We start from the raw sequence: 67,940 nt of genomic DNA, 5'->3' as shown, positions 1-67,940 counted from the left end.
GTGCCGAAGGGGGTCTTGCAATCATAGTAAGAACCACAACGGTGGTTTTAAACTCAACACTGGTTATTGAGAGGCTGAGGGCGCCACAAAACAGTGAGGGTCTCTCTGCCTGGGCCAGGGCCCTGGGTGTACCTCCCCCAGGGGGAGCACTGGCTGAGGGGTCTTTTTCACAACCACAACAACAACCACCATTTTAGAGAGGTGAACTAGATAAACTGAGAATGATTCCACAAGGTGGTGGTCGGGCAGCCAGCCATCTGAGACCAGGAGCAGTCAGAATCTTGTCCTTATTCCTGTATCAGTAAGGAAACTGAGGCTCAGAGAGGGGGTCACCACGCTTGCCATGGTCACAGGAGGCTGGGGCTGTTGGCTGACTCTGTCTCTCCCCTATCAGGGTCTCCTGGGGCGGGGCAGGGACTGCAGGGCCCAGAATGAAGCTGGCTGTGTTTGCTCACCGTAGACTTCAGTTTACCAAGGAGGGAAACGCGCAGAGAGAAGGGAGGATACTCCATCCAAGGCAAGGGAGAGCCTGAGCTGAAAACCCTCTCTTGCTCAGCCTCAGAGCAGCCCCCTCCAGCTTTTCACCAAAGCAGGTGGCTTTCCCTGGGCTAAGAGAGTAGGTGAGAGAGAGGGAGACTGTCTCTCTCCTGCCCTCTCTGTCTCTCTGAGTCTGTCTCTCCTTCTCAAGCTCTCTATCTCTCTCGGTCTCTGTCTTTCTCTCTGTTATTCCTCATATCTGTCCAGCAGTCCCGAGGAAGACTTGCTTGGTCCCCGCTGATGTTGGATCTCTCCCCACAGCCTCCCACCCCAACCTTGCACTCTGACCCACGCCCCCACCCCCAGAGCAGCCTGTTCCTTCCACCCACCAAGAGCCTGTAATCAGTTCCTTAGGACAGAGCCAAGGCCAGCAGCTGGAGCTGGGGGTAGGGCTTCTGTCCTCCGGGACCCCAGCCAATGTCCCATCCTGCTGTCTCTCCTCCCCCAGCCTGCCTTGAGGCCCCCATTGTGGCCCCCAGGGGATCTCCATCTCCCAGCCCTAACTACATTCCTCCCCAGCTTACACCCCCCCAAAATTCCCCATCACCCAAGTCCAGCAACACACCATTCTTTCCACCCAACTTTATTCATTAAACAAATGCTCCCAAAGTCCCCTTTGTACCTACCCATCCCAGCCCCCAGGGAGCCTCCAGGTCAGAGGAGAGGGATCTGGACAGAGACCCCACTCCTGGGGTCAGAGGTAAGTACATGGCAGGTGAGGAGTGGCAGGAACATGCCAGGGAAGGCCGCAGGGAGGTGACAGCTGGGGTTTCGAGAGATAAATAAGTTTTCCAGGGGGCAGAAGTGGTAGAAAAGATTGCAGGCAGGTGAGGAGTGGGCGGGGGGGGGGGGTTGGGAGGGAGGGGCTGGCTTAACCTGCACCAGATGCTTTCTCACAAGCCTCCAGAAGCTGCCTGTGTACAGCAAGAAGCCAGCACCATTTATCTGCCCATTGTACAGGGGATGGAACTGAGACCCAGTAGGGGAGGCAAGTTGCCCACCATCATTCAGTGATTAACTGGCAGAACCGCGGGCTCCAACAGCTGGGCTCTTAACCTCTGTACTCTGAACCTCTTCACTCTCATCATGCTGTTCCCTCTGCCAAGAATGCCTTTCCTTCCCTCAGCTACTGAAAAGCTCCTGTAAGTCTCCAGTGTCATCAACTGAGTGACCCTCCAGTCGGGATAGAAAGGGTCCCAGTATTCAAGTTGGCAAATGGAAGGCCCAGGATGCTCTGGTACAATTAGGGTGGACTGGGACCCCAGCCTCTCCTGGCCCCTCACATGAGCCCAAAAAGTCATGCAGGCTCCCCCCCAGAAAGTGAATTTCCAACCAGGGCAGCTGCTTTTGTCTGTGGCTTCCTCCAGCAAAAGAGGGATGTTGGAACAGAAGCCTGAGATCATGTATTTAAAGATCTGCAAGATCTTCACTGAGACAGGAAGCTCAGGGCCAAACCCTGAGAGGATAGGAAGATGGGAGGGGCTTAAGTTTGGCTCCTAGATTCTGGGGTCAAGGCACAGCAGGCCCCACCAAGGCATTCATCTTGAATCTTTACAAGTTCCTGAGGCCACAAAACTTCTGTTGCCCCACAAGCCAGGGATGCCCCCCAAATGCAATGTCATTTGCCCTCTGGGGGGTCTCTGTGAAGCAGGAAGCCCAGAGAGGGGCAACCTCCTGCCCAAGCTCACACAGCCAGTTCACAAAGACCAGAACCCAGAGGTAGGTGTGCAGGAGATATAAAAATGAAGTGAATGCGTTTCTCCCTCCAGACAAGCAGGGAAGGCGTGAGTTTCACACTCTCTGCTAGCCCTGGCTTGCACTCCATAGTGCATCCAGCTGGGGGCCCAGGGCACTGAATGTTGGCCGGTCTTGCGGGCTAGGGGCCCAGCACAGCTTCATGAGCTCATGAACCTGAGGAGGTGGGAAGAGACAACAGGGTCACATATGAGTGGTAGGAAGGACATGACTCCTATTCACAGTTTGAAAATATAAATTAGGGGCGCCTGGGTGGCTCAGTTGGTTAAGCTACTGCCTTCAGCTCAGGTCATGATCCTGGAGTCCCGGGATCGAGTCCCACATTGGTCTTCCTGCTCAGCAGGGAGTCTGCTTCTCCCTCTGACCCTCCCCCCTCTCATGCTCTCTCTCTATCTCATTCTCTCTCTCAAATAAATAAAATCTTAAAAAAAAAAAGAAAATATAAATTAGATTCCCTCCCTCCCCTGCTCCAAAGCCTCCCATGGCTCCCTACAGGTCTTAGAACAAAATCTCATGCCCTCCCCTGTCTCCTTCCTCCTCTCTTGTTCCCTGCAGCCCCATCTGCCCCCATCTCATTATTTAAACGCATCAAACTCATTCCCACCTCAGGGCCTTTGCACACGCTGTGTCCGCCACTGAGAATGCCCTCTCCCAGCTTTCCCCATGGGTAGGCTCCTCCTCCTCCTTCAGGATCACCCCCTCTGAAAGGCCCCCCTGACCACCACCACACCCCCTCCTTTCCTCCTGTTCAATTCTTTCTAGACATTGATCACCACCAGACCAGAATGTTCTTGTTAGCCTCTGCTGGTTACCAGGAGGACAGGGGAGTATCTGTTCTGTCCCCTGCTGGGTCCTCAGCACCCAGCACAGAGCTCGGCACACAGTCAACACTCAATAAACATTTGTGGCCTGGGCAGATACATTTATTTATTTTTTTTTTTAAGATTTTATTTATTTGAGAGAGAGAGCACACTGGGGGGAGGAGCATGGGAGAGGAGAGGGACGAGGAGAGAATCTCAAGCAAACTCCGTACCCAGTGCAGCGCGTGATGTGGGGCTTGATCTCACCACCCTGAGATCATGACCCGAGTGGAAACCAAGAGTCATTCGCTTAACTGACTGAGCCACTCAAGTGCCCCTGGGCAGATCAGTTTATGAATGACCAACCTCATCTTAGACATTTCCACAAAAGTTGTGACGATAAACTGTAAGAGTCGTTAACATTTATGGAGTGTTGACAGTGTGCTGGACCCGAAGCTGAGCACTGGAGAGGTGTTAACTTGTCTAATCTTCCCCCACCCCATAAGGCATTGTTATTCCCATTTTTGAGATGGGCAAACTGAGGTTCTGAAAGTGTTTGCAACTTGCCATACAGTGAGAGAACAGCAAAATAGAAGCCAAACTGCCCTTCAGATTCATGCCCCAGGGTATGCTCTCAATCAAGAGACAACAGGAGGTGGGGAGACCCAAAGGGGCCAACTGGCTTGCCCAGGAAAATCCAGAGTGGGAAACTGAGGCAGGCCCTCCAGTGCTCACCTCACCAGGGCAGGCAGGAGGCGCGGGCAGCCTCTGGCCCTCAGCCAGCAGCTCCAGGAGGCAGCAGAGGGCCGGGACATCTCCATCACATGCCATCATCCGCAGGAACTCCTGGGGCCAAGAGGGAGCGCCCGAGGTGGGAGAGGTGCCATCCGTGAAGGAGGGAGGAGGGGCCGCCAGTGACTGGGGAGGGGGTAGGGGTGGGGGGGCAGGGGGCAGCCATAGTGAAGGGAGGGAGAGAGTCATCCGCGGTGGGGAGAGGGGCCAGGCGTAAGGGAGGAGGAGGGGTCATCCGTGATGGAGGGGGAGCGGGCTGCCCGTGGTAATGGGGGTCAGCCTTAGTGAAGAGAGATCCTCCCCATTATAGAGGGCCTATATAATCCTGGGACCAGGTGACACTGAGCAAAAGAAGGACTCGGGCACAAACGGGACAGGGATTGGCCAGGAAGTGTTTGGGGAGAGGAGGGTGCTGGGGAATCCAGGGGTGCTGACTCACGGCTGAGGGGCTGCAACTCTTGTTGCCGTAGGTGAAAAGCTCGTACAGGACGACCCCGAAGCTCCAGACGTCGGACTGGCGCGAGAAGATGTTGTCAGAGAGGGACTCCGGGGCGTACCTGGAGGGGGACAAGGAAATGTTGGGATGCGAAAGTGAGGCAGAGTACGGGAAAGGGAACAACCCTGGGCGGGGGGAACTAGTCAGTGGTGGGTGGGTGAGAAGGTGAGAAGGTCAGTCCCAGCTCCGGGGTCAGAGCTTCCCTGCCTGTGGGATGGGGTAAGTCTCCAACCCTGCGGAGGGTCTGGGCGGGGTCAGGGCGGAGCCGTGGCTCTGGAGGGCGGGGCCAGTGCCGAGGGGCGGAGCGGGGTGGGACCAGGCTGTGGGGAAGGGACTGCACACTGGTAGGAAGGCCGTGGCCCGGCAAGGGCTGGGGCTGCGGGAGGGGCGGGGCCGGGGCGGGCCCAGGACAGTGGGGAGGAGGGGCGGGGGTTAGTGGGGAGAAGTGGGGGGCCTGGGCGGGGTCGGGAAGGGCCCTAGCAGTAGGGGCAAGGGCAGGGCCAATGTTGAGGGGGCGGGGCCATAACGCTAGGGGGCGGGGTCAGGACTGCGGGAAGGGCGGGGCCATGGCGGGCTCACGGAAGTGGGAGCGAGGTAGGGTCCAGAGTAGTGGAGAGGAGAGGTGGGCCAGGGCGGGGTCCCCACCAGAAGATGGGGCTCTGGCCGGGCTCGCGGACCACGTAGTAGTCTTTGTCGAGCGGCAGCAGCTTGGCGAGGCCAAAGTCGGCGATCTTGACGTGCGTCTCGCTCTCCACCAGGATGTTACGCGCAGCCAGGTCGCGGTGCACGCAGCGGCGGGAGCCCAGGTACTCCATGCCCTGCAGGCGCGCGTGAGATACGGACTCCAGCATAACCTGGAATCCAGCCCAAACCCATCCCAGACCCCAAGCCTAACTCTGCCCTGGACCCATCCTGGACCCCTCCAGTCCTGACCTCAACCCTAACTCAACCGCTCCTCCAACCTGACCTGGACCTCCAAACTTCAACCCTCAGCCTTCCCCGCGACTCCACGCAGACTCCCGCCCAGACTTAGCCACTTCAGCCCCCGCGTCCCGGGGCACGTCCCGCACCTTGCAGATCTGCGAGGCGTAGAGGAGCAGGCGGCTGGCGTCGAGGCGCGCGCGGTGCCGCTGTAGGAAGTCGCGCAGGCAGCCGCTGGGCAGGTACTCCATCACCAGCCGCAGGCTCTGGCGGCCTAGGTGAGGTGAGGGGAGGCTGAGAGGGGTCGCCACAGGGCCCAACTCTGTCTGCTGCCCCTCCCGATTCTTCCTCACAGATCAAAGTACGACCCTGGGCCCCTCCCAGCCTCAATATTGCTTTCTGTAAAATGGGAACAGCAACCATGACACTTGTTGCCAATGGCTCTTGAGTACTTTCTACAATACACACTGATTCATTTAAACTTGATAATGACCCCTTTTTCAGGTGGAGAAATCGATGCTCAGAGAGGTTAAATCGCCTGCCCAAGGTCTCCCAGCTGCTAAGGGAGAGAGCAGGAATTCGAACCCTAGGGGATCCAAATCTGGATTAAGCAAGAGCATCAATAGCGCCCCTCCTGGTGTTCCCAGACCACCCTAAAATGTTACTGCAGGAGGATGAGGGCATGTGATTTGAAGAGCACCGGTTTGGGAAGTGGCTCACCTGGGCCATAGCTGACACCACGGTACTTGACAATGAAGTCGCTGTGGAGGGCTTTGAGGATCTGGATCTCCCTCCGGAAGTCCCTCTGCTGGTCTGGCCCGCTGTGCTGCAGCTGCTTCACTGCCACTAGGGCGCCCGTGTTGTCACCCAGAGGGTCATAACGGCACAGTTCCACGCTGCCGAAGTTGCCCTGGGGGACAGCAGGGCTGGTGTCCAAGTGCATGGGTGCATGGGCACTTCCCCGCCCGCCGCAGCCCAGCCCACCTCACCTTGCCCAGCTGTGAGATGTACTTGAGGTGTCTCTCCTCAAAAATGGTAGGGTCCTGGTAGGCGTAGAGCTGGGCGCCATTCCACAGCCCATCACGGGGCGCCAAGGCACCGGGCGTGGGGTCTGAGAGGAGCTCATAATCTGTAGGGCACACGTAGTAAGTGACCGGCACATTGGGCCTTGGGTCCCCCTCCTAAGCTGACTTGCTTGGGGACTTCGATCTGCATGCTTACCTTCTCCATACAAGCCTATGGGTACTTTGCTGGGGGGGGGGGGCTGGAAAAAGAGGCCAACTGGGCAAAGGCAGACCCCTTATGTGCTCTGCATGCTGTGCAAACTACATATAGCTTTGGAGACAGAAGGGCATTTCCCAGACTCCACCACTGTGAAGTGTGGTACATGACTGAGCTCAGTCTGATGAGGGAGAAGTGCTGGCGGCTCTTTCAGGCCTGGCCCATGGAAACCTGGCACGGGACCCTCCACAGTCTCTCTCTCTTGTCTGCAGAGGATGCCACAGGGACCTGAGGCCATGGGATGGGTAGAGCCACAAAGGGAGAGGTGCCTGTTGACCTGGACACCCTTGCTGAATGAAAGGTAAATATCCATCACGTTCGATCTGGAGCCAAGGGGGTCTGTTTGTTACAGCAGCGGTCAAGCTTCAGCTGTTACAGTCACCAACCACTCCAACCCTGCCAAGCACACAGGGCCGGCTCTGCATGCAAATTTCAATTTTTTTTTCCCTCTCGGGGCCTAATATGACAGGCCAGCGCTGCCCACCCTGCCCGGCCCAGTGGGCACCTGAAGTGATGAGGCTGTTCAGGTCACGGATGATGGCACGGAAGGAGGGTCTCTGGCCTGGCTCATAGGCCATGCACTGCTGGATCAGTATGGCCAGCTCCATCCACTTGGGGGCAGGCAGCTGCTGCCGCTCCTCGTAAAACTGGAGCTTCTGAAGTTGAGAAGAGTGGCTGGTCATTCTCAGTGCACCCTCAGGAGCCCCCCACCCTAGACCAGCCCATCCTCCCCAAGCTGGACCTCAGCCCACCCTTCTCCCAAATGGGCACTCTAGAGGCCAATGAGGGTGCTCTGACCTTGGCGGGATCCAGGGTGCTGATGGGCATCGGGATCCCACTGAACACCTCCCAGACTGTGGCACCAAAACCCCACTTGTCAGCTTCCAAGCCGAGTGTCCGGGCCTCCTGGAGACACTCGGGGGCCACCCAGGGGATCCTGTCAGTGAGCACTGGGGAGTGGGGCTGGGGTCAGGGGTCTGCTTCCCTGCCCCACTAGGCCCCTCCCTCCACCCTTCCGGACTTACTCTCCCGGCTTAGCACAGAGGGGCTGACACCAGGATCACTCAGCTTGATGAAGGGCAGGTTCCCATCAGCCCCTTCGCGAGCCAGGAGCACCTTCCGGGCTGAGACATTGCCATGGGGGAGGCCTTTGTCTTCCTGGGTGGGCCAGGCATAGAGAATGCCAGGGAGGGTTTGCTGGATGAATAGTCTGGCTGGAGAACCACTACACATCCTTCAAAGCCCACCTGGGGCTGCTCAGACCATACTTCTAGACCTCCTCTGGTTCACCCCCTGTGCTGCCCTGTGTCCCTCCCCTTCAAACCCACCCTGTGGCTCCCCACTGCCTTTAGGATAAAATCAGAGGTCCTCAGCCTAGCATTCAAGGCCCTTTGAGATACTTGCTCACTCTTCCTGTGACATTCTCTCTTCCACACCTCTACCCTGGTCTCCTGCCAACTGAACTGCTGGATGCATCCCAGGACATGCAACTCATCTTCTAAGCTGCAGGCCTTGGCCCAGGCTGTGCCCTCAACCTGACACACCCTCCTTGTTTTCTCCTCTTGATGAGCTTCTATTCAACCCTCAAGGCCCAGCTCCCATGTTCCTTCTTCTGGGAAGCCTTCCCCCTGCCTGGCCTCATGGCTCACTACTCCCCACTGAAATCCACCAATGACCACCTGTTCCCTTCTCCCGCTCTTACATCTCTGAGCTTGTATGTATGCTGTTTCCTAAAATGCCCTCCCCTTGCATCCTTGCCAAACTTCTACACATACCACAGAGCCCACTCTGAATTGCCCCTCCATTCTCTGCATAGAGGGTAGAGCAAGCAGAGGAGCACTCACCAGATAGTTGAGGGCATAGGCCAGCTGTTTGATCACCTGCAGCTTCCAGCTGGCTGGCACCAGGTGGCCAGACTTGCGCAGGTAGGTGTCCAGCGCTCCCAGGTGTACAAATTCCTGTACCATGATACCTGGCAGCAGGCAGCAGGGAGGGGCAGGGCTGGGAGGCAGGACTGCATTGGTGTTGAACAGGCTCTGCCCCACCCCCCCCAGGGGTCCCTGGGGCTCTCAGTTTGGACTGTTCCCTCCATCCTTACCTTGCTCACCTCTCCTCCTCCTCACTTCCCCTATGGCAACCATTTCCCGAGATGCCTGGAAGGGCACTTCCAGCCCTTTGCGTGTTCTGTCTGGAACATCCCGCCTCCTCTCCTCCTCTTCCCTAATTCCTACTTATCTTTGCCTTCTCTGCCTAGAACTTATCTTTGCCTATCCAGAATCATCGCCTAGCCTCCAAGCTGGGCTAGCGGCCTCTGACCACCCACAGTGGCCTGCGCCGCCCCCTCACACACGATCATGTATCACACCCCCCCGCCTGCCGTGTTCCACACTGTGAGCGCAGCTCCTGGCCCCTCCCGGGCTCCCGATAAATAGTTGCTGTACTAATCAGGTGGAACTGGAGCTTGGAGAGGTACCCTGGCCTTTGCAAAGCTACAGAGGGGGTTCACAGCGAGGTGGGATTGGAACCCAGGCCTGTCCGACTTGAGATAATTCTGTGGGGCTGAGTATCGGTGGGAGCTTGGAGCTGCTGCCCCAAAAGTGACAAATGAAGGACACAGGTAACAAGGTGAGGGACCCTGGGGGACACGGGGCCCCAGCCAGGGCGGGCTCTGGATTCGTATCGCTAATGCTGCCATAGACGGTCTCCCTGAGGAAGGGTGGGGGCAGGGGCGAGGGCTGTGTCTCACTGTCTCCGGCCATGCACACGCCATGGAGCAACACGAGATGCTGGTATGACACTTGGCTCATCAAACTCGCTGCTTCCAGAAATGACTGGGGAGAGGAGAAGGGAGAGAAGGTCCATGGGTTCCTCCCGCTCCAGGGTCAGACCAAGCACCCCAAACTTGCTGCTCACAAGTCGGCCTCGGGAGGACACCTCACCACAAGCCTCCTTTGACCTTGGAGTCCACCACTGGTATACACAGGACTCTATCATGGTTTTCGGATGGGGGCTGGAAGTCCCCACTGTAATCTACCTTGGGTCCCTCACACAGAAGTGGGAGACTTGGGGTTCAAGGAGGATTCAAGCATTCCCTGGGTGGCTGAACCCTTGCTGATGCTTCCATCCACATCACTCCCCTCTTCTCCTTTGCTCACTTCTCTCCAGCCCAGTGGCCCTTCTTCACTTTTTTTAGGTTGTATTTATTTAAGTAATCTCGGCACCCGATGTGGGGCTCGAACTCACGACCCTGAGATGAAGAGTCATGTGCTCTTCCAACTGAGCCAGCCAGACGCCCTCTCCTCACTGTTCCTTAAACATGCCAGGCACAGGGGCGCCTGGGTGGCTCAGTCAGTTAAGTGTCTGCCTTCAGCTTGGGTCATGATCCCAGGGTCCTGGGATTGAGCCCTGCATTGGGCTCCCTGCTCAGCAGGGAATCTGCTTCTCCCTCTCCCTTGGCTCCTCCCCCTGCTTGTGCTCCCTCCTCTCCCCTCTCAAGTAAATAAATAAAATCATTAAAAAAAAAAAAAAAAACATGCCAGGCACAACCCTGCCCCAGGATCTTTGCACTGGCTGTTTCTTCTATTTGGTGTACTCTTTCTGTTTCCATCTAAATTCCCTGACCCTTCTGTATTTCATGGTTTGGAGATGCTGCAGCTACATTTCTGTTGTTTTAAGACCTGTGTGTTTTTAAATTTCCCTGAATACACAACGCTTTCTCCAGCCAGTCTTGACCCCAAAGTCTTGGTCCCCATCATACTCACCTCCATGCAGTTTTTATGTTTGGCATCCATCACTTTGAGCAGCACCTCCGTCTCCCGGGCCTCCCCCTCCACGACCTCGTGGCGACAACCTCGGTATATCTTGGTGAAGGACCCGTGACCCAGGTTCTCATGCTGGAGGGTGAGGGGGCAACATGAGAGGCTGATCAGGGGGCTCCTGGTGGGATCCTGGCCCCTGGCCCTGGTCCCATTTTATAGATAATGAAACAGAAGCACAAGGAGATTATGTCACATGTTCGAGGCCACACAGCAGAGATGTAAATGGGGTGCGATGTGGACCCAGTGTCTGAATCCCAACTGAGGTCCCCCCTCCATTTCCTGGAGCCGCTTACCCACTCCAGGCTGTCAGCAGGGATCTTGTGAAACGTCATCTGATTCAGCTGGTATTGGGATTGGGGCTGAACAGGGGATGAAGTGGGTGTGCTGCAACCCCTCCGCACCACAATCAGGTTGGACTTTTCTATGGGGAGGAGGTGGCAGGAGAAAAAGAGAGGTCAGAGGTGGAAGGCCCCCTAAGGTTTGCTCACTCCCTGCCTTAATCTGGGGTCTCTCCCAGAAGCCAACCCTGAGGTGAGGACTCCAAGGTATGTGGTTTATTGGAGACTCTAGGAAGCCCCAGTCGGGGGGGGGGGGTCGGTTACCGATGAGCAGGCAACCTAGTCTCAGTTCTGCTAGAGATTCTGGAAGACTCTGAAGAACTCACACCTCAGAGTTGTCCCATCCAAGGGGTTTGTCTGAGAGTGAAATTCTCCCAGAGGAAGAGGCAAGAGATGGAGAGAGTCTAAGAGTCAGTGACATCTCTCAGATCCAGCTGCAGCTGGATTCCGTCATGCCTCAAGATAGCATCTATTGCACAAGCACATAAATCACCCTTTCTTCCCTAACCCATCTCGACCCGCAATCTCTGCCCCGTGCCACACAAGGCAGGTCCCCAGCTCGATTGCTCCACTCAGGGGAGGGGGTGGGCTCACCTTTGGGTTTGGGGGTGCAGCAGAAGGTGAGGTTCAGCGCAACCCCGTCCACGTGCAGCCCGCCATCCCAGCAGGCTGCCAAGAGCTCTCGGAGACTGCTATGGGGACGGCCAAGGCCAGCCAGGGAGAAGGTTCCCGTGGGGTCACACCGGATGAGGCAGCCCTTATAATCAGGACCCAGGGGGGTCTGCAAGGAGGAGTGGTCCCTGAGTGGAAGTGGGCAGTACTTTTCCCTCACCCATCTTCCTCCGGCACCACAGGCTCATTCCAATCTCCAAGCCTTTGCATATGCCGTTCCCTCCACTGGGAATGCCTTTACCCTCCGCTTCCTCCAGGAGCAAATACTGATTCATCTTTTCGGTCTCAGCTCAAATGTCATCTCCTTCAGGAAGCCCTCCCTGCCCACGTGGCTCCTAGGGGTGGACCAACCTGGACACAGACAGTGAGGAGGAAGCAATCAAAATCCTGGGGACTGCGGCGGAGAACGTAGGAGCCGGGAAGTGAGCCCCCAGTCTTGAGCTTGTTGATGGCAAAATCCAGGCTGTGGAGAAAGGTGGGAGGAAAGGACAGAGACACGGAGATGGAGGCCGACTTGGGTTCTCACCTTCCCGGTTCCTCTGAAGCCCTGGGACCCTCACCAGCTAACATTCCCTCTCTCCTCCCTATTTTTTATTTGACAGAGAGAGACACAGCGAGAGAGGGAACACAAGCAGAGGGAGTGGGAGAGGGAGAAGCAGGCTTCCGGCTGAGCAGGGAGCCTGATGCGGGGCTCGATCCCAGGACCCTGGGATCATGACCTCAGCCGAAGGCAGACGCTTAACGAATGAGCCACCCAGGCGCCCCATCTCCTTCCTGTTTTTAAAAATGAGCCAAAAATCAGGGCTTCTACTAGGGGGTTAAAGAAGAGGCTGCAGGTGGAACCTGGTGCCATCCATCCCCAGGAATCGGCCCTGGCGCCCTGAGGAATCAGAGAGAGGGAAACCACTGCCCTGGACAGCCGCAGAAGGGAGAGCCTAGTCTCATTGGGCGCCAACCATGCACCAGGCGCTGTTCCAGCTCACTTGACCCCTCTCCAAGCCTCCTGGGAGGGGAGGACACTGGGGCAGCGAGAAGGGGAGTGCCCAAGATTCGAACCGACTTCTGGCCGCAGAGGGCAGGCATGGGGGGCGGACCCTTACGTACGTGATGGGGCCGTGGCACTGCTCGGCCACCTCCTCCAGCAGCCGCGGCGGCGCAACCTCCTTGCAAAAGAAGTGCCTGGAGTCGGAGGTCAGCCTGAAGTAGCCGTCGACGAGCGCCACGAAGGACAACGCGGCGGGCAGCCCCGGGAACTCGGCCTCCTGTGAGGATCCGCGTCAGCGCCCGCTACGCCCGAAGGCGACAGTCCCACGTCCCCGCAGTCGGGGTTAGGCGGGAGGGGAGAGGGTCCAGCATTCACCAGGATCTGGTTGTCTGTCCTCGTGACGGTGACCAGGCGGTGCTCCCCGGCCGGGCCAACACGCGGAGCCTGCTTGATGCTGATGTCCACAATTTCTGGAAAGTCGCAGAAGGGCTGGAGGGCCTGGGAACGAGGGGGGGTGGGGAGCTGAAGCTGGCGGTTGCGTCCCCTCGGAGCCCCCAGTCCCTCTTGGAAGCCTGGACCCCACCAACCCACGCCTTAAGCCCTGACCCTCCAAGCCTCTCCCAACCCCGGCCCCTTCCCACCTCGGCCCTGCCAAACCCCGGGCCCTTCTATCAATCCTACCCCTCCCCAGCCCATCCCCAGTGTCTCTCATCCCACCCCTGCTCAACCCCATCTCCTTCGGTCGGCCGATGCCTTCCCTGAGCCCCTCCCTCGCTTAGCTCCACTCCACCTCCGCGGCTCCCTCAGTCCAGCCGGGAGCCCCGCCCCGTCTCAGTCCTGACTCCTCCCCCCGACCTTCAGGTAGCCCCGCCCTGAGCCCCGCGCCCAACCAGTCCCCTCCCTCTAAGTCCCGCCCATTTTTTTCACTCCCGCCCCCACCCGTCGCTTGGCCTCACCTCTCACTCAGCGGGCCCCTATCGGAACCCTCAGTCTCTCCCCTCCTTCGCCCCGCCCACTCTCCTGCCCCTCCCTCCTAGGCCCCGCCCCCGCCGTTGGCCCTGCCCAGCAGCCGCCCATACCTCTTGTCCTCCTGGACTCCAGGCAATGCCGGTGTCACCAGCCACTCGGAGCAGCCCCTGCACATCCAGACCACCAGCAGCCCCGGGGAGGCTCACGAGGAAGGTCTCGACCGCCCTGGCCGGGTCGAGCCTCTCCAGGTCCATGATGTACTTGGCCATGAGCGAGTGCCTGTCAGCCTGGCAGGCGGTCACGCGGCGCAGGGCCCTGCGCACAGTCCTGCGGATGCGCTTCCGCGTCACGAAGCTCAGGCCCTGGATCAGGTCGCGCAGGTCGGGGGGCAGGCAGACCTTGTAGCTACGAGTGAGGGTAGCGAGTCCTCACTGTGAGGAGGGATCTCCACAGGTACGGACAGGGACACACACAAACCCGAATTTTAGTTGAAGGGCTGAAGTGTGGCCTCAGCTGGTGGGCAGGAAGCACACACGGAGACACTCAAGGACACACATGCGGGAAGGACCACTGGGGTCCACAAGACAGACAGACACACACAGGGCTTTAGCAGCAGGAGGGAGGCAGGGACTGGAGCCTCAGTGGTTCGGTGGGGTCCTGGGTCACATGGACACACTGCGGGCTTGTAGGTGGGGAACCTCATGGGAGCCTGAGCTCTAGGGATGCCCCAGTGGAGCCACATTTGCTCACTCTCAGATAGACGCTGGGTATCACAAGCTGGAAGCCCTCACCTGACAGTTTTCAGCAGTTCCTCAGGCTGCTGAGCCTGCTCGTGAGCCATCCGGGCCAGGTCCAGCACCGCCAGGCTGAGACATTCACCCTGCTCCTTGAGACTGAGGCCCACAGGGAGGTGGCCACTCACCAGGTCATTCCGGTGCTGGGGGCCAGTCACAGCCCAACCGTGAGCCCTGATGTTGCCCTGCAGACCACCCTACCCCTGGGCTGATTCCCAACCCTGGGCTGCCACAGAGAGGGTCAGCCAAGGCCGCCCAACTGCGAGCCTTGATGTTGCCCTGTGGACCCCAGCCCCGGGCTAAGCCCCATGCAGACCCCTACCTGGGCGAAGAGGTGCTCCAGGACTGGTAGGTCAAGGATGGCGCTGGCCAAGTCCTTTCGTAGACCAAAGCGGTGGCACTTCTCTAGCCCAAACCAGTTGGGGAAGTAAAAGCTGTTGGGGAAGGGGAGAAGCCTGGAATAGGGGTAGGGAGGGGTGGAAGACCGTGCTCAGACCTCACAGAGCCCAAGTTGTACCACTGACTTGTTACGTGACCTTGGGCAAGCAACGCACAACCTCTGGCCTCAGTTCTTCATCTGTGCAATGAGCAGTGATCACATCCTCCCTGGGGCACCACCGGGAAGTGCAGGGAGATGATAAGGTTGTAGGATCACTGTTGTTTTAAACTCCCCTTGCCCTCAACAAAAGGCATCCCCTCTTGGTAACATTTAACCCATGCCTGTGGCAGTAGGGGTGATGTGCTTCCTACCGGAGCCTGTAGACCAGGACTTGGGTGCCCGAGTCCTCCACGGAGAAGACGTGGCTTGGGGGGAACCAGCAGGACAGATCCTCCGTGGCCAGAGCAAAGAGGGAGTGGTACACAGGCAGGATGCCTGAGGGGATGCCCCCATCAGCACCTTCCTAAATTTCCCCATCTTGTCCCTCGCAGGGCTGCCATGGTTACGAACCCCATGCAGCCCTGCAGGGCTCTTTCTCACCGTGGGCTCTCACACTGTGTCCCACCCCTGCTCACACACACTCCAGGGCTCCCCATTGCCCTTAGCAGAGAATCCACACACCACCTGCCTCCTGGGGCTCCCTGCCCTTCTCCCCAGAGTGCTCCTTCCACTGTACACTTTACCTCAAAGGATGACCAACTGTTTGCCCTCATGTGCCTCCCAGTCTTTGCACAGCCTTTCTCTGAACATCTTCCTCCATTTCCAAACTCTTATTCATCCCTCAAAGCCCCAGCTCCCATGCTGACTCCACTTGACAGCTATTCCAGCTCCCAATCTAGGCCTCCCACAGCCCTACTCCTCTCTTTGGCCCAGTCTTCTAGGGACCCACTCACCACTGGCCTTAGCAGCCCAAACACACAGCTCTTCAGCTGAATGATCCCCAAAGGAGAAAGATAGGCGTTGTGGGGGTCCAGGGCCCCGAGGGGGCAGCAGCACGTGCAGGGCACCAGCTTCTGAAGACGAGAGGCTGCAGGAACGCTGAGGAATCAGGGGTGTCTCCTCGCTTGGAGGTGCCATAGGTATAGCCTGTCTGGACACAAAGAGAGGCAGCCACTCAGTTCTGGCCAGAGGGAAAGAGACTACAAAGCTTCTAGGTGGGGGGGGGGGGGGACAGAAATGCTGCAGGGTGAGGTAGGGTTGAAGCTGGTGAAAGAGGGAAGAGAGGGGAACAGAGACACACAGAAAGAGAAAGACAGATGGAGAGGGGCGCCTGGGTGGCTCAGTTGGTCAAGCATCTGCCTTCAGCTCAAGTCATGACCCTGGGGTCCTGGGATCGAGCCCCATGGAAAGCCCCACATCGGGCTTCCTACTCAGTGTGGAGTCTGCTTCTCCCTCTGCCTCTCCCCCTGCTCACGCTCTCTCTCAAGCACACTCTCTCTCAAATAAATAAATAAAATATTTAAAAAAAGAGAGAGAGCTGGAGAAAGAGAGATGGGGGGAGCTGAGTGTGCAAGACTGGTGAGGAGCCATAAACCCCCCCAGTAAGGGCTATGCTGGGGTCTGGAGGATATTCTACACTCTAATTTGTGTTGACACACATAATTTGTGTGTATTCTTGTCAGTCCAGGACAGACATCTCCAGTCAATCTGCAGCCTCCCCATCTATCTACATTACTTCAAAGCCCCTGCCCCAGGCAGGCATGAGCAATCAATCACAGATGTACAGATTTGCAGACCAAGAAGCAGATAGATACTGGTTCGTGTACATGGGTGGCCCATCACTTCCTGCAGGTCTAGGAGACTCAAGCTCTTCTGGGGTTGGGGCTGGAAGCTTTTCTAGCTGGTATGATGTATGCCTTGCAGCATGCATTAGATCCAGACTGATGACTCAGTCAGTAGGGATCTCTGTGTCTTATCTGCCCACCACCATCACCATCTCTGTCCCCTTTATCACTCCCACTGTTTAGGCTCCTGTAGCAAGAAGCCCTCCCTGGAATGGGCCTAGGAGGAAATTGCCCCTCACCCTTTATTACCAGAATTCAGGACCCCTGGCTAGGCAGAGGGAAGGGCTGGACTTTGAGCCAGCCAGGAAAAAGGAGTAGTAGATGGACAAGATCCACTTACATTGACCTGAATAAGGAAGATACAAAGAAAATATTGAGTAAAAAACCATGTTCCAGGGGCACCTGGGTGGTTCAGTCGGTTAAGCGTCTGCCTTTGGCTCAGGTCATGATTCCAGGGTCCTGGGATCGAGACCTGCCTCAGGCTTCCTGCTCAGCAGGGGAATCTGCTTCTCCCTTCTGCCCCTCCCCCCTGCTTGTGCACTCACTCTCTCTCAAACAAATAAACAAAAAACAAAAAAACCACATTCCAGAATAATAGTAGGAGGTGAAGGAGGGATAGCATTAATGAGGTTTTAGCATACCCAGCCCATAAGCCTGGAGCTGGGATAGGGAAAGACCTTAGTCTCTGGGTTCAAATCCCAATCCCATCATACTCAAGCTCTGTGACCCTGGCAGGACTCCCACAGCTGGGACTCCACTTTCTCAGCTGTGAAATGGGCTGACTCCCCACCTGCCTTGGTTTGCTGAGCTGAGCCCAAGCTGTCAACGTTTTCAATCCTCACTAACTGGCACAATGCTTGGTGACATGCCCAGCGAGCACTTGACAAAGGCCAGCTAAACCAGACAGGAAGGTCCCTTGACACAGTGGTTTAGTGGTTCCTATGGTGGAGGGAGGGCATGAGGGGAAGGGAATTTTCCCCTAGGGACACCCCCATGTCACCAGCTCCCAGACCAGGAATCAGAACATTCCCAGTCCCAGGAGCCCTGGGGCCCCTGTCACTCCCTGCAGAGGTGATCACTGTCCTATTTCTAATAGTTGACTTAATCATGGTCTTTGCACTTTTATGTAAATGGAATCACACAATGTGTATCTTTTGTTTAAAATCAATCTTAAAGATATATATATATTTTAAATATTGAAGGAGAAAAGAAAAAGAAAAAGTCAGAGGTGGTGCTTGGGACACAGAAAAATGCCCCTGCTTTATTATTATTTTATTTATTTATTTTTTTAAAAAGATTTTATTTATTTATTTGAGAGAGAGAGAATGAGAGACAGAGAGCACGAGAGGGAAGAGGGTCAGAGGGAGAAGCGGACTCCCTGCCGAGCAGGGAGCCCGAGGTGGGACTCGATCCCGGGACTCCAGGATCATGACCTGAGCCGAAGGCAGATGCTTAACTGACTGAGACACCCAGGCGCCCTGTTATTATTTTTTAAAGATTTTATTTATTTATTTGACAAAGACAGTGAGAGAGCACAAGCAGGGGGAACAGTAGAGGGAGAGGGAGAAGCAAACTCCCCACCAAGCAGGGAGCCCGATGTGGGGCTCGATCCCAGGACCCTGGGATCATGACCCGAGCTGAAGGCAGACGCTTAACCATCTGAGCCACCCAGGCGCCCCAAAATGCCCCTACTTTAACACCCTAAGTCCCACATTCCCTACAGTTGGTTGGTCACCCTAAGCTCTGGCCTGGGTGGGTGGAGGCTGGGAACTGTGCCCCCAGGGGCATGAACTCCAGGCCCAAGGCACAGTGATTCACTCAGGTCCGGAGAGCTGGGGCTTTGAGGTCTCATTTTATGCAGAAAAAGCAGAGGCCACAGAGCCAGCCCCTCCCAGCTCTTGTCTGTCTGGCAGCTTTCCTCAGAGGCCTTACCTTGTCGCCAGCCACAGCCCTTCACATACCCCCCCAACCCCCCCCCCCCCAGAGCCATGTGGCCCCACCAGCTCTTACCTGGCAGCTGGGAAGCCTGGGTTAAGGACAGGAGGGCAGAGCCGGGCGGCAGCCGGAGGAAAGTCCCAGTCGGCTCCTTCCTGTGTGGGCCCCTGGGCTTCCTGAGCTGCTGTCACTTACCGAAAGTCATGGCCATGTGGGGGATGGGGACAGGGAGGGGAGAGGGCCTGGCTGCGGAGGGGCAGAATGTTACAGAAGCCTCCACAGGCAGCGGCCCTCCTTGGACCATTTCCAGAATGCTGGAAACCCTGGACCTAAAGTGGGGGGGAGTAGAGCGGTGAGCAGGGGTCAGGTCTGATCGTTTTTTTCACGCCCCTGAAGTTGTCGTGAGTGGAGGAGGCAGGAGGCTAGGGCAGCATCCCGGCGAGACCCAGCCCAGTGCCCTTACCTGAGAAAGTAGAGTTTGGGGGATAGATTTTAGAGGACTCTTTCATCTCCGTAACCCCATCACATGTCCTGGCACAAAAATGGCTTTGGTATGTATGTATTTTGTTGACTTTAGTTCGATCACCCACAGACACTTATGGGGCACCTACCAGAGCAGACCAGTCTCTGCCTAGTGGAGCTGACAGTCTAGTGGGGGAGATGATATTAAACTATTACCCAGGGGCGCCTGGCTGGCTCAGTCAGAAGAGCATGCGACTTTCCATCTCCAGGTTGTGAGTTCAAGGCCCACGTTGGGTATCGAGATTACTTAAATAAATAAATAAACTTAAAAAAAAATAAACCCAATAATTGTCCCAGTGACCCCTCAGGGCCAGGCTGCTAGGAGAGGCCCTGAGTCTGGGAGGGCTTCCTGGAGGAGATGGCTTTGATACTGAAATCCAAGGACAAGTGGGATGAGCCAAAGAGTGATCTGGAGGTATGGGGAGTTCCTGCAGAGGGAACAGCCCTGGAAAAGGCTGGGAGACTGGGCCAGGTCACAGTGTTTCTGAAGGGCAGGGTGTTAGGGACCTAGTGCTCTGAGACTTGCTTGGAAGCATCAGTGGGGTTTGTGGGTGGAGGGAGGGGATAAGTGTAACCTCGGCGCGGCTGGAGCCACAGCCGGCTAGAGGCAGGAAGTGCTGCATAGGGACTTAGCTGTAGCATTTCTCTTTTACTTCCTGTGTGGCTTCAGCAGAGAGGAATGCAAACGTTACTCCCATCCCTGGCCCTGAGGTGGAACCCCAGCCCTCCGGGAAGCACAGTGAGTTTCTAGGCCCCTGACAACTCCAGTATGATGGTCACTGTGGTATTTTTGAGAATGAGCAGGAAGGGAACAGGGTTAGGACAAAGGTAACACGCTTGGCCCCAGAGAGGGGTCTGTGAAGGCTCCATCAGGAAGTTTCAGGGAGGCAGAGCCCAGAAAGCTTGCTCAAGAACAAACTGGAGGGGCACCTGGATGGCTCAGTCGGTTGAGTGTCCGACTCTTGGTTTTGGCTCAGGTCATAACCTCGGGATCCTGGGACCGACCCCCATGTTAGGCTCTACACTCAGCATGGAATCTATCGGAGATTCCCTCTCCTGTTCTCTCTGTCCCTTCCCCCTGCTCTCTCTCTCTCTCAAATAAATAAATAAATATTAAAAATAAAAAAGAACAAATTGGAAACTTTAGTGATATAAACATCCCAAATTTTCTGCTGGCAAAAAGCCCATAAATGCAGTCAAAGAATAAACAAATGAAACTAGAAACGAATGTGAACTCATATCATGGATAAAATATCTTCATTATACAAACACCTCCTAGAAAACAATAAGAAAATGCCAATAACTTAGCAGGCTATGAACTCAGAAGTCACAGAAAATGAAATATGAATGGTTCTTAAACCCAGGAAAAGAGGGGTGCCTGAGTGGCGCAGTCGGTTAAGCGTCTGACTCTTGGTTTTGGCTCAGGTCATGATCTCAGGGTTGTGAGATCAAGCCTTGTGTCAGGCTCCACACTGAGTGTGGAAGTCTGCTTGCATTCTCTCTCCCTCTCCCTCTCCCTCTGCCCCTACCCCTGCGCCACACACTCTCTCTCTCTTTCACTCTTTCTCTAAAATAAATAAATAAATCTAAAAAAAAAAAAAAAACCCAAAACAGAAAAAGATTCTCAGCCTCATTCGTATTAGGAGAAATGTAAATTTCAAGCACAGTGAAACCATATGATCATTTCAATGGATATAGGAAAGATTTGATCAAATTCAACATTTATTCATAAAAACTTTTAGCAAAGTAGGCATAACTGGGAATGTCCTCAAACTGATAAGAAGCATCTACAAAAAAAGCTATAGGTAATGTTTTACTCAATGTCAAAGACTGAATTGTTTCCTGCTGAGGTTGGAAAGAATACCAGGATGTCCATTCTCACCACTTCCATTCCACATCCCTCTGGAGGTCATAGTTATTGCAATGAGGCTAGAAAAATAAATAAAGTGTATAAAGATTGGGAACGAGGAAGTAAAACTCTTCCTATTTGCAGATGATATGATTATTTATATGTAAAAAATCCAAGGGAATCTATGGTAACTACTAGAACTAATAAATTTATTTAGCAAGTTCACAAGTTAAAAAGTTAATATACAAAATACAGCTGAATTCTTATATATTATATATTCTTTTTTTAAAAGATTTTATTTATTTATTCACCAGAGAGAGAGAGCATACTAAGCAGAGTGGTAGGTAGGCAGAGGGAGAGGGAGAAGCAGACCCCCGCTGAGCAGGGAGCCCGATTTGGGACTCCATCCCAGGACCCTGAGATCATGACCTGAGCTGAAGGCAGACGATTAACCGACTGAGCACCCAAGTGCCCCTATACTATATATCTTTATATAATAGCAAACAACTGGAAAATGTAATTTAAAAAATTTTTTATTAAAAAAATTGTAGTCATTGTAATAACTATGACCGCCAGAGGGATGTGGAATAGAAGTGAAAATGGACATCCTGGTATTCTTTCCAATCTCATCAGGAAACAATTCAGTCTTTGACATTGAGTAAAATATTACCTATAGCTTTTTTTGTAGATGCTTCTTACCAGTTTGAGGACATTCACATTTATACCTACTTTGCTAAAAGTTTTTATGAATAGGTGTTGAATTTGGTCAAATCTTTCCTATACCCTTTGAAATGATCATATGGTTTCACCGTGCTTGAAATTTATATTTCTCCTAATACGAATGAGGCTGAGAATCTTTTTCTGTTTTTTGGCGTTTTTTTTTTTTAGATTTATTTATTTATTTTAGAGAAAGAGTGAAAGAGAGAGAGTGTGTGGGGCGGGGGTAGGGGAAGAGGGAGAGGGAGAGGGAGAGAGAATGCAATTTTTTTTATTAAAAATATTTTTTAAATTGTTTTAAAAATCCTATTTGCAGCAGCAAAAAAAATTAAATATCTAGGGGTAAATCTATCAAAAGAAGTCTAAGATCTCTGCACTAAAAACTACAGATATTACCGGGCAAAATTCATGAAGATCTAAATAAATTGAAAAATATACCGTGTTCATAGACTGGCCGACTGAGTGTTGTTAAGATGTTAGTTCTCCCCAAATTGATCTCTGATTCAGCAGGATTTTTTTTTTTTTTTTGCAGAAACTGGCACTGACTTTAAAATTTATATAGAATTACAAAGGACCTAGAATAACCAAACTCATTTTTAAAAAAGATTTTATTATTTATTTGTCAGCCAGAGAGAGAGCACACAAGCAGGGGGAGCAGCAGAGGCAGAGGGAGAAGCAGGCTCCCTGCTGACCAAGGAGCCTGAGGCAGGGCTCGATCCCAGAACCCCTGGATCATGACCTGAGCTGAAGGCAGATGCTTAACAACTGAGCCACCCAGGCGCCCCGAGCATCCAGATTTTGATTTCAGCTCAGGTCATGACCTCAGGGTCCTGAGATGAAGCCTGGCATTGGGCGGGTGCGGAGCGTGGAGCCAGCTTGGGAATCTCTCTATCCCTCTCTCTCTGCCTCTCCCCTACCGACGCATGCACAAGTGCGCATGCGCGCTCTCTCCCCCACCTCAAAGAAAAAAAGTGGTAGGGGCGCCTGGGTGGCTCAGTTGGTTAAGCGACTGCCTTCAGCTCGGGTCATGATCCTGGAGTCCTGGAATCGAGTCCCGCATCGGGCTCCCTGCTCGGCAGGGAGTCTGCTTCTCCCTCTGACCCTCCCCCCTCTCATGCTCTCTCTCTAATTCTCTCTCTCAAATAAATAAATAAAATCTTAAAAAAAAAAAAAGAAAAAAGTGGTAATGAACTACTGATACATGCAACAATTTGGAACAATCTCAGAATCATCATGCTGAGTGGAAGAAGCCAAGCTCAATGCTTAGTATAACATTCGGGAACGTGCAAACTATTTTTAGTGACAGAAAGCAGATCAGGTTGCCTGGCAATGAAAAGTGCAGAGAAGGGGGGCGCTGTGAAGGGATGCAGGACAACACTGGTGGGGGTGATGATATATGTTCATCATCTTGACTGTGGTCATGATTTCACAGATTTACACACTTGTCAAAACTGCACTAGGCGTGCACTTAACATATGTGCAATTTAGTCTACCCCAATTACACTTAATAAAGGTGAAAAGGGGGGCGCCTGGGTGGCTCAGTCAGTTAAGCGTCTGCCTTCAGCTCAGGTCCTGATCCCGGGGTCCTGGGATCAAGTCCCTCGGCAGGCTCCCTGCTCAGCAGGGGGGTCTGCCTTCTCTCTCTCTCCCTCTGCCCCCCTCCCCACTCCTGTGCGCACCTGCTCTCTCTCTCTCAAATAAAAATAAACAAAATCTTAAAAAAAAAAAAGTTGAAAAGGTGGGGGGTGGGGTGGAATAACAAGGGGCTGTTTCCCACCTGTTAGACTGACAGAGATGAAAAGTGTAAGACTTCAGTTTATTCTCAGGGGTCTGCACTGATTCTCATTGCTGCCGTCAGGGGTGGAAATGGCCAAGCCCTACAGAGAGAATCAGGCGGAAGCTGAAGACAATGCCCTGGGACCCAGTAGGGCTCCTTCCAGCAAATCAACCTCCCAGGAGTAATACCTACTCTACAGGGCTGTGGATTCATCATGGCATTCTTTGTAACAGCAACCAGATGCAAATGACCTGAATGCCCAGCCACAGGGGGTTTGCTGTATAAACTTTGGCCATTCTCAGCACTGCATATTATGCAGCTTTGCAAAAGAACAGGGCGGCAAAATGCCGACAATGTGGGAAGACCTCCGGGATACTTGGCGAAGGAAACAGCAAGGCGCACACCTGCCTGGGCAGGAAGCTTTGCTTTGTGTAGAAAGAGATGTTGAGGATGCGGAAACCCTTTGCAGGGAAACATAAACATAATTATATAACTTGTTCCCGTGGTGGCCACCTGGGAGCCCTGGTAGGCAAAAGAGGGAGATAGTTGTCATTCACATTTTCATGCCTGTTGAACTTTGTATTTGTTAATAGTGTTGAAAGGTAAGTGTTTAATCAAAAAAGGGAACATATGTAAGAACATGGGATGGGAGAGGAAATAGGAATAAGAAGAGCGGCTGTTCAGAAGTTGACCATGAACCAAAGCAATCATATGGATCATGAGAAGAGCAAACACATCAAGTTCTCACAAATGCACTATGGCTTTGCACACAGAGCAATCCATTTAATCCCTGTACCCACCCCAGAGGCGTGGACTGTGAGCCCCCCTGTGGGGGGCGAGGGGGAAACAGGCTCAGGAGGGGCCACTGATGAGAAAGAAGAGTCTCCAGCTTGGCTTGCTTCCCCTACTCATGATGCTCTAGGATTCTCCCCCAATTAGGCTGAGAAAAGGGAAATGGGGTCTGGCCCCTGGCTGGGGATGGGGGACAATAGTTGCATGGAGCCTATAGAGACCCCCCCCCCCTCCTGTTTATTTTTCTCACATTCTGCTGTGGTGCCTATTCTTCTTATTTCTCTTGTTTTTGTCCATTTCTCCCAATAGTATGTCAGCTCTCGCCGGGCTGGAGTTTTTGGTTGTCCTGATCACTGCTGTGTGTCCCCAGTGCCTGGCACATGGAGGTACTCGAATGAATGAATGAATGATTGGAATGAATGAATGAATGAATGATCGAATTCAGAGGAAGAGCCTTAGGCGATTTGGGAGCAGGAACAATTAGGGGCAGGAGGCCAGGGCCGGGGCCTTGTGGCATCTGGAGTCCAGGGCAGTGAGCGTCTTGGGGGCGTTTGCAGGATGAAGAGACAGGAGCAGAATCTTGGGCCAGTGCATGGAGCCCTGGAAAGATGGAGGTGCTGGTAGCCCAGATGGGGAAGGCAGGGCAGCTCAGGCCATGACCACCAGGGTGGTGATCCAAGCTGGGGTGAGGCCGGGTGTGGCCCAGGAGCCTGGATTAAGAAAGGGCACCTTCAAGGTCCAAGAAAGACTGGGAGGACAGGGGAGCCCGGGGTGGCCGGCCTGACTGAATGACAGTGAGTGACAGAGGGCCTAGCCCAGACCAGCTGACCCAGCTGGGCTCCCTGCTTGGCTGGAGGCCAGGCGGAGGCAGCCAGGAGCCGAGCATCTGGGAGGGAGGGTCAGGGGCATGGCAGGGGCCAGGGCAGCACTCACCAAGCAGAGCCAAAAAGGGGGGGAAAAGTTTCTTAACAATCTTTAGACAACCCCACCCCCCCCTCGCCCCGGGGGTTCCTCCTTCAGCTCCAGCTGAGGGTGTCACCCTGACCCAGACCTTGGAGATACAAGCGCCTCGCTCCAAGGCTGGGGCTGGGCCTGGGGCCCTTCCTTCCCTCTCCCTACCCCTCCCTTCTCCCTTCTCCTCACCGGCCCTCCCTGCTCCCCCTCCTCTCGCCCCTCTCTGGCCCTCCCAAGCTCGATTTGTGTGGCGGGCCTGCTCTCGTTTTCCCGTACCTCTTTCTACTCTCCCACTGCCTGACTGCAGCCTGGGGAAACTGAGGCCCAGCTGGAACAGTTCAAGCCCACTGGGGCGCTACAGCCCCAGGGCTAGGGCCCCTGCCTCCCCCAGTCCAAACATTATACGCCATTTAAATCTCATAACTCCAGGAGCTGGGGACTTATCAGCCTCATCTGACAGTTGGGGAAACTGAGGCCCAAAGAGATGATGTGCCTGGGAACTATTTGTGGGTTATGAACTTGTGCCTTCCGCACCCGCACCAGCCTCCCGTCTCGGCAGCCCGGCAGCCCGGCAGCCAAGGCAAGAGCTCTTCTGCCGCCTGGTGGACACTCGCGGCAGTGTCGTTTGGAGGGAGTCGCCTATTGCCGGTTGTCCTGAGCGTGGAAGGGGCCAGAGCCGGGAGGAGGCAGGCCTGGTCCCCTGACTACACTCCATCCCTCATCCTCCTCTCCCATCAATTTTCCGATTTTTCAAGAAGGCACTGACTAACTCATTTCCTGCCCATGTTTGGCTCGCGTCTTCTTTAAGTGCGAAAAGACCCTAGATGTTAATTCTAACATTCATGAAAAATGAAAGACCACAAAGATAATTCTGTAATTATAAAAGGTAGCACAAGGGCGCCTGGGTGGCTCAGCCGTTAAGCGTCTGCCTTCGGCTCAGGTCATGATCCCTGCTCCGCGGGAAGCCTGCTTCTCCCTCTCCCACTTCCCCTCCTTGTGTTCCCTCTGTCGCTGTGTCTCTCTCTGTCAAATAAAGAAATAAATAAAATCTTAAAAAAAAAAAAGGCAGCACAAATGCATTTTTTGGTCTCTTAACTGTTTTAAGAAGCAATTGTATGAAAATATATATATATATTACAAAGGAAGTGAGCAAAGTATAGGAATAAGGAAATGACACCAGGTAGTAACACTAATCCACAAAAACAAGTGAAGACAACCAGAAATGCAAACGGAGAAAATCAATATAACAAACTCTGTGAACAACACATACTTGCCCTCCTCTATTTTCTCACATTCTTTAACAGTCCTACAATTTTAAGTAACAATTGCCACAATGTATTGTTAGGTTTGTAACACATATAAATGTAATATGTATAACAATAATAACACAATAATAACAATGAGACGAAAGGGGGCAGAGGAAATGAACTATATAGGAGTAACATTTCTAAATCTCATTAAAATTAAGGCAGCATAAATTTGAAGGAGATTCTAAATTAAGATGTATGTGTTAAGCCCTAGAGCAACCACTAAGGAAATAACTTAAAAAATATAGTAGGGTCCCGGGGCCTGGCGGGCTCATGGGTGGAGCATGAGACTCTTGAACTCGGGGTTGTGAGTTCAAACCCGATCTTGGGTGTCAAGATTACTTAAAAAAATAAATCTTAAAAGAAAAAATATTAAATATATATAGAAAAAAATCATTAAAAGAATTAAAATATTACACTAGAAAATAGTCATTTCATGGAATATAAAGCAGTAAGGAAATAAACAAATTCTACACGCGAGCATCCCCTGGAAGTGGAGCTCAAACTACCACCCAGACCTCCTGGGGTGCCTACAACTCCCGGCGTGCGGCGCACGACGCTCCCTTACGGCCATGGTGGAAAGGGAGGGGCTAGTGGAACTCCCTTTTGCGAGTTGTAGTTTCGCCGCCGAGGAAGGAAGGGCTGTGAAAGGTGGGTGGACCTAGAGCCAATGAAAAGGCAAATCTTGTTGAGCGTCGGAAAGAGAAGCCAATGGGCGTGCGGCCTCTAGGAGGCGGGACTTCCGGCAACGAAGTCTTGGTGAGCGGCTGCGCGAGGGCGGCTACTTCCTTTCTCGTGTGGCGGCGAGAGCGGGGAGTGCGCCATGAAGGCTTCGGGAACAGTAAGGCGAGCGCGGCTGGGCAGGGGGCCGGGGAGGGCAATGCAGATCGAATCGGGGGTCCCGGCAGGTGGCATGGGCCGCATAGCAGGAGCGCGCTCTTGGCTGGGTCCCGCGCCACCGCGCGCCATCGCCTCCAGGTGCAGCCAACATGGCGGCCATTGCGGGCGCCGCGTGGAGAGTCTGGTGCCATGGTCCCGGCCCGCTGGGAAATCGCGGGGGCCGGAGAGGCCGGGTCTCCTTTCCAGGGGAAGGGACAAGTTGCGCGGCTTGGACGTTCCGAACAACGGGACTTCGTCGATCTTCCAAGTCTCGGTTTCCCCATTTGCAAAGTGGACATGGTGGGAGGAAACGTTAATACTACTTCTCCCTCGGCGGGGTTGTGAGAAGTAGAAGAAAACCGTAAATCTGAGCTGACACGGGGAACTTTATCGCTGTGACTAATGTTTGGTAAAATCCGAGGGCGCTGTGGCGCAGAGATGGAAGAACAAGCCCTCGAGAGAAACAGGGTGGGTCCTGTACAGCTCCCCAGCCTGTTTCCACGCTGGGAAAGGGGCCAGCTACATCGGTCCCCTCCTGAACAGGTGGTCCGCGGGCCTGATTAGTCCCATTGAGAGGTGGGAGCAGGAGACAAGTTTACGATATTTGGGGCTATCTCCTCATATTAGTAACATGGCGAGTCATTTGCGAAGGCAGGTTCTTTGTACTATATTGCAGTGTTTGGCCCTGGCTTACATCTTTGTTTTTGCATCTGTGTAAACAGGTAGAATCCACTGGGAAGTCCAAACCCCTTTGGGCTGCTGCTGGGAATACTGGAGCAGCTGCAGGTCCCATGGCAGCAGGGCTGGGGAGGGAACTGGATTCTTGTTCTCGTTCTGCCTGGGGTGGGCTGTGAGATCCTAGGCTGGTCACTCACTGTCTTAGGGCCCCAGAGTGAAAGAGGACTTTGGGAAGATGTGAGTTGCAAAGTTGTTGTGGAGGAAGGAGCCTGAAGGTTTAGTCTTCGGCTTTTTTCACATGACTATAAACAGAAAGGGAAGGACAGCGAGATTGACAGCCCTGCCCAGCTTTCCTGAGCCAAGGCAAAGGGTACCCAGGCATCTTAATCCTCCCCACCCTCGATCCTTGTTCTGGGAAGGCTGGGACAGTGCAGTCACCGGATCCCACATGGATGCCCTGTGATGGGACAGTCTGTTTTCGCTCTCCTGATTCCAGTTATCACCAGGCTTGGGAAAGGGAGCAAGGGGAATCTTCACAGTTGCCTCAGGGCTCTGGGTTGGGCCCCACTTCACCCCTCTTTCTGTTTCAGCTGCGAGAGTACAAGGTGGTGGGGCGCTGCCTGCCCACCCCCAAATGTCGCACTCCGCCCCTGTATCGCATGCGAATCTTTGCACCTAATCACGTCGTCGCCAAATCCCGCTTCTGGTACTTTGTGTCTCAGCTGAAAAAGATGAAGAAATCTTCGGGGGAAATTGTCTACTGTGGACAGGTACGGGGAGTCTGAGAACGGGGGGGTTCTGGAGTGGATTTACACCTTCCTGTGGGGGCATTCCTCACCCCACAGAGTTCCCAGACTTCATAACCCCTGCCTTGTTCGCCTGTGTAATTAAGCCCTAGGTTGGGATGGGATGGATACCTCAGTGCGCTTTTCCTAATGAGAGAGCCCAAGGCCCAGGAAGTGTGTGGCTGGCATGCTTGGACACCTTGGCCGAGGCCAGCACCTTCGCCTGGCCTCGTGTGTGAAGTGGGGAGAGGTGCTATCACCAGGGCACGTTTGCTGTGATGGGCGCTGGGCTCTGCATCATTCTGCTGCACTGGGTGGCAGCTGCTTTGGGGCCCAGATAGTCTTGGGAGAGTAGCGTTTGGGAGGAGCTGAGCTGGTGGTCCACACGGGGGAAGTGTGCCGGCCTGGACGGCTGTGTACGCCCTACTGTTGCTGGGGGAGTTTGTCCAGGACAGCAGATTGCCCCAGGCCTCTCTTGCGCCCGTTTCCCAGTCCTCGAATCTGAGAGCGCAAGAAGGCAGAGGATCAGCAAGGGTCGGAGCCAGGTCGAAGCCCACTCGCCACCCTTGCTTCAGCCAGTGTCTTTGGCACCTAGGTGTTTGAGAAGTCCCCCTTGCGGGTGAAGAACTTTGGCATCTGGCTGCGCTATGACTCGCGCAGCGGCACCCACAACATGTACCGGGAGTACCGGGACCTGACCACTGCGGGCGCCGTCACCCAGTGCTGTAAGCCGCCGGGTCCTGCACCCAGGCCCCCCCTTAGACCCCTGTTGCAGGCATCTGCAACCCCGTCGGCCTGCGCCCCCCTCTCCCCCCAGACTGAGGCAGGGCAAATGCCACAGGCTTCTGGGATTAGGGGGGGTGGGGAGTCCAGGGGTGCTAATGGGGGACACAGAAGAGGTGTTTGCATAGGGGCAGGAGTGGAGAGGGTGCTCCAGGTGCATCTTTTTCTGGAACCTGGCAGCAGGTGGACCTTTGGGGTCCATCGCTTGTGCAGGTGTAATTCCCAGCCAGAGTCTAGCCCAGGCCTTGTCTGTGGGGATCTGGTGCTAGTAGTAGCCCCGGGTGCTCCTAGAGCAGGTTACCTGCCAGGGCCCAGACCCAAGCACCTCAACCCAAGAACTGCTGTTTCTCATAGCAGCGGTTTAAACAACGGTGCTAACAGCAAGTGGATCTCGTCGCCTTTGGGGGGCTGTGGCCGTGCCCCTCAAAGTGAATTCGGAGGTTCTACATGCCTGATAAAGCCAGTGCCTGCTGGGGCCAGAGACTATGGCCACCCAGTCCCCAAGTTGGGGTTCCTCTAGACCAGCACTTGGTGGGAGGTTTGAGGAATGCCCAGACCCCGGGGTACACGTTCGCCCTGCCTCCTTCCCTGCAGACAGAGACATGGGCGCCCGACACCGTGCCCGGGCCCACTCGATCCAGATCATGAAGGTGGAGGAGATTGCAGCCAGCAAGTGCCGCCGACCAGCTGTCAAGCAGTTCCACGTGAGTGCCCTGGGGGCCGTGCTGGGTGGGCTTGGTTGAGGGGGGCTCCCCTGGAACATGGAGCTGGCCCAGCTGCTCCTCTATCCCCCAGCCTCGGGAGCTACAGGGGGGCACTGGGTTTGACGCAGGAGCCCAGTGGGGGGTGGCCACACCTCAGTGGCCCCTGGAAGACAAGGTTGAGAGGCTTCCACCCCCCTCACCCACCCGTCCTTACTGCAGGACTCCAAGATCAAGTTCCCGCTGCCCCACCGGGTCCTGCGTCGCCAGCACAAGCCACGCTTCACCACCAAGAGGCCCAACACCTTCTTTTAGATGCAGAGCCTCACTGTCTCCAAGTCTGCTCAAATAAACTCTTTGGGAAAACCAAGGTGCTCAGACACTCTTGTTTTCTTTGTACACCCTGCAGAACTCAAAAGGGCTCAGCCAAGCTGTGAGTTCTCTGCTTGGGGAGGGTCCTCCTCTCTCAAAGTGGGGCCCAGGCACCTGATTTCTCCAGAAGGGGAGCCCCAGGAATGGCAAAGGCCACACCCCCAAGCTCTCTCCTGCCCACTTAGCTCCCCAGGGCTTCATCCAGCAAGGGGCTGTCACGGGCAGGGTCCTAGAGCCAGAAGGCCTGGTTTTCAGCCCCATCAGGTGGCCCTCTGCTGTGAGCTTTGGGGTGCCTTGCAGGCCACAAGGTTTGGCCCCTAAACCTATCCCATCTTCCTTGTTAGACACAGGCCCCGGCTTTCCTGCCCCCAGCCCCCATGTTTTGGGTAAGATGTGGCCATCAGATATCAGATGCCTAGAAGTCAGGATGATGGGGATGGTTTTGGTCCACCTGTGGGATTTCTCCTCTTCCCTTCCAGGCTCAGAACCTGTCTTTGGTTCCAGAATCTTCGGAGCAGACACCAGGGGGCGCCGGAGAAGGCCATGAGCTTGCTCTGCTGTGGTGGTTTCTCCTTGGGGGAGGGGGGGGGCTTGAAGGACACCCTGATCCTGCCCCAGAGAGTCAAGGGCTCACCATGGGTATCTGTCTCCAGGAAACCACTTGAGGCCCCGGGGAATTCCAGGCATGAAGCTAATCCCACCCTGGCTGAGCCCCTCAATCAGGATGAAGCACAGCTAGGAGGGCAGATCTTGGGAAGCGTCTGCCCTTGGCGTGTGACCTTGGGCAGCCCTGGCCTACTGAGTGAGTCTTCATCAGGAAGTTAGGGCACTCAGCACGTTTACTCAGTTGACGATACTTGGAGCATCACAACTGTAGGCACTGGGGGCAAAAGGTCAGTCGAGATCTGCCTTCTATTCCAGAGAGCTGTGGAATGGGAAGAAACCAGGGAGCAAGAAGGCAGCGTGGAGTGGGGGTTTGGGGAGCAGTCAGGCCTGGAGTGTCCCAGGCCAGGGTATAGCCTCTCTTCCCCCACTTGAGGTGGGGGTGGCTCATTGGCATGATCAGTCTCAGTGGTTTCCAGAAAACCAGGTCACTTCAGACCCCACCTGTGTTTGGAGAGGTACCTGAGGCAGAGCTGGGGCATAGCCAGCCACTTCCCCAGAAAGACCCGAGGACAGGGTACCTGGCTTCCTGGACCTGCATTGGCTGCTTTGCCTACTGCTGTGAAACAGTTCTTTCCCACCTCCACACCTTCGCACTGGCTGAGCCTTCTGGCTGGACTGTTCCAGATCACTGGTTTGGCTTCCCTGAAGTTTGTAATTCACACGTGTATTCCAGTGACAATGGCCTTTCTGTGTCCCTCCTTGGCCCCAGGACCTGTTCAAGAAGTCAGACCCAGAAAAGGGTAGGGACAGCCAATGAATATCCTTCCCTTTGTTCATACCGCCTGGCGGAAGGACAGATCCTTCCTGGGTCTGGCATTCCTGGACCCAGGTTTTTTATTTTTTCACCCTGCCGAGATCCCTACCGCCACCCCGTAAGCATACTGATTTACTCTCCCAATAGCATTTAATAAGAAGCAAACTTCGATGGCTGAAAAAAAAAATCCCATCTTGGGGATTTTTATTTGCCTTTTGTTCTTAGGAAGTAGGCACTTCTCTCAATTTGTCTGGCCTCGGCTCCTTTCTGGGGCTGCTGGTCAATTTTAAAGTTATTTTGTAAAAATTCCTTTCATATGTGGTGCAAAAACCTCAAAAAAAAATACGTGTTTCCCCCCAAATACGGTGCAAATTTTTTCTTCCAGGGCACTTGACGTTTTTTAAGGTATATTTTGGGGCCAGGCTAGAATTTTTTAATTTTTTGCCTTGTTGGTATCATTAATCTTTTATGGCTTCAGGCAGAAGCCTCTAGTTGCCCCCAAATACTCCTTTCTCGGTAATAGGATCTTCGTATCTAGATGCCACCCACACAAAAAAAATACATTTCCCAGCCTTCTTTGCATTTAGGGGTAACCATGTGATACTAGCAGTTGCAATGTGTGCCATTTCCAGGAAATACCCATCTGGCTGGAATATAGGCACAATGTCTGGTGCTCCAGCAGCCATCTTTGGCCATTAAGAAGACACATTGGAGCAGCAAGGTAGAAGGACTTTGGGTATCTGACCCTGTGACTATGTGATGAGAAAAGGGGAGAAGGAAACACCAGTCCTGCTTAGGCTGTAATCTGGAGGCTTTTCGTTGTCACTCTCGTGACTTGGCCCTGAGGTGGGCCCTAATGGTTGTGCTTGGGGCAAGTCACTACCCACTCAGCTTTAGTTTCTTCCTGTGTAAGGTGGGGTTGGTTCTGGGTGTGGGAAGCCTTCAGATGAACTAGAGATAGGATATGTCACCAGGAAAGTGGAAGGCCCTGGCCCTACAAAAGGCCCACTGTGCACCCCCATCCACACCTTGGGTCTTCATCAAGGCTTCATCTATGTTACAGCCTGGGAACCAGGTGGGAGGGCTCTGCCCCAACCAGCCAAAGGGTGGGGTCAGTCCGTTATTGAGGCATCTTTGAACTGAGGATGAGTGAGCACCGGCTCCCTAACTTACATCTAGTCATCCACCCACCCCGCCCATGGACCCCTCTACCATGTAACCATCTACCTGGGAATCTCCCCCCCACAACCCTGCACAGAGCAGTTGCCAGGGCGCTGGCTGGAGGTGGGGACTGCTGAGCTGAGCTCTCACTCTGCAGAGATAGTTGAGGTGCGTGAACCAAGCAGAACAACAAAAACTGGAGATAAGGTAGCCCTTCAGTGTGAGGCCCACGAGGCCCCTGCCTCCGGGATCACTGACACCCCTCTGGTTGTCTGGGTGCTCCCAGGCCTTGTCCCTGTGTTTGTTCAGGTGCCGAGTGCCATGCCCGGCAGGACTGGGAGCCCTGGGGGAGAGATCACAAGCTGCCCCTCCCTGTACCCCAGGGGCTCCTGAGTCAGGACCATTGGGCAAGGGCAGGCAGGCCCTAAGGCAAGACAAGACAGGCAGGGGCCTCAGAAGACCTGACCCGGATCCTGAAACCAGGAGAGACTACCCGAGAATCATGGAATCCTAGAATCACAGTTGGGATCCTCAGGACTTAAGAATGGTGGATTCTCACAGGAAGCTACAGCACCATTAGTAAGAATGGTTTGCTTTTGGGGCACCTGGGTGGCTCAGTGGGTTAAGCATCTGACTTCGGCGCAGGTCATGATCCCGGGGTCCTGGGATCGAGCCCCGCATCGGGCTCCCTGCTCCGCAGGAAGCCTGCTTCTCCCTCCCCCACTCCCCCTGCTTGTGTTCCCTCTCTCACTGTGTCTCTGTCAAATAAATAAATAAAATCTTTTAAAAAAAAATGGTTTGCTTGTACTGAGTGCAAGGGAGAAGTTCAAGGCCAGACACCCAGAAGGAGTAGCTCACAGCCTCTCACCCCAACCCCTGCCATGTCACCAGGGAGCCATGAGAGCCTTGGGGGTGCCCGGGCAGCAGGCAGGGGTGGGCACAGCAAATAGCCATGCAGCATCCTGACATTCCTGCCCTTGGTGCTCAGACTGCAGCTGCGGGCCGTCAGGGCTCTCCCTGCCCCTCCCCCTTCACCAACGGGGTCCTGCCTGCCCTCTGCCCATATGGGAACTGTACAGGCAGGGAAGGTACCACTGCATCTCCCCAACCCACTTCCTGTACCCCTCCAACCCCAGAGAAGAGGGTCCCACCCACCCCTCAGGGTTCCCAACTCTGGGCCTCCTGTCAAATCCTGGAATTCCAGAACACATTCTGAATCCACCCATTTCTTCCCACCACACAGTCGCTGCCATGGACATGGCGGGCTTTTCAGAGTCTATAAATCTCATTAGGTCCCTCTGGCTCCAAACTCTCCAGTGCTCCCCCAGCTCCCTCAGAATAAAATCCACCCTTGGCCAAGGCTCAAGGTCCCTTGTGGCCTTCGCTGTCCTCACTCGCTCTGCTCACTCCACTTGACGTCAGGGCCTTTGCCCTGGCTGTTCCCCCTGCATCTCTCCAAGCTTGGCTCCTCCTCTCCCTGCCAGGTCTGCACTCACCTCCTCCAAGAGTTCCCCTCCCAGAGACCCACATAAAGTCGTCCCCCAGGCCAGCTCCTTCTCTGACCTTGCTTCACTCAACCATCAGCTTCAGAAATGTGTGTTCACCTCCTGGCTCGGTCAGTGTCAAGTGCCTGTGATCCTGCTGTGTCCCCAGCAGCGGGTGCATGGTCCTGCACACAGTAGGTGCTCAATGATCGGGCCTCAGCCCAAGCGTCAGTCTGTAGCCTCCCACCTCACAGAGGAAGAGACAGGCTGGCAGTGGGGATGGCAACCACTCCCAGAACCTCCCTGGGGAGGGAGGATCGGGTTTGTGCGCGCTGCAACAATTTGCATATATTTGCATTCGCTTGCATGGCTTTTCGGGAAGGGGATCCCCTCCAGGATTTATCCTTTCCCATCAGATTATCCAGATGGGCGCCACGCATCCGGGCCTGGAAAAAAAGGAAGGCGGGGGAAGGAAAAGGAACTCAGGTCCTCTCCGCACTCTCCTGGCCGGGGTGGCGGAGCGCATATTGGCGGGCAACGGCGCGTGTCAGCCGCCCTATCGCAGTCCCGGGGGAGGGCGGGGGGGGGGGGTGCAGGCCGGCCCCGCCCAGCGCGCGGAGAGGGAGAGCCGGGGGGTGGGGGTGGGGGTGGGGTGGCAGGGGGCACGAAAGGATGGCAAGGGAGATGCTGGACCAAACTGGAGTGACGCGAGTTGGCCGGAGACCACCAGGAGGCGGCAGAGGCTTGGACAGGACTCCAGGGCCCTCGGGTTCAACCCGGCTGAGGTCTTAGATCCCTCCCGCTTGTGGAAGAGGGAACCCCGTTTCGGGACTGGAACCCAGAGGTCAGAGCCTCCAGAGGCCAAAGTCCCTCAAGTCCACCAGCAAAGGGGCCAAGACGACAGTGTCTGGGTCTCTTGGTGGCATGACCCCAGGCAAGGGATTTCCCCTCCCCAACCTGGATTTCCTCATTTGCGCGATGGGGGACATGTCAGACACTACCTCCCAAGGAGTCATGGGCCTCCCATTTATTCGGATTCGAGGCCCCTGACAGTCCCTCCCCCATGACCTCCATTATACATTTAACACCTCGCCCAGGTCAGACGCTCCATGAGTGTTTGGCACAGGAAACAAATGAATGAAGACACGAATGAATGAAGGCCTTCTGTGCCAGGCTCGCATTATGTAGGCTCGATTTATTCCTTGGGGCAGGGGCTACTTTATCTCCATTTACAGATAGGGAAACTGAGGTACAATGACAAGCAAAGACTCCTCCAAGTATGTCTGCATTTAGGACCTGAACCCCAATGTCTCCCACTCAGCTTAGCCTGGGGCTGGGGTTTGGTGATTTCCTCCCGCTAGGTTCTGAAGAAAGGGAATGGTTGCAAGTGCCAGTTGGGGGGAGGGGCGTTCAAGCAGAACGAGTTTTCCTCAAGCGGCAGGGCAACCCAGAAAATGAACCCCTGGCTTGTGGGAGAGTGAGCTCCCCTCAGCTTAAGGTACAAAAGCACAGCGGGGATTTGAATGCTGAAGCTCGGCTTCCAGCCGTGTGGCCCCAGGTGAGCGTGATATGCCATCTCGGAGCCTCAGTTCCCTACCTGTCAACGGGAGACATTAACAGCTCGGGGTGAGGGGAAAGTGCCACCGAAGTAAGAGGGGGTATTTGGGAGCCACACCCATCCCCACCCCCACCCCCAGCAGCCACCCACGTGGCCGGTCTTGGCCTATCTGACCTAGTCCCGGGCGGAAAGGGTGCGGGTCCTGCCCGCCCCCAACTCCAGGGGCGGGGTTTCGCGGACCCGGGAGCCCAATAAATCCACAGCCGGTCGCCGGGAGCCACCCCTTTAAGCCCTACGGAGACCTCCCGTCGAGGTCCGAGCGCCGAGCACAGCTCCCAGGGAGAGAGACCGACGGCTGGGCGGCCGACACACCGCTGCAAGGAGCCAGCCTTACCGAGCGGGAGGCGAGGGGCACCGACGGACAGACGGCAGAGGCAGACGCGTCGAAGAGGAGGGACAGGGAGGCAGACCGCCGCAGCGAGGATCCACAGATTCCTTGCCCAGGGAGCCCCGGCCCGAGTCCCTTCCACTCCCTCCCTCCAGGGGCCGCAGGAGACAGGTGTGCGGCCTCGCTGCAGAGGCCAAGCATCCTCCCATCTCCACGCAGCCCTGCCTCCTCGGTCGCTGCCAGTTTCCCTTACCGGGGGTGGGGGGGTGGGGGTGGCACGCGGGGTGGCTGGAAGGGCCGAGGACGCGCTTGGCCCTCGCACCTGCACCTCATGGCGGTCGTCGAGGCAGGAGCGCGGGCCACGTTCGGAGCCTGGGATTACGCGGTCTTCGCCCTCATGCTGCTGGTGTCCACAGGCATCGGGCTGTGGGTCGGGCTGGCGCGGGGCGGGCAGCGCAGCGCGGAGGACTTCTTCACCGGGGGCCGGCGCCTGGCCGCCCTGCCCGTTGGCCTCTCGCTGGCCGCCAGCTTCATGTCGGCGGTACAGGTGTTGGGCGTGCCCGCCGAGGCCTACCGCTTTGGCTTCAAGTTCCTCTGGATGTGCCTGGGACAGTTGCTCAACTCCCTGCTCACCGCCCAGCTCTTCATGCCGGTCTTCTACCGCCTGGGCCTCACCAGCACCTACCAGGTACCGGGCAGAGGCCCGGAGGCAGGACCTGCCTGGCTGAGAACGCAGGGATGTGGCGGGGAGGTCCTGGGCTTTGACGTGCTGTACAGGGGGCGGCCGGCGGGCTCCTTGGGGCTTTAACAGTTAGACAGGTGCGGAGGGTTCTGGGAAGTAGCCCCAGGCAGCGGGGTGAGGGGCAGGAAGAAGAGGAGCCGCCGTCCTGGTTCTCCTCGGTGGAAGCCCGCGCAAGGCGGAGCCAGGTGTGCACCAAGTGTGGACAGGCACGAACATGCCCCCCTCCCCCCACATGCTTGGGCGTGCGCACAGCTGAGCGATCGTCGGACAGTGGGCCAACGGTTCGAAACCCGACTTCCCCGCTTACTCTGCTCGGGCCTCCCAAGTGTCAAACTGGGCTAATAAGAGGACTTCCCTCCAGGGCAGGGGGTAAAGTGATTAAAATCGTGACCGGTAGACAGTAGGCGACCAAGAACAGTTGGCCACAGGCAGTGTAGAGTCCGCTTGTTGACTCTGAGCGACACCGCCCCGGGGACCAATGAGCCACCAGTGGGGGCGGAAGAACGCATACCTTTGACCGATCCGTCTTCCTGGGCACACTTCGTGTGCCCAGGAGCGGGGATGGCGCGTGTGCACAGATGTGTGCACACTGATCGGAATCTGTGCGCTTGGCGGGGGCCCCCCACCGACAAGGGTGGAGAGAGAAGTTGGCCTCCGGAGGGAGGGCAGAAGCCACGAGGGCGGGTGAAGTACCCCAGAGGCCTCGATCTCCTGGGTAGTACCTGTCCAGGTGACCACGAGCCTCGGCTCCTCCTTGCAGTACCTGGAGCTGCGCTTCAGCCGCAGTGTGCGGCTCTGCGGGACCCTGCAGTACCTGGTAGCCACAGTGAGTGGCTTCGGCCCCGCCCTCGCCCTCAGGGTCCGGCTCAGATCCCGCTCGGGTCCGGGTCTCCGTCGGCCCCGCCCGCAGCCCCACCTTCCGTCACGGCCCCGCCCTTAGGGTCCCACCCCCATCCTGTAAGGCCCTTCTCAGGCCCATCCTCAACCTTTCTGGCCCCGCCCCCTGCGGCCCAAAGACCCGCCCCTATACGCCCGGCCTGACCCCGCCCCCACCGAGCTCCGGATCCCCTACTGGCCGGACACCGCAAGCTCCGCCACCGCTATTCTCTTCCTACCCCCTTCCCCGTCCTCCGCGGGCCTCACTTGGTCCCGGCTCTCTACCCATAGGTGCTGTATACTGGCATCGTGATCTACGCCCCCGCCCTCATCCTGAATCAAGGTTTGACTCTGGGAGATCTCGGGAGGGTGACCGGGAGGGAGCAAAGGCTTTGAGACTAGACCGAAGGAGAGGGGAGGGGCAGCCCCAGGAGAGACTTGGGGAGGAAGAATCCCGAAGAGATGAGACCCTAGACACTAGGGGCCAAGTTTGCACCCTGCCTGGAGGCATAATGGTGGGGCGGTTTCCTTGTGCAGTGACTGGGTTGCACATCTGGGCCTCGCTCCTGTCCACTGGAGCCATCTGTACCTTCTACACGACTGTGGTGAGTGACACCCCCACCCCACGTGACACCCATGCCCACTGGGTCAGGGAGACCCTGAAGCCACCATCCACTCCTTACTTGCCCTTTCTGCTGAGGAAACCTGCATCTCAGCTGGACCTCTGTTTCCTCATTTTAATAACAAGTCATTTGAAAGGCTTATTGCTGAGAGTCCAGGGATATGCTAGCTTCAGGACTGGCTGGACCCAGGGGCTACAACAGCGTCTTCTGGGCCCCTCTCCCATCTCTTGGGGTCCCATCAGCTCAGAAAGTGAGTTCCTATTTCAGGATGGGCTGGCAAAAGTCCTAGGAGGGTTCTGGTTGGCTGGCCCCAGTCTTGCGTGCAGGATGAACCAATCACAGAAGTTTGGGGGGCTGCGAAGATACTCTGGTTGGCTATTTCTGGAGCTGGGAGTCGATTGGCTTCCAGTGGATGGCCTTTGAGGGAGAAGGGGCTTCTCCAAAGGCAAATCAAGGGGCTCCCATGGGAAGGCAGCGGTATGGAGGCTGGAAGGGTAAAAGCAATAGCTAAGATTGCTATTACAATCGTCATAGTAGTAATGATAATGCTGACAGCCATCACTCATTCACTCACTGAACGTGTATGTGGTAGGTGCTACTGCAAAGATTTTCCTCATACGAACTAATTAAATCCTCACAACACCATTTTCCGAATGAGGAAACCGGCAGAGAGAGGCACCAGTCCCAGCCACTGTTGTAAGCCAAACTGGGTTAGCCTCAGACAGATCCCTATCTGACCCCCTGCCTCCCCGTCTGTCACATCTTGCAGGGCGGCATGAAGGCTGTGGTCTGGACTGATGTGTTCCAGGTCGTGGTGATGCTAACTGGCTTCTGGGCTGTCCTGGCCCGAGGGATCATGCTGGTGGGTGGGCCCCGGCACGTGTTTGAGATTGCCCAGAACCACTCCCGGATGAACCAGATAGAGTGAGTAAAACCGTAGAGAGGGTCCTACAGAGAGGTGGAACTGACATCCCTCTGCCCTGGGAGAAGCCAACCAATGCTTCTGCTCCAGGAAGCCCTCCCTGCTTCACTTCCCAGACTCCCCACACACCAAACATGTGCCTCCCCTCTCTAGACTGCCCTAGCCCGCATCCCTCCATCTGTCTCACCATGTCCCCCAGCCCAGACTGGAGACTGACGACTCTCTGAGGTCCCAGCTGGGCACAGACACTTTTTTTTTTTTGGTCTTTTTAAAATTTTTGACAATTTTTTTTTTTTTTATAATGCGTCTTGGTGAAGTCTTTTTTGGATTCAGTCTTACAGGGGACTTTAAGCTTCATGTCCCAAGATTTCCATATATTTCCCAATTTGGGGAATTTTTCAGCCATTGTTTATTTTTTTAAGATTTTATTTATTTATTTGACAGAGAGAGAGAGAGAGACAGAAACAGCGAGACAGGGAACACAAGCAGGGGGAGAGGGAGAGGGAGAAGCAGACTCCCCGCTGAGCAGGGAGCCCGATGCGGGGCTCGATCCCAGGACCCAGAGATCATGACCTGAGCCGAAGGCAGATGCTTAACAACTGAGCCACCCAGGTGCCCCAGAAAGGTTTTTGAATGCATACATGGACGACTCAGTAAATAAATAAATTTTCGATCTGGCAAACTCCTACTCACATTTCAAAACCCACCCCAAAAGTCCCCTCAAGGCCCATAAGGTTCAGAATGGCCATCTGGGGCCCTTGGGAGGGTGAAGTCAATGTGGCATTCCCATATGGCTGTCTTGTCCCACTCTTATCCAGGTTTGACCTGGACCCGCGGAGCCGCTACACATTCTGGACTCTTGTGGTGGGTGGCACATTGGTCTGGCTCTCAATGTATGGTGTGAACCAAGCACAGGTGCAGCGCTATGTGGCCTGTCGCACAGAGAAGCAGGCCAAGCTGTGAGTGTTTAGGAGGGGCAGGGTGGGGGCCTCTGGGACCAGCTGCCCCCCTCCCCAGCCTGAGGCTGCCCCTCCCCCCAGGGCCTTGCTTATCAACCAGCTGGGCCTGTTCCTGATCGTGCTCAGTGCTGCTGGCTGTGGTATCATCATGTTCACGATCTATGTAGACTGTGACCCTCTCCTTGCAGGGCGTATCTCTGCCCCAGACCAGGTAAGTCTGGCCCAGGCTCCTAGGCCACTCCTGCCCTCCCCACCCCCATTCTGAACTTATGCATGGATGAACCTCTGGGAGCAAGGGTGGAACAGCATTCCTAGAAGAGAGAACAGCCTCCTCAGAGGTCCAGGGGCAGCAAAGAGCTTGGCACAGAGGAGGATCTGGAAGGAGCAGGGAAGACAAGGCTGGGAGGCAGTGGGGAGCCTTAGGGGAAGTGGGCGCGCAGGGGAGGGGCACATTCAGATTTGGAGTCAGAGACTCCCTGAGGGATATTTTTTTTTAAGATTTTATTTGAGAGAGAGAGAGCATGAGGGGGGGACGGTCAGAGGGAGAAGCAGACTTGAGCGCAATGTGGGACTCAAGATCCTGAGACTCCAGGATCATGACCTGAGCAGAAGGCAGTCGCTCAACCAACTGAGCCACCCAGGGGCCCTCCCTGAGGGATATTAAGGAGGAGATGGGACCATGGTTCAGCATGAAATGATAGTGTTGATAAAAATAATCACCAGCTCTCATGACCTAAGCACCTGCTCTGTGCCTTATGCTGTTCCTTTCACAAGCAGTTAGTCTCCCATAAAACCCTTCAACATGTGATGAGGCCAAGGCTGTCATGGCCCCCATTTTACAGATGAGGAAACTGGGGCTGGAGTGGGTGGGAAGCAACTGCCTGAGGTCAAATGTGAGCAGGGGCAGCACCAGGGCCAGGAGCCATGCCTGGTTCAGAGTCAGTTCAGAATCGGCAGAAGAGGGAAGGCTGTCCCATCTGCTGTCCTCCGCTGGGGTCAGCTCCTGGACTACCTGACTCTGCAACCTCAGCCAAGGGCTGCACCTATAGTTTTACTGTCCTCATCAGTAAAGCAGAGATGACGCGGGACTCTGCCTCACTGGGATCCCAGGGCACACAGTCAATCAACAAACACACACACAGTGCCCACTGTGAGCCCAGTCTGCACTGGGCCCTGGGGACATGCAGTGTGAGGACAGACAGAATCCCTCATGCTCGGGGTGCTGCTGTCCTGGATGCCAACCCCCGACTCTCCCTCACCCCACCCCACCCCACCCCCGCCAGTACATGCCCTTGCTGGTGCTGGACATCTTCGAGGACCTGCCTGGAGTCCCTGGGCTCTTTCTGGCCTGTGCCTACAGTGGCACCCTCAGGTAAGCAGCCCTCCTTGCTCACCCAGCTGCCCCTCTGTGGGATAGAACGTTCTGGGCATGTTCATCATTACAGTTCCTGCTTGGTCCCCAGTGGGCAGCTCAGGTGGGCTCCAGCAGAAGGCACGCCCTGGGGACAAGGACCCCAGCTGTGGGGTTTTCACCTTCTTAACACCTGGCAGGGCCACACCCGACTTCCCTCTCCCTTCTTTCTTTCCTGCCTTCTGCCCCCAAACAAATGTTTATTGAGCACCTACTACGCACTGAGCACCTACTATGTGCATATGTGGCAGGCACTGCCGTTCTAAATCCCAGGGCACAGCTGTGACCAAGTGGTCCCCCACTCCTGCCCTCAGGGGCCTCACATTCTAGTGTTTTCAAATACTCTGTGACTTCTGGCACATCCCTGCTCCTGCTGTGACCAGGGTCCCAAGCAGTTCTTGGCACTCTATGATTGCTATGTCATGAGAAATTGTGTCATTTGTGTCCTTGGTCAGGGGTGTCCTTGCTCTCATGGGAGCGTCTCAGATCTGGGGGTGCGGATGGTGGGGTGGTGGACTTCTCCACTCTTGGGGAATTCTGGCAAGTCAGATGGTATGAGCAGCTGGGGCCTCCCACAGCAGGTGGACCCCGGGGGGTGTGTGGCCAGTCCCTTGATGAGGCCTGTTGACCACTCGCCCCACCCCACTCTCAGCACCGCCTCCACCAGCATTAATGCCATGGCTGCGGTCACCGTGGAGGACCTCATCAAACCCCGGCTGCCCAGCCTCGCACCCCAGAGACTCGTAATGGTCTCCAAGGGGCTCTGTGAGTTGGAGGAACTCGGGTTGGGGGGGCAAGGCGGCATCTCCCCGCTGACCATGCCACCCCCCATCTGCAACAGCACTCATCTATGGCTCAGCCTGTCTCACCGTGGCAGCTCTGTCCTCACTGCTGGGGGGAGGCGTCCTCCAGGTGAGCCCCCCGCCCTGACCCAGCCCCATCTCCACAAGAAACGGGGCAACGTCTGCATTGAACTGAAACCCAGAGAGGGTCCTACTTTTCGTGGCAGAACTGGGTTTTGTCCGATGCCACCAGCCTGATACTTTCTGCAGCCACCTGCCTGGTGGCAATGGGAGATGGGGGGTGGGGGGGGCGGGTGGCTTGGAGGCAGGGAGGGCCTCACCGTGGCTCAGAGGTGGGACCAGAATTTGTCAGGAGAGAGAATCCGCGTCTTTGCCTCCAACACAGGGGAGAGAGACACAGGGACAGGGAGTCCCGTCCCTTTTAGGGAAACAAGCAGAGTCTCAGGGTCCACAGTGGAATTACTCAGGTCTTGCTTTCCAGCAAGCAAACTGAAGCCAGGAGAGGTGGGATGCCTCTGCCCTCAGCTCCCCCTCCCCACCCTTTCTCACAGGGCTCCTTCACCGTCATGGGAGTCATCAGCGGCCCCCTCCTTGGAGCCTTCATCCTGGGGATGTTTCTTCCTGCCTGCAACACGCTGGTGAGTGGGGGCAGCTAGGAGTTGGGAGGGCACATGGCCTCTCTCCCCTGACCTGGGCTCTGCCCCCAGGGCGTCCTCTCTGGGCTGGCCACCGGCTTGGCGCTCTCGCTGTGGGTGGCCGTGGGTGCCACTCTATACCCGCCCAGCACCCAGTCCTTGGGAGTCCTGCCATCATCGGCTGCCGGCTGTGTCGTGCCCTCAGCCAATGCCTCTGGCCTCCTGGGCCAGCTCCTGGCCACCAACACCTCCAGCAGGAACCCCAGGTGAGCCGGCTGCTCAGAAGGGTGGGTGTGGCCTGAGAGGGTGTGGTGGGGGAGGGGGGCTCTGAAACTGAGTCTTGAATGCAAAAGAGGAATGTGCTTGGGAAGAGGTGAAGGAAGGGCATTCCCAGTGGAGAGAAGGGAAAGTGCAAAGGGCCTGAGGTCGGGTTCAGTTTAGTGCATTCCAACTATGGGGAGGATGGGGTGTATTTAGTGGGCCAAGAAGGATAGATGAGGTCCAGCCAGAAGAATTTGGTCTGATTCTTTATTATGATTATTACTCTGGAGCTATAATTTACAGACCATAAAATGAGCCATTTAAAAGTGGTTTTTAGTGGATTCACAAGGTTATACAACCATCACCATTAACTCAAGAACACTTTCATCACCTCACAAGGAAGCCCCATCTCCATGAGCAGGCACTCCCCATCTCCCCCTCCCCCCAGCCCCTGGCAACCACTAATCCACTTTCTGTTGCTATGGATTTGCCTGTCTGGACATTTATTATAAATGGAATTATACAATACATGGCCTGTTTTGTCTGGCTTCTTTCACTCAACATGATGTTTTCAAGGTTTTTGTTTTGTTTTTGGTGTTTTCAAGGTTTATCCACATTGTAGCACATATGAGGGCTTGATTCCTTTTTATGGCTGAATAATATTCCCTGTATGGATGGACCACATTTGTTTATCCATTCATCCCTTGGACATCCGGGTTGTTTCCACTTTTTGGCTACTGTGAACAGTGCTGCTATGATCATTTGTGTACAAGTTTTGGTGTGGACGTACGGTTTCATTTCTCTTGGTTTGTACCTAGGAATGGAACTACTGGATCATATAGAAGTTCTTTTTAAATTATTTTTAAACACTTTTAAAATATTTTATCTATTTATTTGAGAGAGAGAGCATGAGTGGGGGTGGAAGAGCAGAGGGAGAGGGAGAAGCAGACTCCCCGAGGAGCAGGGGGCTCGATGTGGGGCTTGATCCCAGGACTTGGAGATCATGATCTGAGCCGAAGGCAGATGCTTAACCATCTGAGCCACCCAGACACCCCTATATCTTTTTTTTTTTTTCCAAGAAATGCCTAGTCAAACCCTTTGCCCATTTTTTAATTAGTTCATTTGTTTTTTTATTGTTGAGTTATAATTTATATATTCTTTAAATCTTTATGTATTCTGGACAGTAGATCCTTAGACAGATGTATGATTTGCAAATATTTTCTTCCACTCTGGGTTGTCTTTTCATATCTCTTGATAGTGTGCTTTGATGCACAAAAGATTTCAGTTTTGATGAAGTCTAATTTATCTATGTTTTCTTGGGTTGCTTGTGCTTGTGCTTTTGATGTCAGATCTAAGAAACTATTACCAAATCCAAGATCATAAAGATGCACACCTATGTTTTCTTCTAAGAGTTTAATTTGGGTAGATTCTGAGAGTAATAGGGAGCCGTGGAGAGTGGTGAGCAGTAACAGGGAGTAATCTGAGTTACATTTCAGTAATGCTCCTTCTGGCTGTGTGTAGAGAACACCTATGGGTGGAAGTGGGTTAGCTGGAGAGAAAGAGAAGTGGCTACTGCACACACCTGAGTGAGCAATAATGGAAGACTGGGCTAGGCCTTCACAGTGGAGATGGGAGGAAATGAACAGACTGGGAGTGGCTTTTGGACTCATGCACACCTCTCCTATCCCTAGCCCTGAAATGGACCTTGATCGACCCGCCTTAGCTGACAGCTTCTATGCCATTTCCTATCTTTACTATGGAGCCCTGGGCACGCTGAGCACTGTGCTATGTGGAGCCCTCGTCAGCTGCTTGACAGGTAAGCAGGACGTATGGCCTTCTCAGAGATCACCTTGTGAATCCCTCTACCTCCAGGACCCACTGGGCAGGAAGAAGAGGAAGGACATTCCCGTCAGCCAAATGGCCCCCACGTGCTGGACGACGCATCAGCACCCTTTAGGCTGTGTCGCCTTCAGGACAAACTCTGCGCCTTGCAGGGCTGGTCCCGTTTTGCGAGGCAGGAGAAACTGAGGCGCCCCCCCCTCGCCCCAACCTGCCTTTCTAGCCTCTCCCCCGCCTCCAAAACCAAGTCCTTGCTAGAGGATATGGGGTGAAGCCGCGAGGCTCTGTCCATTATGCTGAAATATCTTCTCAGCAGGGCCTCAGCCACTCCGTGTCCCTCCGGGAATTCTGAATGCCACGGAGAAGTGGAAAGAGATCAGGAGAAATTAATAGTGATCACAGTACCTGTTCTTGCTTCCTGTGTCTCCGACTTTACATTCACCAGGGCTTTCTTGAGTCCTTCTCTGTGCCAGACACTATTCTAGATGCTGGGGAAATAATGAACCACCCACTGATGTATTACATCCCCTCACTGTGTAGATGAGAAAACTGAAGCCCAGAGAAGGGCAGAGGCTTGCCAGGGTACCCAGTGGGTCATTATCGAATCTGGGATTGGAACCCATCAGAGCTCTCCCTTCCCCCTCCCTCTCCAGTTCCCATCACCTCTTCACTAAATATCTCCCTTTCCCGCAGGCCCCACCAAGCGCAGTGCCTTGAGTCCTGGGCTGCTATGGTGGGATCTTGCACGGCAGACAGCATCGGTGGCCCCCAAGGAAGAAGTGGCTACCTTGGATGACAGCTTGGGGAAGGTCAGTCACAGGGCTGGCTCCCAGAGCAGGGGGAGGGACAGTGAAGTGACTTTGGGTCCCGTGGGCATGGCCATAAGTCAGGGGAGGGAATTGGTGGGTCACCATCTTTCTCAGCGTCTTCCAGAGAAAAGGCTTGGTTGAGAGCTGACATGTCTTCAACACTTTTTGTCACACCCTTTAACAAAGACTGAGAATTTCATACTATTCCTTTCCTTGTATTACGTCAAGTCTGTGGCAGGTAAAACTGGTTTACCTTTAAGGTATTGATTTAAAATCCCTTCTTTTTTTTTTTTAAAGATTTTATGTATTTATTTGACAGAGAGAGAGAGCACAAGTAGGCAGAACAGCAGGGAGAGGGAGAGGAAGAAGCATGCTCTCCGCCCAGCGGGGAGCCTGACGTGGGGCTCGATCCCAGGACACCGGGATCATGACCTGAGCCGAAGGCAGGCGCTTAACCACCTGAGCCACCCAGGCGCCCCTAAAATCTCTTCTGTAAATAAAAGTACTTAATTCAGAAGTGAGTCAACTTCGAGAAAATCTTACATAAGAAACATGAGCCGGGGTAGGCCAACTTCACCCAAAGCTGTGTGGTTGCTATGTGAATTCCCTGAATTTGGAAAATGCTGTCCCTGATCCAAACATGCCTCTGCTTTGAAATCCCTGTTTCATTTTCTCATTTCTTACTCTGGGCTGGGGTTCTTGTCCACTGTCTAGGAGGAGCAGATGAAAGCTAAATTGAGAAATAAGTAGGATCTCAGCAGGTAATGAGGACAATAAAACAGGGTACTGTGATGAGGGTGGCCTCTTGGAAGAGGTAAGAGATAGAGCCCCTAAGGAGGAGGAACCAGCCCTAGGAAGATCTGGGGGAAGGGCATTCTTGATGGAGGGCACAGCAGGGGCAAAAGGCTGAGGCCAGAAGCTTGAGAAGGAGAGGTATTGGGCGCCTGGGTGGCTCAGTCGTTAAGCGTCTGCCTTCGGCTCAGGTCATGATCCCAGGGTCCTGGGATTGAGCCCCGCATCGGGCTCCCTGCTCGGCGAGGAGCCCGCTTCTCCCTCTCCCACTCCCCCTGCTCGTGTTCCCTCTCTTGCTGTGTCTCTCTCTGTCAAATAAATAAATAAAAACTTAACAAAAAAAAAAAAAGAGAGAGAGAGAAGGGGAGGTATGGAGAGGGAAGGGATTTGGCTGGAGTGTTTTTAAAGCTCCTTTCAGCTGCTGTGGGGAAATACTTATTTTCTTGAAGGGGAGCAGGCAGAAAGAGTGAGAGGGAGGCAGGCATCCTTGCAAGCATTGACGGCTTGGACTATAGGTGACGGCATGGGGGGAGAGAGAGAAGCCGGTGGAGGTTTTGGAGGCAGAAGGCACAGGACTGGCTGATGCACTGAGCAAGGGGACAGTTGTGCAACCCTGCCCAGGTTCTGTCCTTCGAGGCCCTCAGGGATCCCGTCTGGAGGTTGAGCTAACACAGAGCAGAATGGATCTCTGACAGTGTCTTTCTTCTCTTTTCATTCCAGGGTGCTGAGGAACTGCCCCCTGGAACCAAGAGGCCTCCTGACTTCCTGCCCACGGACGAGGACCATCTGCTCTTCCTGGGGCAGAAGGAGGTGAATGGAGCTGGCTCCTGGACCCCCAGCAGTGCACATGACCATGGTCAGGACCTTCGGGAGACAGACCTCTGAGCCAGCAGGGGACTGACCACCTGGGATGGAACCTCAGGGTGGCCCCTCCCACGCCACAGAACAGCCTCGGGCTCCAATTGCCTGGACTGTGTCCTATGCAAATGAGTTTGGGATCCCTACCCTATGGAAAGAGGTGAAGCCCTGCCTTTGGGAGGTCATTTTATCCAGCCCCCTTCCAGCCAGCCCCTAGTCTTAGATGCTGCACCCTCACCTGCTCCCCCAAAATGAAGCCAGATTTCTCTCTACGTACAATAGAAAGATGTTGGACTCCCCTCTGGACAACATGGGAAAACTCTAGGCCCAACATTAAGGTCTGAGAAAGTCTCCAGCGCTTCTCTGGAACACGTCTGAATATCAGCAAGGATTTGGGAGGTCCTCAGGCACAACCCCCTGCACCCCATTTCGCAGATGGGGAAACTGAGGCCTGGAAAGGGGCAACAACTTGACCAAGGTCACAGAGCACACCAGAGATTCACTGAGAGTTGGGAAACCAGCTCTTCCACCTTCACTGCCCCCCTGTTTTCCTCCCTTTGGAGGGTCAGACATCACATGACTCCTGACCTTGGGAACAAGAAGGGAGGATAAAGGAGAAATAACATTTTCGATCATCCTCTAATGCCTGCACACTATGTATCTCATCCACTAAGGAGCATGAACCCACTTCACAGAGGAATAAACTAAGGCTCAGTGAGGTGGCCTGAGGTTATGTCAAGTAGGGTCTGGGCAGGGACAGACCTGGGAGCTGCATGATGCTGAAGGTCTATTGCCAACATGTCACTGGTGGACAGGGTCAGATAGATTGGGCGAATCCATGTCTGGGGACGTGCTTGACTTTGGATGGAGATTTAATCCATGCACATCCAATAAACGGACTTTGATGCTTGATGTTCTGTGCTCTCCTCGGTCAGATCTGAGTGTGAATCTCAGTGTCTCTTGCCCCAAGACTGAGCGAATAAACCTGAGTGTTTAAGCATCAGAGCGAGGTGATAATTGCCATCTCGGGGTGCATTATGCTGCCCTCCCTGACACATAGCTTCTCTCCCCTTCCTGATTTGCTCTTGAAGCATCCCCTCCCCACTGCCCTTTCTGCCTGGACCCTGCCAGCCTCCACACTGTCCCTGCACCAGTCCCTTGGGGGTCTCTGGGACTTTGAGAGCTGGCTGCACTCACATCTGCCCATATACTTGCTATGGCTCCTGTGGTCCCCAAGGGAGCATCCCCTACTCAGTTCAATAGGGTCCTCCCAAAATTCAAGACCCAGAACCTCCAAATGTGACCTTACTTGAAGAGTCTTGGCAAGTGTACTTAGATTAAGATAAGGTCATACTGGATTAGGGTGGGCCCTCAACTCAATGACTGTGTCCTTATAAGAAAAGAAGAGACAGATACATAGGGAGAAAGCCATGTGGACACCGAGGCAGAGATTGACACATCTACATGGCAAGGGACATCAAGGATTGCTGGAGCCACCAGAAGCCAGGAGAGAGGCAAGGCGGGGGGGGGTTCTCTCTTAGAGCCTTCAGAAGGAGTACAGCCTGCCAACACCTTGATTTTGGACTTCTGGCCTCCCGAGCTGGGAGAGAATAAATATCTATTATTTTAAGCTATGACAGTTCAGGAAGTTAATACATACCTCGGGATCTGACCTCTCTCCACCCCCTCAGAGACCTGGCCCTCTGTACAGGCTGTTTTCTGGAGACCTTTAGATTTGGACTTAAAAGGGACCATTGCAAATTTTCCATCACTGATCAAGTAGCATGGGAAGCAGACTTTCCACTGATTAGTGGTGCTCACTCAGAGCAGAGCCCAACTTGGAGGTGAGAAGAGGCATGAGGGGCTAAGGCGGAACAAGCCAGTTTGGCTGATATTTTAGAGATCCAGCCGTGTTGTCCCATTATCAATAGTGTATTCTTTCCATTGCTGAAGAGTATCCCACTGTATGGATGAATCACAGTTTGTTCAATGATTCACTATGTCAGCCTTGAAAATAAAGCAGCCAGTTATTTTACTAGCAAAATGGGTTTATTCGGGAATGGCAGAGGAATTGCAATTTGGGACCTGCAGGCTATGGCAAAACCATAGCCAAGTCTAGAGAACAAAAAGAGAGGAACATTACTTTATAGAGAAAAAGAAAGAAGTTGGGCGCTTGGGTGGCTCAGCTGGTTGAGCATCTGCCTTTAGCTCAGGTCATGATCTCAGGGGTCCTGGGATCCAGCCCCACAAGGGGCTCCCTGCTCAGCAGGGATTCTGCTTCTCCCTCTCCCTCTGCTGCTCCCCCTGCTTGTGCTCTTCCTGTCCTTCTCTCTCTCTCAAATAAATAAAATCTAAAAAAAAGAAGGAAGTTGGGAGGGGTGACTGAGGGTTTGGGGAAAGTGAGGGTTCAGGATGGTGATGGTTTCTCATTGGCTGAGTTGTGGCAGTTTCTCACTGGCTGGGCTGAAGGAGAAAACCTTTCCTCCTGCTGGGCTAGTACAATAGGCTTCCTACTGGAAAATACCAGGTATGCTTCTTCCAGTTGGAGGTCTGCAATTGTCCAGTTGTCGAGGCATCAGAACGCCCCCTGCTGGCCCCCCAACTATAAACGCTGCTTCCTATATTCAGTTTCACTTCCAGGTAATGAACGCTTTGGTTGTTTCCATTTTGGGCTATTACAAATAAAGTTGCTGGGAACATTCACGTACACATCTTTGTGTGGACATATGCTTTCATTTCCCTTGGTTAAATACCTAGGAGTGAAATGGCTAGAGTCTATAGTAAGTGTGTGTTTATTTAAGAAACTGCCAAACAGTTTTCCAAAGTGTTTGTCCCATTTCACGTTGTTGCCAGCAACGTATGAGAGTTTCAGTTGTTGGGGTGCCTGAGTGGCTCAGTCGGTTAAGTGTCTGCCTTAGGCTTAGGTCAAGATATCGGGGTCCTGGAATCAAGCCTCATGTTGGCTTCCCTGCTCAGCGGGGGGGTCAGCTTCTCCCTCTCCTTCTGCCCCTCCCCTTGCTTGTGCGCACACACTCTCTTTCAAATAAATAAATGAAATCTTTAAAAAAGAGAGAGTTCCAGTTGTTCCACATACTTGCCAGAACTTAGTTAGGTTCATCCTTTTAATTTTGGTCACTTTAGTGGGTGCGTGATGGTATACAACCATGGTCTTTTTTTCTTAATGATCTTATTTATTTATTTGTCAGAGAGAGAGAGAGAGAGCACAAGCAGTGGGGGGCAGCTGCAGGCCAAGGGAGGAGCAGGCTCCCCACTGAGCAAGGAACGGAGCCTGATGGGGAAACTCCATCCCAGGACCATGGGGGACCCGAGCTAAATGCATAACCAACTAAGCTACCCAGGCATCCCATCCTGGTCTTGATTTATATTTTTCTGATGATTAATGATGTTGAGCATCTTTTCATGTGCTTGTTGCCCATCCATGTATCTTTGGCCAAGTGTCTATTCAAAACTTTTGCCCATTTTTTTTTTAAAGATTTTACTTATTTGACAGATAGAGACATAGCAAGAGAGGGAACACAAGCAAGGGGAGAAGCAGGCTTCCGGCTGAGCAGGGAGCCTGATGCAGCGCTTGATCCCAGGACCTTGGGACCATGACCTGAGCCAAAGGCAGACACTCAACGACTGAGCCACCCAGGCGCCCCACCCTTTGCCCATTTTTAAACTGAGTTGTTTATTCTCTTATTATTGTAAGAATTCGTTTTTAAATTTTTAAAAAGATTTATTTATTTATTTATTTTAAAGAGAACGCGTGCCCGCATATGATCGGGGAGGGGCAGAGGAAGTGGGAGAGGGAGAGAAGCAGGCTCCCTGCTGAGTGGTGAGCCTGAGGCAGGGCTCCATTCCCGGGACTCTGAGATCGTGACCTGAGCTGAAATCAAGAGTTGGTTGCTTAACTGACTGAGCCACCCAGGCGAGCCTAAGAATTCTTTTGTATTCTGGATACAAGTCCTTTGCTAGCTATATGCAGTGCCAGTATTTTCTCCCAGCTTGTGTCTTGCTCTCAGTTACTAAAGACAGCCTTTGGAAGAGCAGAATTCATAGTTTTTTGTTTGTTTGTTTGTTTAAAGATTTTATTTTATTTATTTATTTGAGAAAGAGAGAGCACAAGAAGGGGTATGGTCAGAGAGAGAAGCAGACTCCCTGCTGAGCAGGGAGCCCGATGCGGGACTCCATCCTGGGACTCCAGGATCATGACCTGAGCTGAAGGCATTCGCTTAACCAACTGAGCCACCCAGTTGCCCCTGTGGTTTTGATTTATCAAAATTACCCATTTTTTTCATTTTTTTGGTAAAATATACACAACACAAAAATTACCGTTTTAACCATTTTTAAGTGTAAAGTTCAGTGACAGTAAGTAAATGCACATTGTTGGGCAACCATCACTACCATCCATCTCCAGAAATTTTAATAATCTGAAACTGAAACTCTATACCCATTGAACACCAACCCCCCATTTCTCTCTCCCCCCAGTCTCTGGTAATCACCTTTCTACTTTTTTTGTCTATGAGTTTGACTATTCTTTTTTTTTTTTTAAGATTTTGTTTATTTGTTTGAGAGAGAGAGAGTGAGAGAGAGAGCACAAGCTAGGGGTGGGGGGAGGGGCAGGGGGAGAAGCAGGCTTCCCACTGAGCTGGGAGCCTGACACGGGGCTCGATCCCAGAACTCTGGGATCATGACCCGAGCCAAAGACAGATGTTCAACCGACTGAGCCACCCAGGTGCCCCCTTTTATTCTTTTAAGATTTTATTTATTTATTTGAGAGAGAGAGAGAGAGAGAGAGAGAGAGAGCACAAGCAGGGGGAGGGGCAGAGGGAGAGGAAGAAGGACAAGCAGACTCCCTGCTCAGCGCCAGAACCTGATGTGGGGCTTGATTCCAGGACTCCGATTTCATGACCTGAGCTGAAGTCGGACACAACCAACTGAGCCATGCGGGTGCCCTTCCCTTTTTTTTTTTTTTAAGATTTTATTTACTTTGAGAGAGAGTAGGGGGTAGGGCAGAGGAAGAGGGAGAGACCCCCCATTGAGTGTGGAGCCCAATTTGGGGCTCAATCTCACCACCCTGAGATCATGACCTGAGCTGAAATCAAGAGTCAGACACTTAACCGACTAAGCCACCCACGCGCCCCTGAGTTCTACTATTCTAGGGACATGTAATTGGAATCATGCCGTCTTTGTCCATTTGTGTCTGGCTTATTTCATTTTGCATAATCTTCCATGGTTCATCCATGTTGTAGCATGTGTCAAATTTTCCTTCCTTTTCAAGGCTGAATAATATTCCCTTGTGTGGATATACCACATTCTGTTTATACATTCATCCATCAATCAACATTTGTATTTGTATTATTTCCACCTTTTGGCTATTGTGAATAACACTGCTGTGAACATTGATGTAAAACATCTATTCAGTATTTGCTTTCAATTCTTTTAGATATATAGCCAGACTTGGCATTGGTGGATTATACAATCATTCTGTGTTTCCTTTTTTTAGGAACCCTCATAATGTTTTCCAAGGCAGCTGCACATTGTACATTTCCGCCAGCAATGCACAAAGATTCCAATTTCTTCACATCCTTGCCAACACTTGTTATTTTGTAACAATGGGTGTGAAATGGTGTTTCACTGTGGTTTTGATTTACATTTCCCTAATGATTAGTGATGTTGAGCATCTTTTCCTATTTTTATTGGCCACTTGTATATTTCCTTTGAAGGAATGTCTATTTAACCCTTTTGCCCATTTTAAAAATTAGATGGTTTCCTTCGCTGCTGTTGTTGAATTAGAGGAGTTTTTAAATATATTCTGCAAAAAAATTAAAAAGGGGGGGTTGCCTGGCTGGCTCAGTCGGTGAGTGTGCAACTCTTGATCTCAGGGTTGTGAGTTCCAGCCCCACATTGGGTGTAGAGATTACTAAAAAATAAAATCTTATTTTATTTATTATTTATTATATTTATTTATTATATATTTATAAATTATATATAACAAATATATATTTATTATATATATTTATTGTAATTATTACTAATTACTTAATTAAAACCGGGGCACATGGGTGGCTTAGTCCGTTAAATATCTGACTCTTGATTTTGGCTCAGGTCATGATCTCAGGGTTGTGAGATCGAGTCCTGTGCTGGACTCTGCACTGAGTGTGGAGCCTGCTTAAGATTCTCTCTCTCTCCCTCTCCCTCTGCCCCTCCCTCCTAGAGAACGCACAGGCTCTCTCTGTCCTCTCTCTCTCCCTCTCAAAAAATTAAAAAATAAATAAAATAGGGGCACCTGGGTGGCTCAGATGGTTAAGCATCTGCCTTCAGCTCAGGTCATGATCCCGGGTTCCTGGGATCAAGTCCCACATCGGGCTCCTGGCTCAGCAGGGAGTCTGCTTCTGCCTCTCCCTCTCCCTCTGCCTCTGTCCCTACTCATGCTCCCTCTTTCTGTATCTCTGTGTCTCAAATGAATAATAATTTAAAAAAATCTTTAAAAAAATAAATAAATTTTAAAATAAATAAATAGGGACACCTGGGTGGCTCAGTCAGTTCAGCTGCTGCCTTCAGCTAGGGTCATGGTCCCAGAGTCCTGGGCTCAGGCCCTGCATCGTGCTTCCTGCTCAGTAGGGAGACTGCTTCTCCCTCCCCTTCTCTCTCTGCTGCTCCCCCTGCTTGTGCTGTGTGTTTGTGTCAAATAAATAAATAAATAAAATCTTTTAAATAAATAAATAAATAAATAAATAAAATTCTGGATATTAATCCCTTAGCAGTTATGTGATTTGCAAATATGTCCTCCTGTTCTGGGAGTTGTCTTTTCACTTGTGATAGTGTCCTTGGATGCACAATAGTTTTTATTTTTCATAAAGTCCAGTTTATTTTTTCTTTTGTTGTCTGTCCTTTTGGTGTCATATCTAAGAAATCATTGCTAAATCCAATGTTTTAAAGCCTTTCCTTAATGTTTTATTCCAAGGGTTTTATAGGTTTAGCTCTCACATTCAGGTCTTTGTTCCATATTGAGTTAATTTTTTATATAGTGTAAGGCAAGAGTCAAACTTCATTCTTTGGCTTGTGGATATCCAGTTTTCCCAGCACCATTTATTGAAAATACTCTCTCCTCCCTCCCCCATTAAATGGTCTTAGCATCCTTGTCAAAATAATTTGACCATAGGGGCACCTGGGTGGCTCACTCGGTTAAGCTTCTGACTCTCGATCTCAGCTCAGGTCTTAATCTCAGGGTTGTGAGTTCAAGCCCTGCATTGGGTTCCATGCTCACCATGGAGCCTACTTAAAAATTAATAATAATAATTTGACCATATATACAAGTATTTGTTTCTGGGTTCTTCATTCTATTCCATTGGTCTACATGTCTATTTGGGTTCTGGATCCAATTCCAGTGTATAGAAGGGGGTTTTCCTCATATGACCAAGCAATTCTCAGAACACCAGGTGGCTGTCAAAATTCAACCCAATTCTGACATTTATTGAAGACAGCATCAGATTCCATAGGTTAAGGTCTCAGTCCTACAAGGCTGCCCCCACCCTTTTCAGATGACAGTTGCAAGTCCAGGTTGTCATCCGGGATTCTTACTGATCAACTATAGATTGGTTGTTTAACGATACCTTCCAATTCAGGCTACCAATCTATTTTTTTTTTCAGGTTACCAGTCTTAAGTCCAGGTTGTTACCTGTACTTTTTTTACTTTTTAAAGATTGTATTTATTTATTTGATAGAGAGAGACACAGCGAGAGAGGGAACACAAGCAGGGGGAGTGGGAGAAGCAGGCTTCCCGCTGAGCAGGGAGCCCAACGCGGGGCTTGATCCCACTGGGATCACGACCTGAGGCGAAGGCAGATGCTTAACGACTGAGCCATTCAGGCGCCCCTTGTTTTTTTGTTTTTTTTTTTTGTTTTTAATGTAGGTTCCCCGCCTAGTATGGAGCCCAACTCGGGGCTTGAACTCATGACCCTAAGATCAAGACCTGAGCTGAGATCAAGAGTCGGATGCTTAATCAACTGAACCACCCAGCACCTCATTACCTGTACTTCTGACCAACTGGCTACAAATCAGATGTTCCCATGAACCCCTCCTTGGGTTTGATTAAATTGCTAAAGAGGCTTAGAGTACTCAGAAAGCCCATTTACTCTCTACACTATCAGTTTATTATAAAAGGATATAATTCAGGAAGAACCAGATGGAAGAGATGCATAGGGCAAGGTCTGGGGAAAGGGCATGGAGCTTCCATGCTTTCTCCCAGTACAACACTCCTCAAATCTTCAAGTGTTCACCAACCTGGAAGCTCATAACATAGTTTTTATTGAGTTTTTAAAAATATTTTATTTATTGGGGCGCCTGGGTGGCTCAGTTGGTTAAGTGGCTGCCTTTGGCTCAGGTCATGATCCCGGGGTCCTGGGATCGAGTCCTGCATCAGGCTTCCTGCTCAGCAGGGAGTCTGCTCCTCCCCTGCCTGCCGTTCCCCCTGCCTGTGCTTGTTCTCTGTCTCTCTGTCTCTCTCGCTCTCTCTATTTATTTGACACAGAGAGAGCGAGAGAGTGAGAGCATGAGCAGGGTGGAGGGGCAGAGGGAGAGGGAGAAGAAGACGCCCTGCTGAGCAGGAAGCCTAAAACAGGGCTCCATACCAGGACCCCAGGATCATGACTTGAGCCAAAGGTAGACACTTAACTGACTGAGCCACCCAGGTGCCCCTTGTGGAGGGTTTTTATGGAGGTTTTTATGGAGGCTTCGTGACATAGGCAAGGTTGATTAAATCATTGGCTATTGGCGATTTATTCAACCTCCAGTCCCTCTCCCCTCCCCAGAAATCAGGAGGTGGGGCTCAAAGTTCCAACCTTCTATTGATTCCCCTGGCAACCAGTCCCATCCTTAAGTATTTTTCAAAAGTCACCCCACTAACATAAAACCCATTGCAGTGGAAAAGGGCTTGTTATGAATAACAAGACACCCATTCCAATTCTATGGCTCTGAAGCATTTTAATGAACTGAGGACAGGAGATGAACTGTTATAAAAAAATATGCTCCCATCACTCTTATACTTTGGAAATTCCAAGGGTTTTGAGAGCTATGAGTTAGGAACTGTGAATGAAGACCATATATATATATATGAGAAATGTATTTTGGTCATCTGAATGACCAAATATGTATGTCTCTTATAAATCTCAATATTATGATGTCTATTACATTGTTTTGGCTATTTGGGGTCCCTTGAGATTCCATATGAAATTAATGATAGATTTTTCTATTTCTTAATAAAACACCATTAGAATTTGATAGATATTGAATTGACTCTGTAGATCGCTTTGGGTAGTGTTGATACCTTAACAATCTTAAGTCTTCCAGTGCATGAACATGGGATGTCTTCCTATTTGTCTTTTAAATTCTTTCAGGAACATTTTGTAGTTTTTAGTGTACAAGTCTTTCACCTCCTTGGCTAAGTGTTTCCTAATATTTTATTCTTTTTTATTTTATTTTTATTTTTTTAAAGATTTTGTTTATTTGACAGAGAGAGAGAGAGAGCAAGAAAGCATGACCAGGGGAGTGGCAGGCAGAGGGAGAAGCAGGCTCCCTGCTGAGCAGGGAGCCCAATGCTGGGCTTGATCCCAGGACCCCAGGATCATGACCTGAGCCAAAAGCAGACGTTTAACAACTGAGCCACCCAGGCACCCCTATTTTATTCTTTTTTAATGTTATTGTAAATGAAATTGTTTTCTGAAATTTTTTTCATATGGCTCATTATTAGCGTATAAAAATGCAACTGAATTTGTGTATTGATTAGTATCTTGCAAAATTCTACCTTGCAACTTTGTTGAATTGGTTTATTAGGTCTTACGGTTTCTTTTATGGAATCTTTAGGGCTTTCCTATAATATCATTCCGTTTGCCAACAGAAATTATTTTATTTCTTCCTTTCCAATTTGGTGTTTTTATTTCTTTTTCATGTCTAATTGCTTTGGCTAGAAATGCTAAAGTGACATTTATAGAAGTGACAAAAGCAGACATCTTTGTCTTATTCCTGACCTTAGAAGAAAGGCTTTCAATCTTTCACCATTGACTATAAGGTGAGCTGTGGGTTTTTCATATGTTAAGGTAGTTTTCTTCTATTCCCAGTTTGTTGAATGTTTTTATCATAAAGGGGTGTTACTTTCTTTCAAATCCTTTTTTTTTTTTTTGCATCATTTGAGATGATCCTGTTTTTTCCCTTCATTTTGTTAAAGTGGAAAATTACTTTGATAGTTTCATATGTGAAACCATCCTTGCATTCTAGGAATAAATCTCACTTGGTCATGGTGTTTATAATCTTTTTAATGTGCCGCTGACATTAGTTTGCTAGTATTTTGTTAAGGATTTTTGCATTATTGTTCATAAGGGATATTGGTCTGTAGTTTTCCTTTCTAATGTCTGTCTGATTTTGGTATCAGGGTAGTGCAATTTTTTTTCTTTTAAAGCTGAGACTTTTTGTGCCAATTAAAGAAACTTTTGCTTAACCTATAATCATTAAGACATTCTCCTTTATTTCTAGGAGCTGTATTGTTTTAAGAGTTAAGCCTTTGGGGGACACCTGGGTGGCTCAGTCGGCTGAGTGTCTGCCTTCAGCTCAGGTCATGATCTCAGGGTCCTGGAATGAGTCCCGCATTGGGTTCCTTGCTTGGAGGGGAACCTGCTTCTCCCTCTGCCCGCCGCTCCCCCTACTTGTGCTCTCTCTTTCTGACAAATACATAAATACAATATTTAAAAAAAAAAAAAGAGTCAAACTTTTTGTATGAAACATTTTTTCCCTGAATCTCAAGTGAATTATCTTGGCACCTTTGTCAGAAATCAAGTGGTCAATACATGTGTGGGTTATTTCTTGACTCTCATTTTGGTTCACTGGTCTATTTCTCTATCCCAGTGTTTCTCGTTCTTGGCATTATTGATACTTGAGTCTAAATCATCCTTTGTGGTGGGGACTGTCCTGCTGTAGCTACAGTGTTGTGGGATATGTGGTAACATCCCCCGCCTTGACTTACCCGATGCCAGTAGCACTTCCCCTGAGTCATGACAACGAAAAATATCTCCAGATATTGCCCAATATCCCCTGGGGGCAAAACTGCCCCTGGGTGAGGACCCCTGGTCTATGCCTATACCACCACTACCTTGTCTTGATCACCAGAGCTTTATAGTAAGACCTCCCAGAGTCAGCAGAGATCAGGGACTCTGAGCCCTTGAATGATGTTGCCTGGTCCTGGCCCAAGGCAATGCATTGGTGTGTATGGGGGACATTTTGGGGTTCAGAAAAGTGAAGGGCTAGGGGTTAAAAAAAAGATAGTCCAAATGTCCATCTCAAGAGACTGGAATATAGGTCATAGTGATTTCAGGGGACAGAAACCAGGCTGGTGATAAAAAGATCAGGGTGGGGCTTCACAGGACTCCAGGTGACAGGAAGAAAAAGTAAGTTGCCTAGTCATACCCTTAATCAGGTCTCACTCTGATTAAAAAAAAAAAAAAAAGAGTCAGTGCCAGAATTTCTCAGTCATGGCACTGTTGACATTTTGGGCTGAATAAGCCTCTATTATTGAGTGCTGTTCTGTGGATTGAAGAGTGTTGAGAAGTATTCCTGGCTTTTACCCACTAGATGCCAGGAACATCCTCCCACCCCCTAAGTTGTGATAACCAAAGATGTCTTCAGATATCACCAGTGTTTCCAGAGGAGCAAAATCATTCCCGGTTGAACACCACTATTCTATGCTCAAAAAAAGTCAAGATGGTATATGTAGGGTCTCCTTTTCCATAGTATATATTTAATTTTTATTTTATTTATTTATTTATTAAAGATTTTATTTTTTTATTTGAGAGAAAAAGAGCACGAGTGAGGGGGAGAGAGAGAGGGAGAAGTAGACTCCCTGATAAACAGGGAGCGTGATGTGGGGCTTTGTCCCAGAGTCTCAAGATCATGACCTGAGCCAAAGGCAGACATTTAACTGACTGAGCGATTCAGATGCTCTTATATTTAATTTTTAAAGTCATTCATTTTTATAATCGAAATAGAAGAATATTTTAAAATAATTGACATTTATTGAGCCTGTACTATGTGCCAACTGGTTTACCCATATTAGACATGTTGGTGTTTATTGAACAGTGACTTAGTAGCAAGCACCCTTTTTGGTAATTATTTTATTGATTTATTTTTTTAATTAATTGACTTTGTATTTTAGAACAGTTAGAGTTACAGAAAGATTGAGCAGAATGTTTAGAAAGCTCCCATAGGGGTGCCTGGGTGGCTTAGTTGGTTGAGTGACTGCCTTCAGCTCAGGTCATGATCTCAGGGTCCTGGGATTGAGCCCTGCTTCGGGCTCCCTGCTTAGCAGGGAGTCTGCTTCTCCCTCTCCCTCTGCTGCTCCCCCTGCTTGTGCTCCTTCTCTAGTTCTCTCTCTCTCAAATAAATGAATAAAATCTTTAAAAATAAAAAAGCTCCCACAGACTTCTTTCTCCCCCACAGCCCCAGTTTCCCCTATTATTAACATTACATCCTTCATTAGTGTGGTATATTTGTTACAGTTGATGAGTGAGTATTGGTACATTATTATTAATGGAAGTCCACAGTTTACTCTTTGTGTTGTATATTCTATGAGTTTTGACAAATATGCAATGTCATGTCTCCACCATTACAGTATCCTACAGAATAACTTCATTGTCCTAAAAATCCTGTGTTCCACCTATATTGGTCTTGCATTCAGTCTCTTCATCAGTTCTATCTATTTTGTTCGTTTACTCTTTCTGATTCTCTATCGATGATAGTATCATCTGGTCTCAATTATTTTTCTTATTTTATTACATTGGCCAGCACCTCTGCATCAGCATTTAAATCTTTTTTTTTGAAGATTTTATTTATTTATTTGACAGAGAGATAGACAGAAGAGCACAAGCAGAGGGAATGGTAGAGGGAGAGGGAGAAGCAGGCTCTGCGCTGAGCAGGGAGCCTGATGCAGGACTCGATCCCAGGACCCTGGTGTCATGACCTGAGCCGAAGGCAGCCGCTTAACCATCTGAGCCACCCAGGTGCCCTGCATCAGCATTTAATAGTAGCCATGGCTGTGGGCAATCCATCCCTGACCTGGAATATGTTACCTCCTCTGTTTCACCATCTAGCATGATGCAGATAATTTCTTTCTAATCATGGTCTTTGATCAGACTAATTTTTTCCTAGTCCCCATTAACTAAGAACTTTTTAAAAATCAGAAGTGGTTGCTGAGGGGCGTCTGGGTGGCTCAGTCGTTGGGCGTCTGCCTTTGGCTCAGGTCATGGTCCCAGGGTCCTGAGATGGAGCCCCTCATCGGGCTCCCTGCTCTGCAGGAGGCCTGCTTCTCCCTCTCTCACTCCCCCTGCTTGTGTTCCCTCTCTCGCTGTGTCTCTCTCTGTCAAATAAATAAAATCTTTTAAAAAAAAAAGTGTTTGCTGAATGTTATCCAATGCTTTTCCAGCACAGTGAGATGATCATTTGGTATTTTTCTCCTTTCATCTCTTCATTGAGTAACTGAGGCTTTCTGACACTGAACTTTCCTTGCCTTTTGGGGGAAGAAAAAAAAAAACCTGCATGCCCCTGGTATGTTGTTCTTTAAAGTGCAGCTGAACTCAATTTGCTGATATTTTATTTAGCATTTTTGCATGCAGCCAGGCTCCTGACCCCTTCCTGGCATCTGCTTATCCTGCCTCTGAGCTGATTCCCACAGGGTGTCAGGGAGGGTCCGCTCAGAACATCTGCATCAGCTTAACCAGGTGACTTCAATTCAGCAGCTCCCCAGTCCCCTTCCCAGAACTGCTCCTCTTCCAGGTAACCCTGCTACCCGGGGAAGCTTTCTGCTGCCCATTTACCTTCTAGATCCCATTCCTTCGTACTGTTGATTCATTCTACTAAGTGGGGGAAGGGGCCAGCCACAAAGCTCCCCACCCCCCCAACACTCCAGGGCCTCAGGCTTGTCTCAGTCTCCCCTGCTGATCTTGGCATCTGCAGCTGCAGCTGAGGCGAACAGAGGCCCCAAATTCTTGTTGTTCTGGTGCTGTGAGAGAGTTGTCAAGAAGCCAGACTGAACAAAAGACAGGACCTGGTGGGAAGCAGGTAAGTTTCCACTGGTCTGACCCCACCTGTTTCCTCCCCAGGTCCACAACTTGGGTCAGCTTCAGGCTTAGCTGGCTCCAGGCACACCTGGGGCAGAGCAGTGCGAGGATAAAGGATCCACCTTATATCCTGTCCTCCTTGGGGCCAGGTCTCAGACTGGGGCTGGAATCTGGGATTCCCCTTAAATCAGCAGCTCCTGAGGAGGCAGCTCACCTCACACCAGCGTGACCCAAAATATAGAATCTCAGTGAAATTGCTGTGCAACCTGCAGCCAGTTGCTGCCCCTCTCTGGGTCATCCACATCACTTTCTCCAAATTCTGTCCTGGCAATAGGTAACTCAAAAAGCAGGTCAAACGCATTGTTGCCCTGGCAACACAGAGCTCCTACAACATGGAAAAAAAAAATCAAGAGAGGGAAAGATTTTCTTTTCTTTTCTTTTTTAAATGCATACTGGATCATATTCACATTGCTCTGAAATTTACTTTTTCCTTTCAAGAGTTAATCATAGAAATGTTTCCAAGGCAGTAATTATAAATCTGATTCATCTTTTGATTTCTTTTAAAAAATTTTGATTTTTCTTGTTACCTTTTTGTCACACAATATTAAGTTTAAAGAGCCAGATTGTTCTGGAAGGCTTATTATGAAATCTGTGGCCCCCGACAGCTCCCATGTTTGATGAAATCAAGAAAAATATCTGGGGCACCTGAATGGCTCAGTTAGTTAAGCGACTGCCTTTGGCTCAGGTCATGATCCCGGGGTCCTGGGATCGAGTCCCACATCGGGCTCCCTGCTCTGCGGGGCGGGGGGGGGTGGGTTGCTGCTTCTCCCTCTCTCTCTGCCTGCCGCTCCCCCTGCTTGTGTTCTCTCTCTCTGTCAAATAAATAAAATCTTTTTAAAAAATCAAGAAAAATATCAACACAATCGTGGGAGAAATATGAATGGGTTGGAGGGATCTGGAATCATGGGTATTAAGGAATGAGGGTGTTTGAACTGGAGCCACACACCTGAACAAGCCTCCCTCTTGCCCACCTCCAGCCTACTTATCTCAGATCTTCTTTACTCACACTCTGAATCAGCCCCTTGGTTTCCCCTCTCTACGTTCTGTCCTCTACCCTGCCCCCAACTCCTGAGGGATCTAACACCCAGCCTCCCTCCCCAGCTCACATATCCTGCATAGCTCCCTACTGCTCTCGGAACAAAATGCATCCGGTAGCATGAAGCCAACTCTAATCCCCTGCGGCTCCTCTTCCTTCCCCTCCTTCTGCCCACCCCCAGTGAGATGTTGAGGGCCCTGGACTGAGAGCCAGGCAGAACTGAGTTAGAATCCTAACTTTGCTGTCTACCAGCTAAGCATGGGCATCTCACTCTCTTGGAGTTTCACTTTCCTGGTCCATAAATATGGGTGTATGTTCTAAGGAGGTGGATAGTTCTGGGTGCAGTAAAGGCACTGCCCAGGACCAAAGGCATTGCCAGGATGACTGCAGGCTCGGAGAGGACCCCAGCCCAGGGCTGCTTGTGGAGGTCCACGTTTGACGAAGGGAAAGAGGTACCCGGTTGGCCTCTCTCAGGGCCAAGTGAAAATTATGTGATTTGAAGCGGGGTTTCGTGAGCCAATGGTCAGGAAAGAATCCTTGAAACGTTTTTGGTGCAAAAAGGTGGTTTGATGATAGCACGGGAACAGAACCCATGGGCAGAAAGAGTGGCACTGGGATTGTGAGGAGCAGTTGATTATATACTTTGGAGTTGGGGGAGGTAAAGATAAAGGAAGTTTCCAAAAGGATTTTCTTATGTTAAAGAAGACTCACAGGATCCTGGAGGCCTGGCTGTTGTCAAGCTAAGGTGGTTTTTCTGTCTAGCAAGACATTAACAGTAAGATTGGGAGTTCCTGGAGGAAGGCTACGCTCTGCTTGCTCAAGTATTTGTGGATGGGGGGCGCCTGGGTGGCTCAGTTGGTTAAGCGTCTGCCTTCGGCTCAGGTGATGATCCCAGGGTCCTGTGATCAAGCCCCACATCGGGCTCCCTGCTCAGCGGGGAGTCCGCTTCTCCCTCTCCCTCTGCCCCTCCTCCAGCTTGTGCTCTCTTTCTCTCTCTCCCAAATAAATAAATAAAAATCTTTAAAAATAAAAGTATTTATGGATGGGCTACAAGTTCTAAGAAAATTTAATTGTATCTACATTTTCTTTCACCTTTGTTCTCCATGTCAAAATCACACCCCAGGTGCGCAAGGGCTGCAGGGGACCCAGAGATTGCATTTACTGGGAGAAAGGGTCAACCCAAGAAAGCAAATAGCAGCTTTGAGTCCCCGACAGGCGTGGTCCCGTGTTGACTCTGGTCCCCACCCCAGCCCACCCGGGGCCACCACCAGCCACACAAAGGTGCAGGGTGTTTGCTAAATTCAATCCTTGCTCAAACATTTGTTTTCAAGACAAGATGCCTGCAGAGGCCCCATGCCCTTTAGCCAGGGTCAGAGCCCACAGCTGGGGCGGAGAAGGCGAGGCGCTTGTCAGAGAGGCTGCGCGCAGCTGGACCAAGGGCTTCTCTCCAGGCCCGACACTGGGCCAGGAGTCCTGCCGTGAGAGCACATGCACCACTCAGGGTGACGTTGTTTTTTGGGGGTGGTGTTGTTGGTGTATTGGTGGGGTGAGGTCTGGAGCTGACGGCCAAGAAAGAATTCTTGAGACGTCTTTGGTGCAAAAAGGTGGTTTTACTAAAGCACCGGGACAGGACCCTGGGCAGACAGAGCTGCACTGGGATTGTGAGGAAGTTTCCAGAAGGACTTTCATCTGCTAAAGAAGACTCACAGGATCCTGGAGGCCTGGCTATTGTCAAGCTCAGGTTGTTTTTCCCTCTAGCAAGGCACTAACATTAAGACAGTTGGGAGTTTCCTGGAGGAATGTTATATACCCTGCCTGCCTCAAGTATTTGTCAATGGGCTGCAGGTTATAAGGAGATTTAATTTTTTTTTAAAGATCTGTTTATCTGAGAGAGAGAGAGCGTGCATGTGCACATAGATTTGCACATGCAGGAGCAAGTGGGGGAGGGGCAGAGGGAGAGAACCTTAAGCGGACTCGCCCCTCCACCCCCACCTCCCGCCCTCTTGCTAAGTGGGGCTCCATCTCCTGACACTGAGATCATGACCTGAGTGGAAACCAAGAGTCCAAGAGTCGGGATGCTTAACCAACTGAGCCCCCCGGGTGCCCCAGGAGATTTAATCTTATCTACATTTCTGTTTTGCCTTTGTTCCACACAGCAGTTCCACGGCATCGTGAATGTCTTAAATGTCACTGAATTGTACACTCTAATTGGTTAATTTGATGAATTTCACCTCAGTAAACAGTAATAAATACGTAAAATACTGTACTAAAAAAGTAGAATCACACCTGACGTTGGAGAACAAAGGAAAAAGAAATGTAAATATATCTCATAACCTGCAACCCATTGACAAACATATATATATATATAGCCATTAGCACAGCCATTGGGTCCCTTTAGGAACCTGTCATCTAGTTCTGGGCCTCCTTGAGTTACAGTCAGGACGTCAAAGCCTATTCAGTTTTGGAGGGCCACTTTTCTAGAGGATTGTGGACGCTGTGCCGAATGTAAATAGTAATTAATTTTTAGGGCCCAAGCTATTTGCTGAGTTATTGGTGCAATGAAAGATAGTCCGTTGTCACTTGGTAGGGACCAAGGGAGTCCAAATCTAGGGACAATTTCTCTTAGCCAAGTTTTTGTCACCTCCAGTGGCCTTTTTACGCCAATGAGTAGCCTGGGATAAATCCTGTATTACCTTCCATTAGTATTTTTGGGTATAAAGATTTTTCCCTTATTAACAAACCAGTCCTGTGCATTTTGTGAATATCCTTGTTCCTGGGCTATATGAACTTCTTGGTCTGAATCGATTGGAGTTACGGACTTTATTGGAGTTAAGACTTGTATAGGACTTAATATTTGTTTCTTCTGTGCTGCCTGCTTGGTTGCACGGTTGGCCAAATTGTTTCTTAGATTCTAAGGTCATATCCTTTTTCTGTCTGAATTGAATTATAGTTACCTCCATAGGTAAGTGCACAGCCTCAAGAAGAGTCATAATTTCAGGCCCACGTTTGATTGGGGAGTTATGGCTTAATAATAATCCCCTTTCCTTCCAAATTGCTCCGTGGGCATGTAAGATGAGGAAGGCATATTTAGAGTCATGTATAGATATTAATTTTTTTAAGATTTTATTTATTTGTCAGAGAGAGCGAGAGAGCACAAGCAGGGGGAGCAGCAGAGGAGAGGGAGAAGCAGGTTCCCCACTGAGCAAGGAGCCTGAAGTGGGACTCGATCCCAGGATCCTGAGATCATGACCTGAGCCGAAGGCAGACGCTCGACCGACTGAGCCACCCAGGTGTCCCTGACAGGTTTTAAGTATTATTTCAGGCATATCTATAAGCACTCTCTGGTATTTAGTAAGTCAACCTTCCATCATCCATTGGTGGTCTTTGGTCTCTAAGACACTCTGGACCTGATGAGGAGTCATTGCTGTCAGGAATGGTCCCATAGTAAGTTTTGAGGTTTCTTCTACCAGCAGGGCTGTTGTAAGCTTGGCTAAGGCCTCTATTTGCAATGTTACATCAATAGTTCCTGGGACAAATATGACTAAGGAATCAAACCATCAAGAAGCTTTCTTTGTTTGAGGTCTAGGCTTAACAACATCCTAATTATGAGGAATCACTGGCAAGTGGGAGAAGCCTTGTCTCAGAAGATAAGGGCATCCCCAAGTGCATCATCCAATCCAATCATAAGGAAAGTGAAGTCACCCTTTATCTCTACAAGCCCATAGTCCACCCCATGGAGTGGGGTACGCTCCAGCTTTTAAGGAGCAATTTTGTCATCCCAGCCACACAGAATTGGTCAAGGTGCTAGTTGAGTTATACAACTGTTGGGGAATTCAATAATCATATGCCCCTGGGGTCCTGTTATTATCTCCACAGAACAAGCATGAAGATTGTCCCTACATGAGCTGTTGTGGCAATTTTTCTGAAGTTTACCTCAAGTTGTCTAGCTTAAGCAAACAAGAAATATTCAGAAGACAATCAGAACTGGAATTTAACATCCGCAAAGGTGGGTTATTGAAACATGATTTTTCTCTCTAAAATCACCATTATTTCCAGAAATTAAGACTAATTTGTTTGTAAAACAAGTCCAGTATTAACAAACTTGGCCTAATTATTTACATAAGCTCAGCAAGAATAGTGATTGGCCGTATAGAATTTTTTTAAGATTTTATTTATTTATTTGACAGAGAGAGAGAGACAGCAAGAGAGGGAACACAAGTAGGGGGAGCGGGAGAGGGAGAAGCAGGCTTCCTGCTGAGCAGGGAGCCCGATGTGGGGCTCGATCCCAGGACCCTGGGATCATGACCTGAGCAGAGGGTAGTTGCTTAACCAAATGAGCCACCCAGGGACCCCTGGAACTTTTTTTTTTTTAAGATTTTATTTATTTATTTTTGTGAGAGAAAGGGAGAGAGCACGAGTGGGGGGAGGTGCAGAGGGAGAAACAGACTCCCCGCTGAGCAGGGAGCCCGATGCAGGACTCGATCCCAGGACTCTGGGATCATGACCTGAGCAGAAGGCAGACACAACCGACTGAGCCACCCAGTGCCCTTGCTATAACTTTCATAAGGAATTTCGATTGAACTTTTAGTAGCCTCTCTAGGCCAGAAACCAAGCCAAACACTTGTCATCAGACATGCCTGTATTATCTGTAGATTTGGGTGAATTCCTCTTTACAAGGTCTCCAAAGTATCCTGAGGTTCCTGCATCTGCCAAGAAGTGACATTCTCTGCTCAGCTGGTGAGGCTGCTGGGAACTCTGTAAGCAGG

General features: G+C 51.8%; 3 protein-coding genes and 1 non-coding gene across 7 annotated transcripts; 3 read left to right on the top strand and 1 right to left on the bottom strand.

Annotated features, from left to right (window-relative positions):
* Positions 1 to 2,250: 2,250 nt before the first annotated feature.
* On the bottom strand, positions 2,251 to 18,493 carry JAK3 (Janus kinase 3). Of its 3 annotated transcripts, none has more exons than XM_028087048.2 (24): positions 18,392 to 18,493; positions 15,491 to 15,687; positions 14,909 to 15,032; positions 14,481 to 14,613; positions 14,156 to 14,301; positions 13,475 to 13,769; positions 12,771 to 12,893; positions 12,515 to 12,672; positions 11,762 to 11,873; positions 11,333 to 11,519; positions 10,694 to 10,821; positions 10,344 to 10,475; positions 9,329 to 9,413; positions 8,427 to 8,554; positions 7,608 to 7,740; positions 7,381 to 7,532; positions 7,088 to 7,238; positions 6,291 to 6,430; positions 6,022 to 6,211; positions 5,451 to 5,575; positions 4,960 to 5,198; positions 4,324 to 4,441; positions 3,828 to 3,938; positions 2,251 to 2,448 (listed from the first exon to the last, which is right to left on the bottom strand). In XM_028087048.2, exons 2-24 carry the CDS (start codon positions 15,672 to 15,674, stop codon positions 2,341 to 2,343), a joined length of 3,402 nt encoding a protein of 1,133 aa, XP_027942849.1. In that variant the 5' UTR covers positions 15,675 to 15,687; positions 18,392 to 18,493; the 3' UTR covers positions 2,251 to 2,340. The 3 variants fall into 3 exon arrangements, with proteins under 3 accessions (XP_027942849.1, XP_027942854.1, XP_027942855.1); XM_028087053.2 differs by having other exon boundaries at positions 5,026 to 5,198; positions 14,481 to 14,592; XM_028087054.2 differs by lacking the exons at positions 14,909 to 15,032; positions 18,392 to 18,493 and having other exon boundaries at positions 14,156 to 14,257; positions 14,481 to 14,592; positions 15,491 to 15,578.
* An 8,509-nt stretch (positions 18,494 to 27,002) lies between these two features.
* Positions 27,003 to 30,430, top strand: RPL18A (ribosomal protein L18a). Its single transcript, XM_028087055.2, has 5 exons — positions 27,003 to 27,075; positions 28,382 to 28,561; positions 29,172 to 29,301; positions 29,954 to 30,063; positions 30,283 to 30,430. Exons 1-5 carry the CDS (start codon positions 27,058 to 27,060, stop codon positions 30,373 to 30,375), a joined length of 531 nt encoding a protein of 176 aa, XP_027942856.1. The 5' UTR covers positions 27,003 to 27,057; the 3' UTR covers positions 30,376 to 30,430.
* LOC114196507 (small nucleolar RNA SNORA68) lies at positions 29,678 to 29,810 on the top strand. Its single transcript, XR_003606700.1, has one exon. It is a non-coding gene; the product is annotated as a small nucleolar RNA SNORA68 (small nucleolar RNA).
* A 6,344-nt stretch (positions 30,431 to 36,774) lies between the features above and the next one.
* SLC5A5 (solute carrier family 5 member 5) lies at positions 36,775 to 48,000 on the top strand. 2 transcript variants are annotated; one of them, XM_088022246.1, is made up of 16 exons: positions 36,775 to 37,131; positions 37,946 to 38,011; positions 38,353 to 38,404; positions 38,599 to 38,666; positions 39,454 to 39,608; positions 40,425 to 40,565; positions 40,647 to 40,776; positions 41,849 to 41,937; positions 42,629 to 42,741; positions 42,818 to 42,888; positions 43,331 to 43,417; positions 43,487 to 43,680; positions 45,367 to 45,491; positions 46,208 to 46,323; positions 47,082 to 47,084; positions 47,836 to 48,000. In XM_088022246.1, the coding sequence occupies exons 1-16, from the start codon at positions 36,775 to 36,777 to the stop codon at positions 47,998 to 48,000; spliced, it is 1,932 nt and encodes a 643-aa protein (XP_087878372.1). The 2 variants fall into 2 exon arrangements, with proteins under 2 accessions (XP_087878372.1, XP_027943035.1); XM_028087234.1 differs by lacking the exon at positions 47,082 to 47,084.
* Positions 48,001 to 67,940: the final 19,940 nt, after the last annotated feature.

Source organism: Eumetopias jubatus, unplaced genomic scaffold (genome assembly GCF_037043125.1).
Source record: "Eumetopias jubatus isolate StellerSeaLion01/CBP00866 unplaced genomic scaffold, mEumJub1_p1.0 scaffold_1, whole genome shotgun sequence".
Classification (NCBI taxonomy): Eukaryota; Metazoa; Chordata; class Mammalia; order Carnivora; family Otariidae; genus Eumetopias; species Eumetopias jubatus.
The sequence above is the reverse complement of the archived record's forward strand: the minus strand, read 5'-3'. Positions and strand labels throughout refer to the sequence as shown.

What these genes read in the sequence shown, in the direction of transcription:
- JAK3 (XM_028087048.2), bottom strand. Translation starts at nt 15,674, where the DNA reads ATGGCACCTCCAAGCGAGGAGACACCCCTGATTCCTCAGCGTTCCTGC. An exon ending in GTCCTGGTCTACAGGCTCCG is followed by an intron (nt 14,614 to 14,908) that starts GTAGGAAGCACA and finishes CCCCTATTCCAG; the next exon opens with GCTTCTCCCCTTCCCCAACA. An exon ending in GAACAGCCTCATCACTTCAG is followed by an intron (nt 6,431 to 7,087) that starts GTGCCCACTGGG and finishes TGTGCCCTACAG; the next exon opens with ATTATGAGCTCCTCTCAGAC.
- RPL18A (XM_028087055.2), top strand. An exon ending in GGGCGCCGTCACCCAGTGCT is followed by an intron (nt 29,302 to 29,953) that starts GTAAGCCGCCGG and finishes CCTTCCCTGCAG; the next exon opens with ACAGAGACATGGGCGCCCGA. An exon ending in CAGCTGTCAAGCAGTTCCAC is followed by an intron (nt 30,064 to 30,282) that starts GTGAGTGCCCTG and finishes TCCTTACTGCAG; the next exon opens with GACTCCAAGATCAAGTTCCC.
- SLC5A5 (XM_088022246.1), top strand. Translation starts at nt 36,775, where the DNA reads ATGGCGGTCGTCGAGGCAGGAGCGCGGGCCACGTTCGGAGCCTGGGAT. An exon ending in GCCTCACCAGCACCTACCAG is followed by an intron (nt 37,132 to 37,945) that starts GTACCGGGCAGA and finishes TCCTCCTTGCAG; the next exon opens with TACCTGGAGCTGCGCTTCAG. An exon ending in ACCTCCAGCAGGAACCCCAG is followed by an intron (nt 43,681 to 45,366) that starts GTGAGCCGGCTG and finishes TCCTATCCCTAG; the next exon opens with CCCTGAAATGGACCTTGATC.